Below are 72089 nucleotides of genomic sequence, written 5' to 3' on the forward strand. Positions count from 1 at the left end.
TTGATCCATTTAATTTAAATAATGGAGTCATGCCTGGCAATATGAAAATAACCAAGATAATACCAGATCGCAAAAAAGTAGAAAAGAATGGTGTGTATAATTATAGACCGATATTTTCACTGCCTACTCTGTCTAGAGTTAAGAAAAGGGGACTCTATATGAGATCAAATTCTTAAATGACTTTAATATAGTTTCTGACTTTAAATTCGGATCTCGCGAGAACCACAATACATCTCTCACTGCTTTCTCATTCGTTGAAAAACCAAAGCTTTTTATAACTTTTAACATGACATTTTTTAACTCTGCAAGGTTTTTGACATGAAATATTTTCATACAAACTTAAATTTCATAGAATTCGTTGAAATGCTTTGGAGAGGTTAAGATACAACCTACTTAATCGTAATACTTTCAACAGAATGTTAATTGAAGTACTCCACAAGGCAGCATTTTGGGCCCACTTATATTCACAATACATATTAAACGACATCCAGAACTCATCTAAAATATTATTGTATATACTTTGCAGATAATCAAAATTTACATAATTCTCATCAAAATCCAGATATTTTAATTGATGTATTGAACAATTAAGTGGGTGAGTTGATTCAATAAATGAGAGCTTACAAATTGTCAGTTGTACACAAAACGGAAATGCATGCACGAGTCTCCTTAATTCCCAACGTCTTTGTGTGATAATCTTGTTTATCTAATTTTCGCATGCTGAAATTTCCTATATTTTATTGTTTATATCAAAATGTACAAAACCAAATATTTTGAATAACCGTCGGAAATTAAAATAAGCAAATTGAAACTCCAGAGATCAAAGACCGTTATAAATTAAATCCATCACGCTTCTGTCCCTTTTGTATCATTGTAGTAACATCCAATTCTGAGAATACACATGAAGCTATGCAGATTAGGCTGTGGAAAGAATAAGTTTAAAATGTATTTATTATTTATTCATTAAATTGCTTAAAATCAGTTTTATCTTAACAAAGTTAAGTGATTTGGTAAATACTCACAACTTTCTATACAAGCTGGGATTATAAGATAATTTTCAAACAAACATCGATAATATTGAAAGGCACAAACTGGTTATATAAGACAACATAATGTGTGTGTTTTAACGACTAAACTGATACTCACCGTGTATTTGATTTTAGTGATGTATACCCGATTATGTTTTCCCATACTTCACACATTTGGAAAAAGCAAAGCTAGAATATAAGAAATAAAGAATTTAAGATTAGATGTCATGTTTTGGGCCCCCAAGCGATTATTGCTTCCCCGAAATGAACCTTGTTTATCCAACAATCTCCTTTAGGAGAAAGTTCATCTAGGAGATAAGTTGGTTTTAAATATAGCACGTATGAAAATCCGTCAAAGAGTGACTGAATATTTTTGTGACTTCACAAGAAAAAAGCTCTTCCATTATCACTCTGTCATGTAATATATATTTTTTAAATGCAATTTATTTTTTTATGAAAGATAATTTGTGTATATCATCCGACGCTATATTACGAATCCTATTTTAAGTATTTGCTCATTATATTCTAACAGATTTAAAGCTCCTTAACTTCATCCTTCTTCTCCCTTCCAACAATCACTAATTGAAAAATCAACAAAGAGATATGGCGTCAACCACTCCTCAGGGGCGGTGATAGTCCAGATTGGACCTTGTTGTTTGGGAGTGCCCTTTTCCAAAAGCTAACATAGAGGGCACATGTCTCCCAATCATTAATCAGCGCCAATCCACTCATCTTTCATCCCCAACAAGGAGGAAAGATGAGTGGATTGGCGCTGATTAGACATTGAGAGACATGTGCCCTCTTTGTAAGCTTTGGGAAAAGGGCACTTCCAAACAACAAGGTCCAATCTGGACTAGGGCGGTGATCCCTCTCTTTCCTCTCTCAGTGTGGGAGGAGCAATAATGAAGAAAGAAAAATGACCAACATCCTTTATTAGCATTTTTACTACTTTCCCTGCTATCTTCGCAGAAATTGACAATGTTCTATTCTTGATGGTTTTTCTAGGCCTGGTTTTAACGTTTTATACGAGTAGTTTTTAAGTTGCTTTCTCTGTTATTCCCCCTAGCTGTCGAAATTATCGGAGGAAGGGTGAATCAATATGATCGCCCGAAATATTTTCATGATGACACTTTGATGACCCATGTACAAGTAAAATTATGATTTCGCTTGCTTCCTCGCTAGTTTGCAGAGTTTCAGAAATTTTGTTTCATACGTCACGTTTTTTTTTTTTGGGGGGGGGGGCACATGGGCTCATTGCAGCACTGTTTATGTACATGTACACTGTTAAAAAAACCCTGATCTTACAGAAAAATAAAAGAAGATTTTGCAGAAAGCAATACCAGAATCATTCTTTAAATTCATGAAACAGGAATTTTTCTGCAATTTAACATAACAGGTCTGTTAGAAAAAGGGGAAAAGAGTGTTTTATTTAAGGAAATTTGTAAGATTACACACACCAAATACCAATTTCCTGTAAGATTACGCAATCTGGTAAGATTACAGGTATTCTCGAGACTCTGCTGCAGGAACTTCTTTTAGTTTAAGGATAAATTTTCTAACAGTGTAACAGGTGAAGGTTCTTGTTCCAAAAACATTGTAAAAAATATTTGGTAAAATTTTAACCAGTACGAGGGTAATTATGTGTCCATCCAATTTAAGGCAGTCTTTTACCCAATGCGGGAAGTAAAATTATTTTCCAGTTAGGTTAAAAACTCTACTTTATGGAATAGAAATGTAATTTTCATCACACTGGATATATAAGAAAGTCAAGACAATGCCTGATGTTGGTTGAACACATAACTAACCTCATGGAGCATTTTACCAAACATTTTTAGAGTGAAGTAGGCTATAAAAGCTAAATCCTTTTCAGTATTTCAGCAGTTACTATAAGATTTAATTTTAGATAATTTTGTGATGACCACATCAGTATTTTACTTAGGCAAGATTCAATCTGAGCAATCTCTGTGGCACGATTGGCATTTTGTTGAGAAGAAATATAGTTATGAGTGTCATATATCATTCTGCTAGTACCACATTTCTCTAATCCATCTTCTGATGGTGATATGTACATTGGGAAATAATAATAAACAGTTCTTGTATAATGCATATCACAATTACGAATAATGTCTCTATGCGCTTCCAAAGGACTTGGATATTATTACCCCATCTGTAGCTCGGCAGCCGTAATTACTAAGATAACAGCGCCCACGCATTTCGAGGAATAAATTCCTGCCAGGTACCCATTCATCTCACCTAGGTTGTGTGGATGAATTTCCTGCCGAAGGAAATTACACCATGGCTGGTATTCGAACCCACGACCATAGACGGGGGGGGGACGTGTCCCCCCCCCTAAATTTGCGGTGGGGGACGGTCCCCCCCATAAATTTTTTTTTGATAACCTTTTTGTTTTTGTTTTTGTTTTTTTTTTGCTTGTCAATTTTTTTTCCAACGTCCCCCCCCCAGGGTCACGTGGACCCCCTTGAAACGTGTGTTGTCCCCCCCCCCTAAAATTTAGGTTGATGACCTTTTTTTTCTTTTTTTTTTTTTTTTCTTGTCTAAAATTTTTTGTGGCGCTTGTGCAATTTTTTACCTGTGTCCACCCTAAAATTTCAGGTGGACACCTCCTAGATTTTTTGGCTTCCGCCGCCAATGCCCACGACCCTCTGTTTCAAAGTCCGGAGACTAATCGACTTGGTCACAACGCTCCACAGAAAACACAGTAGCCCCATTACTGAGCCCTGGTGTTCGACTACAAATAAATAAATCGTATTAACCTTTTTTTATTCTTTGGTGGATTTTTCTCAAACCTTCGGCAATGTTCTTTATTACTTTATTTGCTTTTTTTACAATAAACTTTTTGCCAGGGTGAAGTTCCCCTCCAAGTGTCACAGCTGAATACCATAATACGTAATAAAATTGGTAATGCATACCAAGAAAAAAGCAAGGGTCATGTGTTTGACTCATTTTATCATAACCCTTAAACACAATTAAATCCATACTTGAAGCCAAATACATGTAACTGTTGGTGATCTCAAAGTCCAACTTGTTCATGTCCACCAGAGGTTCGATGACATCGGTGATTATGGCACCAGAAATCTTAGTACACCTATCAGCATTCTTTAAGATATCGAGGACACTATTGATGACGGCATTCGTGAACGTTCTCTTAGCATTCCCTCCGTCATCTGAAGAAAAGAGAATTGAGTAGGGGCTAGAAGTAAGATAGGATCGAGAAGTGAGGTAGAAAGTGAAAATAGGCTATACACTGTTGGAAAATTTATCCTTAAAATAAAAGAAGTTCATGCAGCAGAGTCTAGAGAACACCTGTAATCTTTACAGGAAATTGGTATTTGGTGTATGGAATCTTACAAATTTCCTTAAATAAAACTCCCTTTTCCCCTTTTTAAACAGACCAGTTCTGTTAAATTGCAGAAAAATTCCAAAGTGTTTTATGAATTTGCTGCAAAATCTTCGTTCTTCTGTAAAATCAGGGCTTTTTTAACATGGTAGGGCCTATACATGGCCTAGTCAGTGCCATAGGAACATTTTTTTAGTGGGTTACTGATGTAACTTTGAAAACAAAACAACTAGAAAAAGGCATTCCACTACAAAATGAAGATTACTATGGTACAGAGAAATTTAAACAAAAAATGATGAAAACTGATGAATATTTGCATCGAATAAACTGTCTATCATTTTCCTAAAATCGAATGACCAATGTTCAGCAATTCTTTCAAAAGTGTCTACCCACAGACCTCGGGTTTTGATATTGATCAAATAAGAATAAATCGTAGTGTTTAGTGGCCCGTATAAATCATGAACTAACAATGTTCCTACCTTGCACCAACAATACTTGGTCTACATCTTTACAGAGGATGTTCATGCTGTTGTACCCAGCGGCCTGGGACACTAGATGGGCACCGTCTTGGCTGATGTTGTACTGCAGTGATGGACGGTCTACGTCAAATGTTTGAAGAAGAAAGCCATCGAAGTCCTGGCAGATCGGTGCTGTCGCTGCCAAAAAGGCGCTTCCCACGAATCCAGTAATGATGTCCCGTAGAGATGGCCTCAGAAAGTTACTTTTGAAGTCGGCGCAGAAGGTTCTGTTGGTCGATATATCACCGCTAATGTTGATGTCGACTCCGTACAGGTCTCTTGTGATGTTGATCAGGGTTTGTACGATGGAATTGGTGACGGTTCCCTCTTCCATGTCTTCTGACATGGTTGGAGGAAAATTGTGTGTGGTATCTTTAAGCAGATTGACTCCGTCGAGTAAGCTTGCACATAATTTTTCTGGGTCATAGCTTTCCAGATCGCTAAAACCTTTGGTGACTTCGTCACAGATGTTCCCGAAAAGTGAACCTGTCTTTTTGTCCAATTCTTTCGCATATCTAACGTCCGGTAAGACCTTCGAACATGCGTAGGCCAAGGAATCAATCGCCCATGGCTTCTGCCAGATCACTCCACCAGCAGTCCAGGCATACTCCATGGTAAGATCTGATCCATAAATTATTTCTCCCGGGTTTTTGAAGAGCTTCACGTCCAGTAGATTTCCTGGTTTTAGCTGGCAAGACAGTATGACAACCAGTAATGAGGATGTTATGGACAGTTTAGCCACTCTCATATTGGCACAGTGTAAGGTTGACTTGAGCAGTAGGAAGGACAAATGCTCTACGTCCTGGAGCCTGCTTTTGAAATCTGGGGGATAATTGGTAGATTGATTGATTGATTGGTTGGTTGGATGGTTGGTTGGTTGGTTGGTTGGTTGGTTGGTTTTGGGTGATGGATGGGTGGATGGATAAAAGCGAGTAAAAATGCTCCATGAGGGCGTGTCCGACCAACATTGGGCATTTCTTTTTGTGCATTTGTACCAAGTGTGATGAAAATTTTGCCCATTCTAAAGTAATTGTTACCATATATTTTAAATTTACAGGACAATATGCTTCGCGCAATTAATGATTAAAGTACTGCCCCAAAATGTTACCCTCGTGCTGGTTGGTTAAATTTTATCCAATATTTTTTTTTACAGTGTATGGAAAACAAAGGACAAAGTGGGTTTTTTTAAGTTTCAGTAATCAGGATAAAATTTTGATAACAGATAGGGCCAAGTTCCTAAAATATATCCCAGAATTTTTAATTGGAAACCTTATTCAGAGAAATTGAAAGAAAACTTTCGGTTCTTGAAGTGACATGGTGGTCACTTAACTTGAGAATTCCTAATCGCGATTAGTTTCATGCAGTATTTTCTGCACTCGCATAGTTTATAGGGGTTAGGTCCATTTTTAGCCATTCTGAGAAAATACACCTGTATAGTTTCTCAAAACAATATAACGTTACCCCCCCCTCCACATGTAGAACAAATTTGAGGATCTTCTTTATTTATCATTTTTGTTAGGGCCTATATATTTTTTTGGGTGGAAGCTAACCCTATTCATTTTTTGTGGTTGTGAGCGAGGGTGTGGGTGAGTGTGCAACTGTGCAAGTCTGTTTCTTTTTTTGCGTGCGAGGAATGACTTCTGGCATCGAGTTTCGACATATAGCAATGAAAATTATTACAGCACACGTGACACCAACATTACCGTCGGATCTCAATATGTTAGTTTGTAAATGGGATCATAATGTAATTACATTGTAAGACGCTTTAGAACAGAAAGTATTAAGCGCTATAGAAATGTAATTATAATTGATATTACATTCAGTTCATTTTCAAAAGGAGATACTTGTACTTGTTTCATAGAAACATTTCATGGGAAGAGCTGTTAATTTATATCATTATGTGATATCGCATTTTCATGGTATGTATTTTGTTAAGTTTGTTGCATTTAGAAAGTAACACGTCGGTAAAGGCGAATAAAAAAAAAAGAAAAAGAAATCTCAGCAAATGGCTAAAACGGAATCGAACCCTTGTATCTTGGCCACTCATTTTTTTTTTGGGGGGGTAGGGGATATTAAGTTTTTCTTGGTGTTTTCTTCTTGATCTAGTAGCAAATATCAGAAATTTGATGAAAAAGTGTCTTTAGATCTCAGTATACCTTCTTCTTTGGAAGTAAGATGTATTCAGGAAACCTTTTTCAAATAACTTTTACTTTAGATCTTACTATAAAGCTTTAAAGGTATTGTTTAACTTTGTAAGCAGCCGATTTGAAAAATTCTCAAACCAAGTTGAAACATGTGTACAAGTACATGTATTAGAACTAATAAATCCTGAAAACAACTACTATTGAGAATGGAAAGCTAAAACTACAAGGCAAACCCCGATTTTGTAAATAGGCGTCTTATAGACGCCTAAATGGTACACATAAGTGTATGGGATGAAACTAAGATGGTGTTTCCGGTCACTTTATATTTCAAAGTTTGAAGCACTAAATAATTATTTTCGAACGCAACTTTTTCTGGGCTTCATTTTTGTAACATATCACAGACACAGGTGACAAGTGTGACCTTCTAGCTCAGATTTTTTAAAAGTCAAACCAATGTTAACCAATCACTTTAATATAGACCTGAAAATGCGATATTTGGAGCATATACCTTAAGCATAAATGTGAGTGCAAAGCGCGAACTAAAATCATTGATGCAGTAAACTAAAGTGGGATGTACGTGAAACAAGTACACTAAATAAAGTGGGATGTACGTGAAACAAGTACACTAAACTGTTGATTTGAATTAACAAAGAAAATCATCAGAACTTTCAAAATTTCATCAAAATCAGATGTGAAATAAGAAAGTTATGACATTTCAAAATTTCCCTCAGTATTTTTGACATAATCGTTCGACTCAGTGACATGCACATGAGATTCGATTATGTCCCTCACTATTTCTTTTGTTGTTTATAGTTTCAATTATGCGATATTTCAATTTCTACTGACATTATAAGACCAGCTCGACGTACTGTACCATCACATGCGCAGGGAGGAAGAAAAATTTGTTTCACATGGGAAAGAGGAGAAAATTAGGATATTTCATAACATTCTTGGTGATTTTTATTTCTCTTCTTATTAACATCAACTTTTGTTCGAGTGTTTGACAAATTATGTTCAATGTCCACTGTTCTCTACCGTCGAATTCGACAAGAGTAATTGATAACTCTGAATTTGACATATATTTTCAATATTTAGAGCACGCAGAGAATTAAAGAAAGATGAACAAAACATTAAAATACATAAACTTGTCTCAGTCAGATACATCATAGATTGCGCACTTGAATACTATTCACTTTGTTGAAAGCTACAGGAGGGGGGGGGGGTGCTGAGTCGGGGTACATACCCCATCCTCCAGGCTTGTAAGCAGGGCGGAGTTGATGCCTATAACACCCCCCCCCCCCCCCCCTTCTTCCTCCAAATTAACGGTTATAATAGGGAAGAGATGCGAATGAGCAAAAGAAATGCTTACAATCTTATCAATTTTCTTATATTTACTTTGTTTATTCTTATGCGAATACATAGGTAATAAATCACCTCGAACGAAATTAAACATGTAAACAAGAAGTTGTAAATCCACACAATACATATTTAGCCAATTGATGGACATCAAGCAAGTAGAACTTGTAGCTGCAATACCATAGGAAGCGCACAAAATATATGAATGGAACACTGCATTTTTACATTAAATTGAGGGGTGTCTAATGAGACGTTTTCTTTTCTTTTACACGTTTAGTCAGATTAGGTATTGAATGCAAGGTATCAATCTCTTCAGGAGAACTCACTCTTTCTTTTGAGACCAAAATTTGCAACTTTTCGTCATTTGACCCACAGTATATCGCGACTACACTTCTACACTGTCGTTGCTATGGCTGGGCGTCGTCTGCTAGAAATCAGTGGTGGGAATGCTTCAAACAGTTTTATGCAAAGTGATATAGGTTATGTTTAACAACAGTTGATAAGTATATTACTCGGCATTTAGTGCATTTATCGCTTACTATGCTGGAATGACGCTTTCAAATGTATATTCAATGCTTATCATTTATCATGCAGAAATGCGAGTTTCTACTGCCAATAGGAGATCTGGTTGGTTTGAGAGTGTGAAATGAAACAAGTACTAGTAGGAACTTCAAAATGATAAATAACTTCTAATTATCATCAGGATTCCTATTTTCAATATTTAGAGCACGCAGAGAAAGAAAGATGAACAAAACATTAAAATACATAAACTTGTCTCAGTCAGATACATCATAGATTGCGCACTTGAATACTATTCACTTTGTTGAAAGCTACAGGGGGGGGGGGTGCTGAGTCGGGGTACATACCCCCATCCTCCTGGCTTGTAAGCAGGGCGGGGTTGATGCCTATAACACCCCCCCCCCTTCTTCCTCCAAATTAACGGTTATAATAGGGAAGAGAGGCGAATGAGCAAAAGAAATGCTTACAATCTTTGTTTGTTATCAATTTTCTTTTATTTACTTTGTTTATTCTTATGCGAATACATAGGTAATAAATCACCTCGAACGAAATTAAACATGTAAACAAGAAGTTGTAAATCCACACAATACATATTTAGCCAATTGATGGACATCAAGCAAGTAGAACTTGTAGCTGCAATACCATAGGAAGCGCACAAAATATATGAATGGAACACTGCATTTTTACATTAAATTGAGGGGTGTCTAATGAGACGTTTTCTTTTCTTTTACACGTTTAGTCAGATTAGGTATTGAATGCAAGGTATCAATCTCTTCAGGAGAACTCACTCTTTCTTTTGAGACCAAAATTTTCAACTTTTCGTCATTTGACCCACAGTATAGGGCACATGAGCGCGCAAAGCATGCCGGACAGGCGTAAGTAAAGATCACATGACTTTATTGATTAAAATAATTCATTAAAAATAGATCAAATGTTTGTATATCAAAAGAAAAACGATAGACATAATGCTATGTTCATACTCTTTCATAATCAAGGCGTTTGGGAAGGCTAGACTGCATTTTTGTATTTCATTTTAATCATTATTACCCACAATGCAGTTCTGGTTTTTCTGGCGATGAACTGGCCGAAATTATGGTTAGTCTTATTTCAGGCCATTTAACTTTTGATTGAGCTGGTCAAGTACCTGATTAACATATCAAGTCTTAATGTACTGTTAATTGTGACTAATGTCAGTGAATTAAAGCAAAATCTATCGAGGGATTGATTTTTAATGATTTTTTGATGAGCTATGATATAACACGTGAGTGAATGGGGGTCTGTAATACTCATGTGTGCCCTATAACGCCTTGATTGACGCCCTCAACGTTTAATGATCTTATTGAATTGATGAATGATGTATTACGGCACTGCTGCTGCTGTTGAACTCTCATCTCAGGTTTTCTACACTTTTTTTGTTAATTGAGGTCGCTGTCGCAAAGAGGAAGGCTTTTCGCTACATATTTGAATTTCCCATCGGAATAAACATTGCACTTTGCACAATATGGGTGCAAATCAAAGCGAACAGCAAGTGTCAAGGTACTACGATGCCCCGATCGAGGCGACGACTGGTCCAACCCCCGCAGCTGCGGCAGCAGAAGGAGGTAGCATACCGTATACATTCTACTCTGTGGACAGGAACGTTCCAGCTCCTCCGAAAGGTAAACTAACTGTGCTTGGGCAAGGCCCATGCCATGGGATTGGGGTTGGGTTAAAGCCCCGGTGGGGTCACTCAATATGACTTGGGGACCACATGACCGTGGCATTACCAAAATTGCGGGAAAAAGCACTCATTCAATGAACAAGGTTATCTGGTTATATTATAATATAACCTTGTTCTCACTTTATATATCTCCATGAACGTCATATGTGGCAAAATAAGGGTGGCAATGTTTGGCTTATTTTCTCTTTTTCTTTGGGCAAATGCTTGATTTATTTACACTGACAGTTTCCATTACACCTATTATTCATACAACTTGACTCTATTTAAATTTGATTCTTTAAATTATTTTTTTCTTAATTAATTTAAAAATAGAGATCAAAAAAGAAAATTTTCTTGCCATATTTCTTTCCACCAATATAAAAAATATTCCCAAAATTCAAGTTTTTGAGCGCTCTGGTGAATACAAAAATTATTCCCAAGTTACTAATGAAAAATAAATTGCAACTGTATGGAAATTAGTAATTTTGGTCACAAAAGTGATATTTTAATGATTTTTTAAAGTGTGTGCTCTGTACAACATTGGCATACCATAGTCCTACCTGTAGATTCCCCACAGGCAGGGTGGTAGCAGTGAACAAGTGGGAAAAAGGGTCAATTTCACGGAAGGTCCGCGGACAGAACACTCCTCGAAGTAGTGAAAATAGGGGTGCTCACAGTCCTCGATTTAATGGAAAAAAGGGGAGAACGATCACAGGAAGTAAAATCTGTCGCCGAGTCACCAGCCGCAGAGGGCGCATTCATGATACTCTAGAAATATGTGGACAACTCTACTGTTATTTTTTACAAAGAATTCTACTTTTCTTTATTTTTCAAGAAAAATAAAGTTCTTTTGGATTATTGTATCAGTATGACATGGCTCTTGCCTTGGTCATCTTTAAGGACTGAGCACTGTGATGCCTGTGTTGCTATTTCCTCTAATGAGGAAAGGGTAGAAATGCCCTGTCCTTGAAATATGGTAAATAGCGGTAAGTTTGCGAAATGGGCAAAGGTGTCCTTACAATCTTATAATTAGGGGTGTTTCAAGGTACCATTTTACCGCAATTTGTCCTTGTTTTGCATGAAAATAGGGGGTAAATTTCACAAAATGTCCTTGAAATTGACTGCAATAGGGGGTTACTTGCATTTGTGGTAACGGTCATATGCGTCCCCTCTGTGGGTGAGTGACCCCACCGGGGTTAAGGCGCAGAATATGGCGCTAATTTAGGCTTGGATCTAAAAAGTCCTAAGATTTGCTTTGCTTTGCTTGGCCTTGCTTCATCTGTTTCATTTTCATTTTCAAGGAGTTTTTTAAAGTATTTTTTTATATCGTACAAAGTCACAGATGGCTCACGATCATGCAACCGCCATTTTGGCATTAGGTGGTTAACAATGCAAAATCCCTCTGATGCGGCTCACTGATTTTTTGTCTGTACTTCATACAAATATATGACAAGAACTGCACCAAAATATTCTGTTTTGGCCTGAAATGCACCAAAACAGGAAAATATTAACTTAAAAGGACAAAAAAAAAACAGTGACTTATTTCGGCTGTCGCCAAACTCCACTTCCCTGGTTTACCCGAACATAAACATGCATGTATATGTCCGTTGAGTCCCTGTACAGATCGAGTTAGACTTAAAACTTCAGTCTCTCTGTAATTGGTGAGTGGAGCCAACTGAGTTCAGCGGAACAACTAATATAACATTCAAACACACGACGGTCGACCCTCTGATTACAAGTCGATAGTCAGAAGCGCTACACCATGGCACATCCACTAGACTAGTGGCCTAAAATAGGCTTTTAAAACTGCCCTGGGACAGACTGTGATTAGCTGTGTTTAGGAGCCGTGGAAACGTGTCACATTGATAGAACATCTACTTGGCTGCCAGAAAATGTGGAGATACCGCTTAACAAACCACTCAAAATATGCAAGAACACTTGCATTGACTATTTGCTAACGTGCTCACCCAGCAGCACGATCTACCACCCATACGAGTAGCTTGCCTTGCTGTAATTTTCATATGGACTGAATAGCAACCAAAAGCATGTGAACATGCGGCAAACAAATGGGTTAGCTTCCTCAGTCACATCTTTTGGTTGCCAACTTCATTCCATATCATAACGATGGCAAATCCAAGCTCCTTGAAGTGATGTCTGAATGAAAATTCAAGTTAGATCCAATTTAGATCAAGCTGAAATACAGCCGATCACGACATTCGGAAAAGCGGTGGGCTCATTAACGTTGAAACATGATGGAGAGACTTGCTATGACATAATTTGCTTAAAGTCGGCCAGTGCAAAACTGTATTAGCGCCCAGAATACCCCACCACCAACTTGCATGAGTATCATCTCTGCACTGTATTGGACGTTGCTTGTCTGAGGTCTGTGTACCTCAGCCTCATTTGCGTCTTTAGTGCCATGGTGCTGGGGTATTCTTGTTCCGATTGCTAGCTTACTAATAGATGTGTTTTGTATGTATCGCTAGCTGTAATAGTAACCAAAGGTAGATTCAGAAAGTTGTGTACATGATTGCCTAATGCATGAAATCTCGGCACTCAAGCAATTCTAAAAAGTGTAAATGGCCTTGCGTTATCCCAAGCCCTGAATGTGAAATATAAAATGATGTTGAAAAGTAACGAAGTAAGGTTGTTTTTTTTTCAAAATTTAAATGTAGAAATATACCTCTTTCTTGTAAGAGCATTGATGCTGCCTTGCATGGGTCAGAATCGGAAATCAGATCCTTATCAAACATTTTTTAAGGGGGAGGGGTGACATTCATGGACTGTGATCTAATTATTGCTTTTGACGACCAATTTACTATTATAATTGTTTACAGAAACCCATCCTTGATGAATTATTGTTTTGTGGGTGTGGCTGGTCATCTGACACTGACAGCAGACGCACATTCTTAGGTACATCATGATTTTGCTAAATCACTTTGAAACTTTTGTTTTCAGTCTATTTATGACCAGAAAGTTTCTTCTCTTTTGATCTAACTGTAGATACTCGAGTGCAGGCCTTGGCCAAACAGCAGCAAGGGAGGTCGTCACCAACAAAGGGCTCCCCACAAAGAAGCCCAAAGGTCGGGTCAACGGACCACAAGATTGTGACGGTGTCTTCGGGGAATCAAGGAGCGGACCAGTCCTTGTCTTTTGAGATCCAGAAGATGAGAGATATCCCGACGTTCCTACCCATCCTAAAGGGTACTCACAACATTCCGCAGGTTGAGGATCCCCAGCAGATGGAGAAAATGGACCATAGGTGAGGATGTTGGTGGTGAATTGATGATGAGGAATAGGAGGAGGAGGATGGTGATGATGATGTAAACAAGAATGATGAAGATATGACAATCATGATGGTTGGTGATCATGATCGTGTTGATGATGGCAGTAGCTGGTTATTGATGATGATGATGATGGCAGTAGCTGGTTATTGATGATGATGCTGATGATGATGATGAGGATTGTGATGATACTGTTGGTGATGGTGATAGAAGGGAAATGATGGAGAGGAAGATGGTGATGATGGTATTAAAGGTGATGGGGATGCTCTAATGATTCATGATGATATAATGGAGATAGTGATGATGACGAGGATGATGGACAGTTTTCATTGATGATGATGGTAATTGTGATGATAATTTGATGCTAGAGATGAAAATGAGAATGATGTAGATGTCAAGGGTCATGATGATGAAGGTAGAGATGATGGTGATGATAACAATGAAGTTGATGATGATGAAGATGATGATAAAGATGGTGATTGTGATGACGAAGGTGACGGTGACAACTGTGCTCAGATGGAGATCGTAATCATGATGATGATGATGATGACAATAAAAGTAATGGTCTTGATAAAAGTAAATGGTCATGATACTTCATAAATGAGAAACAATTTCACATTGGCTTATAAGTTCTCGGTACTGCAGTGCCGGTAAGTTTGACTTGCAAGTTGTGCAGCACTGATGCAATGGTGCTGGGCCCATATAGGTTTGGCCTGGGCCAGGAGTGCCGGTTGCACTCACTGCCACATCACAGACGGCTGTAACGGGCCCGTGCACAGGTCAACACATCATACAGAGTTTTGTGTGACCGGGTATTGATGGATTGGGAAAATAACTACATCAGGGCAAGGTTCACTTTTTCCCCGCTCTCAGATTTAGTAGTGGGGACCGCAGTATACTTTTAAGATGTGCTGTAGAAGTCCAATAAAGGGATATGATAATTTCTATTATATGATATTGATAATGATGGGAATGATGATGAATACATGGTATAGTAAGTGTAGATGGTTCTGTTGCTGACTATAGTTATTGTCTGTGGCCCTCATGTATTTCTGAGGCTCAAACTCAGGCCCCATTGTTTAACTAGTACACCTTTGATTCTCTGGTAAAAAGGTGTTATTTTTTATGTGAATTCAATTGCTATTATTATATTTCAGGCAACTGCTCTTGTTATGTTTACGCTACCAACATCATCTGAGGCAATGTTCAGAAGCAGTGACCTTTGACCAGAATGCTCTGACAGGGAGAATCAAAGAGGTAAGTTTCTCCCCCCCCTCCCCTTCCTCAATATTAGAGGATGAAATGGGTCAGTGGTAGAGCGTGTGCCTCATGAACGGGGGGGGGGGGGGGGGTCGTGGGTTCGATCCACGGCCGAGTCATACCAAACCAAAGACTTGTAAAAATGGAACCTTCTGCCTTCTTGCTAAGCGCTCAGCATTTAGATTGGAGAAGGGTAATAATAACATTATGTTATGCAGGGCCCACTGGTAGAGCTGATTCCTAACTGAAGTGCCTACCCTGGGTAAATAAAACATTATTATTGTGATGACTATCACAACAATATGAAGGGGAAGTTTACCCTGAAGTTCATTCTAATAACATCTGAAAAATAGAAAAAATAAGTAATAAGTAAAATGTTAAAGGAAAACCAGTCTGAGAATATTAAACAGAGTTAACGTTTTCAGAGGTTTTATTTTGTGATGTCACAGATGAGCAGCTCCTCCCATACACATATGTAGTGTGATATAAATCCCCCAAAATGCGCTGTTCTAAAAAATTTGAAATTGAGTTTGTCTGTGCAGTGGTATAATTGCATCAGAATTATCATTACATACACCCTTTTATGCGAAGATTTGTAAATCATTCTCCTCATTATCTTGAGTCAAATGCGCAAACCACCAGACCACACCAAGTATGAGAATACAACAGTTATAGTTGTTTTCTTTTCTTTTTCTATTTCCAGGTTGATGCCATCATACACAGTATAATGCAGTCGATGGCGGAGCGTCAGAAGCGCTTTGCGAAGCATGCCGAACAGATACAGAAGATCAATGATATGTCAAGTACCTTGAAACGCGTTCAGATGAACGTAGACCAGCTAATCCCCCTCATGGATCGTCTGAACAGTGTCTTGCCGGATACAGAGAGACTAGAGCCTTTTACGATGCGCCCTACAGGGCCAAGGACTTGATCAGCTAATCTCACAAATGGATCGTCTGAACAGTATCTTGCCAGATGCATAGAGATTAAAGCCATTGAAGATGTTACCCACAGGGCCTAGAGCTTGATCAGCTAGCTAATCGTGCTTGTGGATCGTCTGAACACAATCTTGCTAGATGGATCATATTTGGTCAGTTTGATCGAGTCTTGATCGCAATTTTCTCAAATTGGGAGAGATCTGTTATCCCACACCCATTGATGTTAGTTTTGATTTCGAAGAATGGATGAAGCTTTAAATGTGCAATTGTCATATGGTTTTGAATGTACTATAATATGGAGGTATATAATGGAATATTCAGATACCCCCCTTCCCTTGTAGGCCTTCTCTGTGGGTACATGCTTACCCCCAACTTTCTGATCGACTAGAATAGAAATGGCCAAGGACTTGATCAGCTACATGTAATCTCACACATGGATCGTCTGAACAGTATCTTGCCAGATAGAGATTAAAGCACTTGAAGTTCCGACCCACGGGTTGCAACTTTTTCGCTGGGGGCAGCACATGTAAAAGTGAGGTTTGCGGCATTTTGCATTTTGTCAAGTTAAATTGGAGGATTTGGCGTATACGTTAACATTGGTGACTTTTGTGAAAATTTTTAGTAAAAAGTGTAAATTCATAAACATTTCTTGGGGGGACAACTGCCCCCCCTCCGGCTGCGTACGGTCATGGATCATCAGCTACATACCGGTAGCTACATTGTACATGTAGTGTAGGTAATTTTGCTTGTGGATTATCTGAACACTGTCGTGCTAGAAACAGAGCGGCTAAAGCCTTTTACAATGTGCACCACTTTGGGCTTAGGACTTGATAAGTTAATCTTGCTCATGGCACAGTGTCTTGCCAGATACAGAGTGATTAAGAGGCTTTTTCGATTTTACGACTTGATCAGATTTACAGCGCACCCTGTTGGGACTAAGACTTGACTTGATCAACTAATCTTGTTCATGAACTGTTTCTTGCCAAATACAGAGAAATAAAAGGCTTTCATGGTGCATCGTGGGACTTGATCAACTAGTCTCTTTGAGTGGCATGAAAACATCCATGTGCGATACATCATTCCATTCACATAATTAGTAGAAACCTTAAGGGGGTAGTGTGGGGCTGAGTGTCACTTCCATGGAAGAGTGGACAGCTTCCACAAGAATCATGCCGAGTAAAGCACAATAAACTAAAATAACAATTCAAGGTGTCCCAGAGTTGAACACTTTAAACTTAGATTTCATTTATTATTTGTGCGGTCGGCGCAAATTACATACCCTTTTGCATTTTTTTTTAAATTGTGATTTACGAGGCATTTTCTCATTTTCAGTTGTTTTGACACTCTTAAGTTCTGTACCCTACAAGCAACCCCCACCCCCCCCCCTTTCCCGTTTATTTTGTTCTCTCAGAGTCCCAGACGCTGTCCACTCTCCAATGGGCCCCGTCTTACAAAGAGTTATGATTGATCCAATCAGTCGTAACTCTGGAAATCCATTAGTGTCATAATTTTTTACTAGAATTTTGCACAATGCCCTTTGTAAGCAAAGAAAAACACAGTGGATTTTAGAGAAAACAATGAATGCCTAAATATAAATCATAGTTAAAAAATATTTTTAACAGACATGTTTTTTAGATGGTGACGTTGTTGGCTGTCAATTGTTGTGATTGATTGAATCATTCAGAACTCTCTGTAAGACGGGGCCCAGGGCCCTATTTCATAAAAGTTGATGATAGTAACTCTCGCTGGAATGTCAATTACGACAACAGTGAACATACTGCTTTTTGATCGGCTCTTCCAATGAAAGTTGACATTCTAACAAGAGTTGCTATACTAAATAGGTTCATTATTGCGGATTGAAATAATCGCTAGAGGGTATTCATTTGTCTCGCAATCTACTATGGTCAACAAGGAAATTCGTGATCACTCTCGCAAAAAGTGTTCACTGGCTTTCTAGGAAATTCGTGATCACTCTCGCAAAAAGTGTTCACTAGCTTACAAGTTCACGAGCTTTCGAGTGCCGCTGCAACTCTTTATCAAGTGACACGGATTGTCCGATATCGTACTCTATTTATACTAACCTCCAAGACCGTACGCACAAATAGAGTACGATATCGGACAATCCGTGTCACTTGATAAAGAGTTGCAGCGGCACTCGAAAGCTCGTGAACTTGTAAGCTAGTGAACACTTTTTGCGAGAGTGATCACGAATTTCCTAGAAAGCCAGTGAACACTTTTTGCGAGAGTGATCACGAATTTCCTTGTTGACCATAGTAGATTGCGAGACAAATAAGAGATGCTATCATATCAACTTTTTTTATGAAATAGGGCCCAGTGGCCCATCTTACAAAGAATTGAGATTAATCCCAGTTATGGAAGGCCAGCAACATCAGCATCTAAATTACAAGTTTGTTCAAAGTATTTTCTAGAAATGACGTGTATTTATACATTCACTGTTTACTTGAAAACTCAGTATGCTTCTCTTTGTTTTCAAAGGACGTCTTTGAGCAAATTTCCTAAAGAAAAAGTTATGACAGTGATGGATTTTCATGTACTTGAGATTGATCTGATCAATCGTAACTCTTTATGAGACGGGGCCCAAGAGGGCTTTTGTTAAAGTTGTCAGTACTGACTGCATTGCCAGGGCTAACTATTTCAGTAAAATCCTTGGTTTTGATTGGCTGAGAGGCACTGGTCTCTGACTGTTAATATGGTAACTGTTGAAGAAAGACAACTTGTCAATGCTGACAACTTTCATGAAGCGGTCCCAGATTGAGCTCATACCTCTCTAAAATAATCAGTAAAAATGACTAGTTAATAGGGTCAGCAGGGTGCAACTACATGTATTATTCTAGTCATATTTGAATATTTTCTAGTTGTCTTTTACTAGAACAGAGTTATTTCTTTCTAGAATATATGTCAGAAATGTGACTAGCATATCAGTCACACCCAGCTGACTACTTGTCTAGTCAATTTGACTGATTTTTTTTAAGAGTGTACATTTGTATGGGAATAACTTTTCTTTTGAGGAAGAATATTAGAATTTGTAAAACCTTTAGGCATTGCAAATGCCAGCAGATTTATGCAGTACATGTATAAATTAAAAAAAAAGGGTTACAGTAAGAGTATCATAGAATCAATGATATTGTAAAGCCTTGTTTAACCATGAGAATGAGATGAAGTATTGAAAAATATTTGTATATTTGTGTACCAAGATGTATTGTGGTATTAAAAATATATACAAAATGTATTGTAATATAATGTGTAAAATATTAAATGGAGTCAGGTTTTTACTTTGGATTTTGTTTTGTATATTTGAAATTGTTATCAATGCAACAAGGGATATATGCCAAGTGTACATGCTTAAGGGAAAGTCTACCACAGCATCAGCTTTCTTTAACTAAAATTACCCCCCCCCCCCCTCCATAAATCTACTTGAATAGATAAATGAGTAAACGAATGGTAAAGTAAATGATGATGATGATGATGAAGATGATGATGATAATGAAATGAACCTATAATCAATGAAAGAAGGATATTTTTTAAAATCCTTAAAAATATAGATATTTTTTAAAGATTTGGGGGATTATGTGACTTGGGAGCCAGTCTCTATGTCATGTATTATCAATTCCGTAAATGGAAACATTCATCATGATTGTGAATAGCTCAGATCTTTTACTAAAAAAAATAGTGTACATGGATAATGTATAGATCTATTCTACACAGGTTTCCAGATTGGGGGGAGGGGCTGGGCATGCGTCTTCGAAAAGGTTCACGCCAAGAAAAAAAATGTGAACTATGACAACATTTTGTAGATGTTGTGTCAAAATCTTTCACAAAATTAGATTTTCATATTAAAAATATTGTTTCCTCACTTGCTTCACTCCCTAAAAATATTGTTCCATGTAGCATATTATGTCCTCTCAAATTTTCTGACACACAATGCTTCTGCTGCTCTTTGTTTAAAGTTGTGACCACATTCCCAAACTGAATGTTCAAAAGAGATCATTGATTATGGCTATATCAACATTAACTTTTTAATACTCAATTCGTTTGTTCTGGGTTGCTTTTTTTTTTTTTAATACATGTAGTTTTTTAGCCTCCCATGATGTTTATTATTTCCTGCTTTTTTCATAAACACATTCAATCTGAGAATGGATTCTCTCTTTAAATGCATTGTAAAATATTTGACAAGAATTGAGTGGCATACCTAAAGGATTTTCCAAAGGGGCAAATTCGTCCGCCAAAAAATTTGACAAGCCCAAAAAACCAATTTGTATATGATTTCGTACTGACATGCCAAAAAAGAAAGAAAAAGGGGCTCAAGCTCGTCAAGGGGGCAGACTGACCCCCCCCCCCTCCGTAGGTATGCTAGTGCAAGAATTGAAAAAAGAAAGAAGGAAAAGTAGGAGGAAAGATAGTAAACGATGGAGGGGGTCAAGAAAGAGAGAGAGAAAGAAAAAGAAAGAAAGAAAGGAAAGAGAGTGAATGTGAGAGAAAGAAAGAAAGGAAAGAGAGTGAATGTGAGAGGAAGAAAGGAAGGAAAGAAAGGAAAGAAAAAATTAAGAAAGAGGGGGAGAGTGGAGAAACATGGGAGGAGAGGGGTACGAACTGGAAGAGAATGACCGAGGGGAGGGTGGACCCTCAGACTCCTCACGGAACAATGGGCTCGCAGAATGGGCTTCGTTTTAATCGGCCTTCAGTTTAGAAAATGTTATTCACCGGTGTGCATGGGGAGGGCCCGGAAGGGGGTTGTCCAACTCTAACACCAACCATTCATTTTTTTTTGCTCTTTGGCAATTGCCAAATTTCCTGATATTCGTCGGAGCAAGCTTTACTGCTCATATTAATCTGTATTCAATACTTTTGAACATGAATTAAAATAATCATATTAATCTGAATTTAATACTTTTGAACCTGAATTGGAATAGTTTAGCATAAGAAGATTAAACACTGTTATATTCTAATGTTATTTTTTTCAAATTTTTTAGCTAGCCGTTCTATCAGAAATAGGGTCTGTTATTGTAGACCGTTTCAATTGCTGCTGAAACTTTCGACCATCTCTAGCTCTGCACAGTGTATACTTGGGAAAATGTGTTGCTGATGAGCTCGTGGTGGTAATCTTCAGTTTTTCTCATTCTGACTTATTTTGAACCGATCAACACCAAAGAACCAAACAAAGCAAAAAAGGTCGGAAATTCCTCAAAATGGCGAATGGAGAAGGAACAAGTTCTGCTCCAGCGACAAGTGCAGCACCCAGAAGGGGTAATTATGTGCTTATATGTTGAAGTTGAATAAATATAATGATTTTTTAGACATTCTCTTGTCGTCTACGCTCTCGCCCTACATTTGTGACTAACGAGACGGAGCCAGCTTTACCGCCGACATCGCCGGGGCAGTAACTGTCTCCTTCGGGCTCCAGCAGTAGCGTTGGTAGGCAACGCAACGCGGATGCGTACGGCAGAGTAAAGTAATGCCATTTTGGTAGGCAATGGCACTAGATTTGTGCTGTAGGCATGTATATGTCATGTATGTTTAATAGATGAGTTGCCTGCCGGGGGGAGGGGTCTGTCTGTATGTAGGGTGTCTGAAGCCACACTGAAAAGTGTCAGCATAAAACAGGCTGATTTAGGGGAAAATATGGCACATATTTTTCGGGATGTTCAGGCTACTAGAAAAATGTGATCTGAATTGATTATTAACTTGTGTTTGGCATGTATGGAAAGAGAAAATTCAGGGGCTTCTTTTGACAGTAAGGACAAGTTTATATGATCATTCTAAATAAGGATTTAGAGATAAATTGCAAACCCTTATTTTTGTGTGTGTTGAGATTGCCATTTCCCCATGCGTTTTCTATGGGAAAATGAAATTTCTGTTTTGCACAATTTTTTCACTTTGTCGCAATTTTTCATTGTGATCTGGTTTCCAAATCTTTATAAAAATCATACCATCAGAAAGAGCATAAAAAATCCTATTTGACTCTTTATGGACAAGTTTTTGGCATTAATACTCCATTTATAACAGCTCTCGGAAGCTAAAAATTTGGATTTGTGTGTGTCCATTTCTTAACTACACAGTCTATGGCAGAAAAATGCTGAAAATTGACCTAATTTCATTCTTCTTTTTTGCAGCCAATAATTGGATTTTTTTCAAAAATGTTACATTTCTGTAAGTCTGAAGGTCATTTCTCTTCAAATTCACAAAGAAAATGTGATATTTTCTTGAAATAAGAAAAATAATTTTTTTCTCCAGACACCCTACTGTATGGTCATTATCTCAAAAACTAGCCAATAATAAAAATATCCTTTATAGTTTATCCATTCGCCGATCGGAATAGAATTTTGAGATCGCGATACCGGCGAAACCCCGGCTTTGACCTACTTTACATTTTCGTTCATGATTTTATAGATAGCGATCTTGCCGTCAATGTGGTAACTATTTCTTGAATTTGTTTTGTTTAAATTATGAATTATTTGTGGACAAAATTAAGCCTGATGAATATTTTTGAAAAGTGCGCGAAGTTTGGACACCCCATTATACACACGTGGCCAGACAGCTTGTAGCTGTCTGCTTCGAGGAGAACTTTAATTACCGGTACTTTAACATTTTTTTTTCATTTCTCCTGTTACACAGACGGCTTGCTATCGTGCAGCCGCTATAGTATTACGTTAGGGTGTTAAAAATGCAAAATCCCCCCGACGGGGCTCATCGATTTTCGTCTTTAACTCTTAAAAATATATATAAAAAAACGACCGAGATAGAAATTATTATTCTGTTTTTGCATGAAATGCACCAAAACGGGAAAAAATAAACTTAATGAAAATAAAATAAGGAAAAAAAGCAGTGACTTCGGCCGTCAAGCAACTTCACTTCCCTGGTTTATCTGAACTCAATACATAAAAATATGGCCATTGAATCCCTGTATATATCGAGTTAGAACTTCAGTCTCTGTAATTGGTGAGTGGAGCCAATGGAGTTCAGCGGAACACCCAATAAAACAGAGTCCGAAGTTTTGACAAGTTTTTTTTTTCCGTGTGCAAAGAAACCCCCTAAACAAGTTTTTCGAAAGCTTCATTAACACATTTTAGCTCCTAAACAAGTTGTCGCCAGAATATGACCCCTAACAAGTTTTGTCTTCTTACTAAAATTATATTTAATTAAAGATAGATCTAGACTATATTCATGGGTATTGTATACAGTGAATATAGAAGATTGTTCAAGCATACTGTATATTATGTGCTTCTTCTGATATTCAGTAATTAAATTTTTGCAGGTAGATCAAAAAGAAAGAACATTGTACTTTGTATGCATATGTACATGTAAGTTTAATAGGTTTTAGTCATTTCTTCTTTGCTTACTTTGTAGAACTTAATGCGAATGTTATTTTTTTGTATCGTGGACACTGTATATTCACTGATGATGAATAACAAATTATATGTTTTCTTGTTTTCTTTCTTTTCAGGAAAAACAATTGCTGTTGTATCCTTCACAATAATGTTATGTGGGCATTTGTGAATTACGTACAATTCATCATTGATTATATGTTTGATTTATTTTAAACTCTAAGAAGAGAACCATGGTGTAAATCTGTAGAACATGAAGCTACATGTACCCCTCATTAAGTATGAGCTCCTGATTAATTTTCTTTTTCCTTTTTTTTTCAATTGAGTCCATGTCCCCCAAATAATGTTTTCCCACAGATAAAATTTTGACACTGGTTGTAGGGTGTAGCTGACCACCATTTACCGGTAACAAGTGTAAGTTGGGGAGGGGAGGAGCTGTCTTGTGGGCTTCAGATGTCTTTCTAAATCACTCTCTGATCATAATGCTTATTGCTCTCTTTGAGTTTGATCACATGATAATGGTTGTCCCAATGATAATGAAATAGTGGTGAAGATATTGATATCCTTAACTGTATGATATCAGCTTTCTTCTCTTCCATTGCAAATACTCTTCTACCTTAATGGATGGTATTTTGCATTTCTATGGCTGTGTGAAGCATTGATGTACATTTACAAAGGTAAGCTGTCATTTTGACTTTCGTTTTTCTTCCCTCATTTCTTCCTCGTTCTTTTCCTCTTCACTACCTTTTTTCTCGTCTTTTCCTCTTTCTTATTTTCTTCTTCTTTTTTCCTCTTCATCTACTTTTCTTCCTCTTCATGTTCTTCATCTTCTTACTTTTCTTTTCCCCTCATCTTCCTGTCATTCATCTCTCTTTTCCTCCTGTTCTCCCTGTTCTTCCTATTCTTCTTTTTCCTCCTTTTTTCCTCTTCATCTTGTTCTCTGTTTCTTTTCTTCTTCCTCATTTTCCTCTTTTTCCTATTCCTATTCCCATTTTCCTCTTCTACCCCCTGTTGTTCCTTTTCCTCCTCTTTTTCCTGTTCCTCTTCTTCCCCTTCTTCCTCTTCTCATCTTTTTTACTTCCTCTTCTTTACATTCTTCCTCTTCCTCTTCTTCCTCTTCTTCCCCTTCTTCCTCCTCTTCTCATCTTTTTTACTTCCTCTTCTTTACATTCTTCCTCTTCCTCTTCTTCCCCTTCTTCCTCCTCTTCTCATCTTTTTTACTTCCTGTTCTTTACATTCTTCCTCTTCCTTCTTCCCCTTCTTCCTCCTCTTCTCATCTTTTTTACTTCCTCTTCTTTACATTCTTCCTCTTCTTCCTCTTCTTCTTCCTCCTCTTCTCATCTTTTTTACTTCCTGTTCTTTACATTCTTCCTCTTCCTCTTCTTCTTCCCCTTCTTCCTCCTCTTCTCATCTTTTTTACTTCCTCTTCTTTACATTCTTCCTCTTCCTGTTCTTCCTCTCCTTATTCCTCTTTTTCCTATATCTCTTCCTCTACCCTGTGCTTTTTTTTATTCTTCCTTTCCACTCCCTTCTATTTTCTTTTAATATTTTTCTTCATTTTTACCAGTTAACTGTAGATATTAAGCCAAAAAAATGTTTTATTGTACATATGCTTAATATTATATATTTTTACCATATTAATTGCTTTCCTTCTTTAGGTTCGGTGCTGCCATACCCCACGGAAAATCTAGCAGGAGAATGGGTCCTCATCTTCCTTCTAGTTGCCATAGAGTATGTCAGACTGTTCTTAGGTGAGATATTATACCAGTCTATCTACAATTACACAGAAGAAGACTGAAGTTAATTCCTGCTATTCAGTTTAAGGGGAAGTTCGCCTCATCAAAATTGCATTCGGCTAAAACGAGGAAATGAAATGAGCATAATGCTGAAAATGTCATTAAAATTCTTTTTTGCTATTGATGATAATTAACTTAACTTCAAATGTGTAATGAACTTGAAATTCTGTGTCTTGTTTGTTGTGTGACTCCAGCAGATAATATCCCAGACAACCTGCATGCCAATTTTCGGCGCGATCGTGGGGTCGATGGCCGAGATCTCAAGGGGGGCCTAGGAGGCCCCCCCCCCCCACTCCGGCCATATGAACTCCGAAAATACCCCGGCCTAGATAGGGTTAAGTTTTTGCAGACTTGAAAATATGCAGATTCTTTATCAAATCAAAGTTGGTTTAATACCACAATGGCATTTCAAAATGTTCAGGGAGACTATAATAAGAGGAAAATTATTGTATTTCATGTAAGAAAATAAAGTATAAAAGTAACGGTGAATGACATCATCAGCCCCCCCCCCCCCCCATTTGTATATTGATCAGAATGTGCAAAAGTTTTCTTATTCAGCATATAATTTTGATGAATATTTCTTTATTATTTTTTTTGTTGTCTTTTTGTCTCACCTGCGAAGCAAAGTGAGACTATAGGCGCCGCTTTTCCGACGGCGGCGGCGGTGGCGTCAACATCAAATCTTAACCTGAGGTTAAGTTTTTGAAATGACGTCATAACTTAGAAAGTATATGGACCTAGTTAATAAAACTTGGCCATAAGGTTAATCAAGTATTACTGAACATCCTATTAGAGTTTCATGTCACATGACCAAGGTCAAAGGTCATTTAGGGTCAATGAACTTAGACCATGTTGGAGGAATCAACATCGAAATCTTAACCTGAGGTTAAGTTTTTGAAATGTCATCATAACTTAGAAAATATATGGACCTAGTTCATGAAACTTGGACATAAGGTTAATCAAGTATCACTGAACATCCTGCATGAGTTTCACGTCACATGACCAAGGTCAAAGGTCATTTAGGGTCAATGAACTTTGGCCGAATTGGGGATATCTGTTGAATTCCCATCATAACTTTGAAAGTTTATGGATCTGATTCATGAAACTTAGACATAATAGTAATCAAGCATCACTGAAAATTTTGTGCAAGTTTCAGGTCACATGACCAAGGTCAAAGGTCAATGAACTTTGGCCGAATTGGGTGTATCTGTTGAATTACCATCATAACTTTGAAAGTTTATGGATCTGATTCATGAAACTTGTACATAAGAGTAATCAAGTATCACTGAACATCCTGTTCGAGTTTCAGGTCACATGATCAAGGTCAAAGGTCATGTAAGGTCAATGAACTTGACCATGGCCATGTTGGGGTTTTTTGTTGAATAACCATCATATCTCTGTAAGTTTATTGGTCTAGTTCATTAAAAAGGGAAATAAGAGTAACCATGTATCACTGAACATCTTGTGCGAGTTAGAGTAGTATTCAAAGTGAGCACTGCTGCTATATTGAACCGCGTGATGCAGGTGAGACGGCCAGAGGCATTCCACTTTTTATTAAAAGCAAATTATCTTTGGACTTGCCCATTAAGAATAATTTCTGAAAATAAATGACAATTTTGAAGAAAAAAACATGATGATGAGAATCTGTTGCAGACAAATTAAGTTTTGATTTTCTTTTTTTTAAATTCTTTTTCATTTTATAACAAGGGGATTAAACAAAACACCTTAGACCCCAAGCAAGTAAGCAATTTTCTACAAATGTGACAATTCAGCTCTGCAGTGTCCATCATGTTCAAAGCGAGAACAGCAAGCTTAATCCTATTCTATCTCTATCCTACGAAGGAAATTTATCTGTGTCTTCTTTTGTGTGTTTGATTTCATTTTCAAAAGAACCTGAAGGACAAGTCCCCAAAAGGAAAAGGTTGATTTGAATAAAAAGAGAAAAATGCAACAAGCATAACACTGAAGATTTCATCAAAATCGGATGTAAAATAAGAAAGTTACGACATTTATAGTTTTGCTTAATTCCACAAAACAGTTACATGTATATGCCCATCCTGGTGGGTATGCAAACGAGGAGACTGATGACGTCAGCCACTCACTATTTCTTTTGTATTTTATTATATGAAATGGGGAATATTCTATTTTGAATACTATATGATTCGGTCAAGTTGGTCCTTATTGTAAAATCTACAAAAAATGAAATGTTGTATAATTTAAACATTAAACAACAAAAGAAATAGTGAGGGGCATCATCGACTGTCTCATTTGAGTTGTGCATATCACTGTTTTGTGAAAAATAAGCAAAAGTGTCATGACTATTATTTTACATCCGATTTTGATGAAATTTTCAGCATTTTGGTAGTTAAATTTTTCTATATTTATTCAAATCAACATTTCTCTGGGGTGGACTTGACCTTTAAACAGATGCATGTACTGGTATGCTTTGAATATGTTCAACCAATCAGATCCTTCTTTCATTTACTTTCAATCTTCATTCTTTTATAGGAAAGAAGGGAAACCTGACGGAGAAAGTTGTTCATCTTGCCGTATCTTTGGCATTGTCTGTAGCTACCCTGTTTGGCGCCCTCTATCTCATCTTGTGGCAGACATACGTGTTACGAGCAGAGTTAATCCTCAATGCTGTTCTTCTGTGTTTTCTTGGTCTAGAGCTGGTCTTTAGCATCATTGCTGTCATCACATTTGCAAGGTAAGAGAACTCTGTCCCTGTTTACGCCAAACTTCTGTTCAGTTGCTATTTTTTTGTCTCGCCCAACAGAGGTGAAGGCGAGTCTTTAATAGGGATCCAAATGCCTGTCATCCGTCTGCACAAACATTATGACACATAACTCCGCAACCGTAAGTCACTTTTCAACCAAACTCATATGTAGATGCACTTAGGAAACCTGCATGTTATGCTGCAGTTGGAGGTCACATGGTTAGGTCAAAGGTAATTTTCAGGTCAACGTTAAAGTTTACATGCAAGACTCTTTTATGACACACAACTATGCAATCGTAAGTCACTTTTCAGTGAAACTTAGGTGGTAGATGTACTGTGGGGATGTACATGTAATGCTGCAGTTAGAGGTCACATGATAAGGTCAAAGGTCATTTGTAGGTCAACATTAAAGTTTACATGCAAGACTCTTACATGTATGACACATAATTCTGCATCCTTAAGTCAATTTCAAATCAAACTTGGGTTGTAGCTGTATAGGAGACCTGCATTGTGTTCGGAGGTCACATGGTAAGGTCAGAGTCCATTTTGAGGTCAACATTAAAGTTGACATATGCAAGACTCTTAAGACAAATGTTATTCCATCTCAGTTATTTCACAATGAACTTTTGATACAATTCTGTTGTGTGCCCTTGCAAATAGCAATATTTCTGGTCATTTTCCGAGTGGACGAGACACAAAATCGCTTGTGCCTTGATTAGTAATGATTTTGATTGGTTGAAGTTTGTTCAGTCTTTTGAGCAAAATGTCCAAGCAGCAAATGTCTTTATTGGTGGGACTCTAATCTATTATGATAATCAAACATATTGGAAACCAGTGTTTCCAACTGTGTTCAAACATACAGTTGTGAGGTATGCTTGATATATACAATGCTATGACATCGCTTTTGTGCGTGTTAAGATCTTACAATCTTATCCAGAATAGATGCTTTTTCTGAAAGAGCAATATTAATAATATAGGGTATTTATATTGCGCACATATCCACCTTGTTAGGTGCTCAAGGCGCTCCTATATTACCCAGCTAAGCTAGGCGTTCATAGCGCACACAGCTTTTTAAGGAATTACTTCCTACCGGTACCCATTTACCTCACCTGGGTTGAGTGCAGCACATTGTGGATCAGTTTCTTGCTGAAGGAAATTACACCATGGCTGGGATTTGAACCCACGACCCTCTGTTTCAAAGTCCGAAGACTAATCCACTGGGCCACAACGCAACACAATATGTGCACCAACCTCATGAAATTCTTAAAGTGTGTTTTCATATTTTTTAATGCCTCTTTTTTATTTCTTCCTTCCCTTTTTCATGCAGGGCCAATCAAACAGCAAGATGAGTAGTCTACACCGCAGACCCTAGTTATCTCCAGTACTGAAATCACAAACCCGATGAGGACTTCTCTCAACACAGCAAATTGTTTTTCAGAAGCCCCAAAGACTTACATTTTTTTGTTTCTTTTTCTCCATTGGGCTTTGTTTATTGTTGTTGGATTACAGTGCATAGAGAAACTGTTGTATTCATGAAGGGTATTTTTCTGCATTGCCTCAGCAAATACAAAATGTAAATGCGCACCATGTATCATATATACTATGAATGTTGGACTTACTCCGAAAGCCTCGTATGCTGAAAATCATCAACGCAGTTAAGCATACACAGGCATCTTTCACTTGGAAAAGCAAAGGCCTGTGGTCTGACGAATGCCAGGCTTGTTGATTTACTCTTCAAATACTCAGTCTCTCTACCGGGATAATTTTGGTTGGCTCTTGGGGTCACAAGGTCAAAGGTCACATAGGTCATTGCATTATATTCCGTCCATTGCCTCATAGAAGAAGAGCTACAAGTAGTAGGAGGTGGAGAACAAGAAGGAGGAGGAAGAAGGAGATGGAGGAGAAGAGAAAGATGGAGGAAGGTGAGAAGAGGAAGATGAATGTTACGGAAAAAGGACAACGATGAAGATGAACAATACATGTAAGAGTGGGAAATAGGACAAGGAATATGAAAGGAGAATGAAACCATTGGAACAAGATAGTTTGTGTGAAAACATAAAAATCAAAGAAACAGATCCAGGAAAGTTTGAGAAAAATCTGACAAATAATGAGAAAGTTATGAATGAGCATTTGAATATTGCGATCACTAATGTTATGGAGATCCGCACATTGGCAATGCGACAAAGGCGTGTGATGTCACTTGTGAGCAACTCTCTCCATTACTTTAGTATATATTTCAAAACTGCCTCTTTTATCACATCTATCAGTAGATCATGTGTTCTTTCTATAGGAAGGCATGTAATACAGATTTTTAAAGAAAACATCATGGATAAAGAGTTTGTATCACCGTATTAAGCAAAAAGAGACATTTTGGGGGTATTTTATAGTTAATCAAAGGGAAAGTTGCTCACATGTGACATCACACATCCTTGTCGCATTGTCAATGGGAGGATCTCCATAGCATAAGTGATTGCAATATTCAAATGCTCAAAACTTTCTCATTATTTGTCTGACTTTGCTCAAACTTCTATGTTCCTATTCTTTGATTTTTCTGTTTTGACATAAGCCTACTTGATCCAAAGGTTTCATTCCCCTTTAAGGAGGTGGAGGATAAGCAGAAAACAAATCAATCTTCTGTACCCTTTAAATGTTGTTGCTGTTCATATTGCTATGTATTTATAGAAAATTTATAGATTTTGACCGAAAGATGTACATTTTTGTGTATAAAATTATTATATGATAACTGAACGTTAAACTGGTCTTGTTCTTTTCTGTTGTCTACTGCTGGCATAGAGTTTGTGTGCATTCCGTACCCATGGTTGTCTGTTTGCACAGACTCAAATTTGACACTTCAAACCCGATGGGGACTAGACTCGGAAGCCCGATGTGAAGCTGCCAGTCTATGGCGGATCTAGTCTTCTTCAGACTCTGTATTATGCACTGTGAAAACCAGGGTCTGTGCCTGCAGACTATATCCATAGTACAAGTCTGATATTCATGTACTGCTATTGTGTTAGTATTATAGCATGGTGGAAAACATTAATTTTGAATACATTATTTTTGTAATGTGATTTTAAAGGACAGGAGATAATCATAATACATGTATGTTGACTTGGATATCCATTTTCGATGTGAGCTCACCCTTTCCCATTTATTCAAACAACCATGACATTAATGTGTTTTCAAATTTGCTTAACTTTTTTTTAATTTTACTTCGGAATTCCAGGGGCGTGTTTCACAAAGATGACTTAGGAGTCGCACCTAAATGCCTAGTAGCGTTCGCTATAAAAAGGCGTGACGGCATTGGTCAGATCATGATAAGATGAAACACACTACTGCATATTAATAAGCAAAATTGCAAGTTACATATACACATCGACATTTAAGTGAGACTCTAAGTCACACTTAAATCTTTCTGAAACACTCCCCACCCCCCCCCCATGCTACGTCAATGTAAGCATTTTGGAAGTATACAGGGTCCCATTTGGAATGTTAATAACTTTGCCATCCATTGGTTACTTGCATAGAGTCCTTAATTTTGATTTGCTGTTAGAGCTACATGTACGTTATACCATGGTATTTTTAATCAACTGGTAATGTTTTCCATAATATTGATTTTACAATACAGCATCTAGATAGTAAATAATTACGAATAATACTGGGATATTCTCTTTATATTATTTAGGCCCCATATAGAATGGCTTCAAAGTAGCCCAGATTGCTCTTATATGAGAATTGATGTGCGAGAGGTGTTTTTTTTTTGTCTTTTTATTTTATTTTTTGTTGCTTCTAAGGAAGAGCTACTAGAATATTTTTATACGTGTATGCAGAAAGGGGGTTGTTGAGGCACAACTGTCTTCTGCCTTGATAATATTTTACTGCCCCATTTGCGAATTTTAACAAAATTTATAAATTCGGACATTATTTTAGGGTCGATCAGCAAAGAGCAAGCTAGCATTTTTTTTTATGGCATAAAAAGGGAGAGACATATATGTACATGGAAAGTATTGTCACTATTATCACTACCATCATCATCACCACTATCATCCCATCATCATCATCATGGAGAGACAGAGATATACTAGTCTTCTGGGCAAACCCTTCACTCGAAATAAGGGTCTGAATGTGCAGCCTACTCATGCCTTGTGTAGTCTTTAGCCTTGTGTAGCCTTGTGTAGTCTTTGCGTGGAGGCACACTAAGTTCCAATGAGGGTCTGTGCCTGCAGACTAGAGATATACAGGGAAGAGGCAGTGTAAAATATGAGAGAGGGTTCGGGGAGTGGGAAAGGGAAAGGGGCAACAATACACTGAATGAAGAAGAAAGAGGGAGATATGGGCTTAGGAGAAAGTAAAAGGAAACGAAAGGGGGATGGGAAAGAAAGAATGGATCGGCAGAGAAGAGGTCATCGTCATTCGTCAACGAATTGTTAAAGGACAAGTCCACCCCATTGAAAAAGTTGATTAGAAAAAAAGGAGAAAAAATCCTACAAGCAAAACACTGAAAATTTCATCAAAATCGGATGTAAAATAAGAAAGTTATGACATTTTAAAAGTTTCGCTTCATTTCACAAAACAGTTATATGCAGATCCTGGTCAGTATGCAAATTGGCAGGCTGATGACGTCACCCACTCACTATTTATTTTGTATTTCATTATATAAAATATACTAATTTTCTCCTCCTTGTCAAGTGAAACAGGGTTTTATTTCTCCCTGAACATGTGGCATTACCATTTTCTTAATAGTTTATGGTTAAATTAAGTTGGTCAAAGAAATTGTGAGTGATGGACATCATCGACTCCCACATTTGCATATCGCTGAGTTGTGCATTTAACTGTTTTGTGAAAAATAAGCGAAACTTGAAAATGTCATAACTTTCTTATTTTACATCCGACTTCGATGAAATTTGCAGCGTTATGTTTGTTTGATTTTCTCTATCGATTCAAATCAACAATCTTCTGGGGTGGACTTGACCTTTAACTATAAATCGTCGCACGCACCACAAACCGTCCTCTAGGCGCAGATACAGTGCGCTATTGCGCCTCGCGATTTCACCACGACAAGTCCTCTCTAGTTACGATGCCCACTCCCACTGTGGCGTAAATAATTCACTTCAAGAAAATGTAAAGATACGGGATGAAACTTTGGAACCTGAATTATCGAACAAAGACACCGGTAAATAATTTGCTCTCCTTGTAGGTGCACTTATTTATTGCTGGTATTAAAAAAGCTTTTCTTTCAATGCGTTTTCTGCAAAATAAACTTTCGCATCGAAGTGCGCAGAGAGGACGGTTCGTGGTCATAGTGTGAATGATGAATGGTTTAATTCTGTTGCATGATGGCGCTCTTCAATATCAGATGATATCCTCCAGGTATCGGTTTTCCCTGGGGTTGCTGCTATTATTTCTCCTCAGGCAGCACCCCTGGAATTCTGGTAGGTGTTACATAGTGGGAAAATGTAACCAAAATAAAAACAACCTTCATTTTGTAGTGAAAGCTTCTTTTTTTCTCTCTCTCTCTCTTGCTTGTCAAATTTCTCGGGGACAAAATAACCTTCATTTTGTAGTGAATCCCTTTTTTCTGCTTGTCAAATTTACATCAGTACCCCCAGTTAAAAAAATTCCCAGGGCATTGCAAAATAGTGAATGTGACAATAAAACTGCTGCAAAAAATGTATAATAAGGGGATAAGATTTAGAAATAGCTAAATGACGTCACTGGTTTTCCAATTTTATGCACATGATTACTATGTGAAATTATCAATTTCATTACTTTATTTACCGTCTAATTCTGGTGAAATTTGGGGGGTTGTGCTTGTAATGTGCTCTTAGTAAACCCAAAAAAAAAACTCTTTTTTGGTGCAGTGAACTTCCCTCCCCTTGAGAAACACCTAATCACTTAGATTCGTTAACGGGCTCGAGGAGAAGATTTATAGTTTTTGAAATGATAACATAACTTTGAACGTATATGGACCTAGTTCATGAAACTTGACCAAAAAGTTAATCAAGTATTATACATCCTGCCTGAGTTTCAGGTCACATGCTAGGTCAAAGGTAATTTAGGGTTAATGAACTTAGACCATATTATGGGGAATCAACATCAAAATCTGAACCTAAGGTCAAGTTTTTGAAATGTCATCATTTCACATGACCAAAGTCAAAGGTCATTTAGGGTCAATGAACTTTGGCCAAGTTGGGGGTATCTGTTGAATTACCATCATTAACTTTGAAAGTTTATGGATGTGATTCATAAAACTTAGACATAAGAGTAATCTATAGTATCACTGAATATTCTGTGCGAGTTTCAGATCACATGGCTAAGGTCAAAGGTCAATGGACTTTGGCCATGTTGGGGGTATTTGTTGAATAACCATCATAACTCTGAAAGTGTATGGATCTAGTTCATAAAACTTGGACTTAAGAGTAATCATGTATCACTGAACATCTTATGCGAGTTTCAGGTCACATGACCAAAGTCAAAGGTCAGTTAAGGTCAATGAACTTTGGCCATTGTGGAGGTAATTTAAGATTGCTGTCATTACTTTCAAATATTATAGATATAGTTTATAAAATGTGGATATAGGGGTAATCAAGTATCACTGACCAGTCATAGGTCGCATGATCAAGGTCAGATGTCATTCATTGTTAATATACGTAGTATTGTATCATTACATGAATGGTGTTTTTTGTGAATAATTATGTCATCACTGCTGCTATATTGAATCGCGTGATGCAGGTGAGACTGCCAAAGGTGCTCCACTTATCATTATTATATTATATATATTTTTTTCTTTTGGGGTGAGAGTTAATTGGCAAGCAACTTCACTGATATGGTTGAAAAAAAAACATACGTACAAGGTAACATAGAAATCGGTCACACTGAACGACACAATTTAAAACGTTATGACAAAAGAGAATTGTGACATAATTCTTCTTCCAATGAAATATTTTATTATCGACATTTTTGGTAGTCATGTCACAATTAGAAGGCAATCAGAAGCAAACAGAATTATGCATCCTTGATATAAAACAATAAAATCACAGAATTTCTTCAAAATATATATTTTCATTTCGCTTAATGGCTCCATAATATTGATATAGACTGAAGCATAAAGATAACCTACAGTAAATTCCAAACATGAAATGAAATATCTGACTATGGAATTTTTAATACACTAAATGTGGTGAAATGTGTTCGAGGAAACATCTCCCACTCATACACACAGAAAGAATGTTTTAATCATGTTTCTTTGGCTATATGGCCCTCTACCATCAGGTTTGCATAAAGTATAGCCTTCTGAACCACAAAATAGGATAGTTATAGACAGAAGGGATATTTCTTAGCACTTTGATAAGCTGCGTCTTGATATTATATTTAATATTTTTCATAATGCTATAATAATGGCGAACAGCGTTTTCACTTGACTGTACCAAAATTGTTTTCATTTGTAAGTGGACAGTATTGGGGGAATCTTTCTAGGGGCACCGTGCATATGGGAGGGGCGACTATCCCTTCCCCTTCAAATGCATAGTGCAATCAAACAATAATTGTATGCCTTTTCAGCCCGTCACTCTAACATCGACTCGTTTAAACTTTAAAATAATTGTGTTTTCTTAATGTTTGAGTTTTTTCTTAAACAACCATCTTATAAATTTTAACCTAAGCTGTTAAGAGTGGCGGGCTTAACGAGTATGAAGGGGAGGGGGGGGGGGTCTAAACGAGAAGTATTGGTCAAAAATGACGTAACCTTTAGGCCGTTTGCCACCCCCCGTAATTAATAATAATATAATACGATATTTATATTGCGCACATATCCACCTTGTTAGGTGCTAAAGGCGCTCCTATATTACCCGGCTAAGCTAGGCGTTCAGAGCGCACACAGCTTCTTAAGGAATTACTTCCTACCGGTACCCATTTACCTCACCTGGGTCGAGTGCAGCACAATGTGGATGAATTTCTTGCCGAAGGAAACTACGCCATGGCTTGGATTCGAACCCACGAGCCTCTGTTTCAAAGTCCGAAGACTAATCCACTGGGCCACAACGCTCCCCGATATTTAACCTAAGCTGTTAGAGTGACGGGCTTAACAAGTATAAAATGGGGGAGGAGAAGAAATAAGAGTCTAAAAGAGAAGTATTGGTCATGTGCCTCTGTAATACCATTAAAATGACGTAACATTGAGGCCGTTTTGCCGCCCCCCCCCCCCCCCTCCGTAAATACATATTCTTGTGTCGCCCATGATTCTTGCTCATGGAGTCTATAGAAACAACAATGATATGGTTAACAGTGGTTACTAACTACGACTCGTTTTAATGAGCCAAAAAGGCATATAAGAACAATAAAAAATATTCAACATTAAACAAGATCAAACTAAATTGCGAGAAGAAAAAATAAATCCTTCGAAGTATGCTTGAAAATGGTGCCGTCAAAAGCATCTAGTAAATCTTGCGTGCAAAATCCAGTTTTGCAAGAGCCAGGCTTCACGTTACTACATTCTACAACATTGTTATAAATATATCATCACACAGATATATAGTCTTTCTGTATCACATTATAAAACTGACAATACTCAGACAGTGCACTGTAGTCGTCCTTTACGCTTTACAATGCTATTCCTAAGAACTAATTAATTTACATAGTCTGTGGCTTCGTGCAGATTAAAAGATAAGTATCGACGTTTCCAAGATGCTGCAGGCCCGGATATGGGGCCCCTGTTCATATAACTTGTTATAATAACAAATTAGCAATAAAAGTTTTAAGCTACTGAAATCAATCAATTTGACTGGCTGATAGTGACTTTGTAATAGAAATTGTGCATTGTTATTTTCAAAAGAGGGGTCTTCATGACATGGGACTCGGGAGGAGGTGCCTTATTTATTTCATTTATTTCTTTTGTGAATACGTATTGGGCTCATATTCTGGTGGAAAGCGTATTTTCATGAATACAAAAATAGAGTATATTTTCAAAAGGGGAAGCTAGTCTACATTGCATTGTCTTCGTTAAGCATAAACTTTTGAAAATGTGTCGAAATTTCCCACACGGAATCATATTTTATCAAGCACTCCGGTGACTTAAAAAAATGCTTTGACATATTCTACAATTAGTTTCTTTTTGGATAAAATACCCGACACTTTCACGACAGCAGTTAAACTGATCATCCAATTATAATAAATCCAGATATAGGGAATTAATTTATATACACCAAATATACATTCACTGAAGGGCAATTCCATAAAATATGTACATACGACCCCCTATGTGTGGCACCTTCATGAAATTTTCTGTCTCTGATTTTCTTTTCTTTTGACAGTTTGTAATGTTCTCATATAGGACCATGACTTGGTCAGTTTGTATAGTGAAATATATAAGACTTGAGAAAAATGGGAGCCACGGACGAATAAAAAGTTTGATCATTTCATGAAATTGCCCATATAGAAAATAAAATTAAACTTGTGCTTTAGTATGGCGAGACAGTGAATACGAAAGCTACCCAATGCACAATTCAACTATTTTTATCACCCACTTTCATAGATAAATGTCATTTTGCCGAAGTTAGGCCAGACAGGGCCGCAAAATCTTCTATCACCTTTTTATTAAACACTGTAAACTGTATCGACCTATTAAAAATAAAGATGTTTTAATCAAAAAGATGAATACGGGAGGCAATGATAATTGAGTTACTCTTCGGATTACGCTAAAATCGATTGAAAGTTTAACATCAATCTAATTTCAGTCACTTTTCAATAATTATGTTGACGATCCTTTGTCGTGTTCTAATCAAAACTACCACGTAAATGGGACCATGCATGTGCATAGTAGGGATTTGTCGAACCGCAACGTGGAACGGATTCAAGAACGCACCAAATGTTTAGAAATTGCAAGTCAAATGACAATGTGCAGCTAGGAGTTTATTGTCGAAAATTGATGGACCATGCAGAGCAACAGCTTCGTCCTATAAGTTTCGGAGCTGACGAGAAATTGCAAATACGTTACGTCGTTTGTCTAGAGTCCAGGACGAAACTGCTGTATTCAGGGTATTAGTTCACCATTTTGAACAAGGATTTCTTGGTTGCTTTTTATCATGAAGGGTATTCGACAATACATTTTGCATGCCCTTGAAACCGTTCTGAACCCCTATTGACTCCTAACAAAAAGTTCGATTTAACCCGACGTGCATATTCACCACAGAGTGGAGCATTTCTTCAGCATTCTCATCAATGCTGTGCAGGGGGCCGGTTCATAAAGCTGTTCGTAAGTTAAGAGCGACTTTAAGAACGGCTGGTGAACCTTTCTTACGCGGTAAACCATCGCCCAAGGAATATACCATTTACCAAAAGAAACTATCACCAGTCGTTCTTAAAGTCGCTCTTAACTTACAAACAGCTTTATGAAACACCCACCAGATCTGACAACTTCACTTGGTTTTTGCTTGATGGAAAAGCACGACTGACTATTACTTTGAACTGTTGGAGGAAAAACAGTGTTCATGAAACGGTCCCCACAGTACTTCTCGCATTTCTTCAACATAATTGCCGTCTTAAAGATTGTCAGATATGACCACATTCTTTTTCTACTGATTGACTGAAAAGCACAGGTGTGTGCATGACTGTTACAAAGGTGTCGGATCAAAATATTTTATGAGACGATCCCGTCGTTACTCATGGGGAGTGCCTGATCAGTACTTGTCGTCTCCACATTCTTCGAATCGGACAACTTTCCTGGGCGCTGTTGATTGGCTGAAAAGCACAGGTGTCTGGCTGCTACTATGGTGACCTGTCGGAAAAGCCGACTTCATGAAACGATCCCGTCGTTACTTCTGAAGCAGCTACATATGCACCATCCTACACTATAACGTGTTTGTCCTTGATCGATAAAGATGTCTATCGGTAAAATTCTTGATGGTTTGTCGTAACTGCAACCGGGACGTGATCTTGCGCACCTTCGCTCTCTTCTCCGCCCGGTAGAACTCCCGGTATAGATCATGGAATGCGTCGACAACGGGAACGTATCCCTCGCTCGCGCTCATCTCGCAGTACGTGCATCCGTAATCCTTCGCCAGTTGGGCGCCCTCTTGCTTCGTGATCTTGCGAAGGTGGCAAAGGTCGGCCTTGTTTCCAAGAATCATTGTGGGGACTTTGTCAAGGTCACGTCTGGATTTGAATATAAATCGTTTGATTTTATGAAGAAAGATGAAGCTGGATCTGTCTGTGACCGAGAAAACCAACACGAAGGCATCTGAATTCCGTATCTGCTCAACCCTTGTCTGACTCTCGAAATCCTGGAAATTGTTTTAGGAGGGTAATAAATGGAAATGGGGAGGGGGGAGAGAAAATTAGCAATAAAGTTGATAATTGGGTAATTCCCCCACACTGTTAAAAAAACTGATTTTACAGAGAAAAAAAGTTGCAGAAAGCAGTAACAGAATCATTCTGTAAATTCATAAAACATGATTTTTTCTGCAATTTAACAGAAGAGGTCTGTTTAAAAGGGGGAAATGGGGCTTTCTTTAAGGAATTTGTAGGGTTTTATACACCAAGTACCAATTTCCTGCAAGATTACGCAATCTCGTAAGATTATAGGTGTTCTCGATACTCTGCCGCAGGAACTTCTTTCATTTTAAGGATAAATTTTCTAACAGTGCACATTATTACATTTCGGGGGAAAGGCGTGTAGATTATACTCATCCGTCATGTAATTGTCATATGCCGCAGAAATTACACATAAACTTAATGATTATCATTATTATACTATAAATACAATTGGGCGTACACATCATGAAGGCCTACACCGAACATTAGAGCACATCTCACAAATATAAGAGATATATTATAAATTTTCATTCTATTGGATGAGTATGGCTTGCAACTGTCGCAACTATTCGTAAAACGGGGCCCATACCTTATCCTGTTTGACATATATTTGGAATTCGGAGATAGATAATGTAAAGCTTTAAAACAAGGTATCACTGATATAACCTACTATTTAAAGGACAAATCCACCCAAACAAAAAGTTTATTTGAATAAAAGAGAAAAATCCAACAAACTTAACACTGAAAATTTCATCGAAATCGGATGTAAAATTAAAAGGTTATGACATTTTAAATTTTCGCTTAATTTTACAAAACAGTATTATGCACATCCTGGTCGGTATGCAAATATAAGGACACTGATGACATCATCCACTCACTATATCTTTTGTATTTCATTAATATGCATATTCTAATTTTCTCCTCATTGTCAAGTGAAACAACAATAACTCCTTCCCGAACATATGGAATTAGCATTGTTTAATACTGTATGGTTCAGTCAAGTTGGTCCATATTGTCAAATTTGTAAAATAATTATATAATGTATAATTCAAACAGTAAAAAACAATAGTGAGTGACTGACATCGTCGACTCTCTCATTTGCATGTTACTGAGTTGTGCAGATCACTGTTTTTTTGTAAAAAAAAAAGAGTAAGCGAAACTTTAAAATGTCATAACTTTCTTATTTTACATCCGACTTTGATGAAATATGGTAGTTTGATTTTTCTCTGTATAATTTTCAATTCAACATTTTCCTGTGGTAGACTTGACCTTTAATGATTAAACAGCATTGTCATCCACTATCTGTGTGGCCAAGTAAATTTGCATGAAGTTCGTAGATACAGATCCAAGGCACAAGACATAATAATCGCATAGTACTCTCCCTCAGAGGATATCATATAGGAATAGATTTACTCGTAAACGGAGCTGTCTAAGATGGCGGTGCTATGACGTCATTGAAAAGGGTCTATTCATTATATTTGCGGACGCATTGGCCCGTATTCCGAACTAACCTCCGCAAAAAAAGTTTGTAAATCTGACTTTGACCGATAATTCCTCCTCGGTTTTAGTAAATATCACTTAGTAAATAATATCAATGAATAGATCATTCAATTTTCTTTAAAATCATACCCTGCATGATGTGAGTATCGTTCACATGGAGGTGTAGTGCCTTGAAATGTGGCGGCAAGGTCAAAATTAAAAAAAAAAGTTGCAAAATTACAAAGTACAAAGTATTGAAAGTCACTGTTCTTTTTTTTCAGTGCTGATGAGTTAATTTCTCATCGATTTCATGAAATCATTTTCATGCACCTTTAACGTAAACATTAACATGGAATCAAACACACCTCTGTATTTCAATCCACAACTCAAACCATGTAACCTCACAGTCACGGAACCATCACTCCAGAAGCAGGGGTTTGATTTTAATGGATTTTAATCTCTATAAACACAGCCAAAAGAATCATGTTCTGTATTGACCCTTCGTGACTATTTCTGCTCGTTTTGCAGCTTTTCAATTCAGACCTCATCCAACACTTTTGAATCATGCACTTTTCGTGATGGCATGATCATAACAAGCATGGTATCATTTTTAAGAAAATTAAATGATCTTTTGAATGATGTAAATATGAATTGTGTAAAATTGGGAAATAAGAGAAATTAATGGCCAAACACAGATCTCATATTATGGTGTAACTAAGTAGAACCAATTAACTGGGGCACCAATCCCTTATAGTATATACACATCTAATTTATTAACTCATTTGACACTCAAATTGTACATAATCATCTGGGAATGCTAACTGAAGTTTTTTCTTTGACAGCAACAGAAAACAAAATACTAAAGATAAGAGATATACAATATAAATAGAAGAATATGCTTCCCTAATTTTAGCACAGAGTTAAACTGTGATCTAACACTAATTAAAACTGACTTCAGAATACGGGCCACCAATTTTAATAATCACCCTCGATTACTCGCCAAATTCTTCAATGAAATCTCTTTTACGAAGTAGTTGAGAATTTTTGACCCCTTTTGTCATTCCGGCTGCCCGAAAAGCTCTTTGAATGTACTTACAAAGTCCCCAGCCGTGTCCAGCACGTGTAATGTTATACACTGGTCATCTATTCTCGTGGGCTGAGAGTATACTGATTCTGTCAAGATAAAATAAGAAAAGAAGAAAATTGAATCTTAATTTTACAAGACAGTTATGAATATCACCAGAAATCTCAATTGTACAGGTAAGACCGACCCATGGTTTCGGTTGCTGGTATTTATAGTAAACTCGAAAAAACCCTTAAATCATTGGTTATTATTGATTTGACTTTAAAGAAAAATCTGAGCTGCGAGGTCTAATTTTGTCTGCTTTATCTGTAATAATACATTGACAATAATAAGCCCTGAAAAAAATATACCAGATAATCATGGGTTGGCAAAATGGAAAATTGTAGTGGCCGATAACACGATCCCACTTGTTTTTCAAACATACTGCGTGCTACAATTTAGAATCCTCAGAAGATGAATTAAAATCATGCTTTTTCTGTCACAGATATTTTGAAATTATCATTGTTTCCCTGTATTTTTTTCTTTATCATTATGAGCAATATAAAATACAACAAACTTCAAAGTTCGTGATATAAAAATATGATTTTTTGCAATGTGAGCCTAAGTGATTGAAAACATGCACAGTACTCCAGAAAATCGGAGATTGATTGGTCAAGGCGACGAAAAATAACTTTATCTCCTTCTTCCCTTCATTATTCTTTATCATAATTATGTATGTGTGTGTTGATCATAAGTATCGATGATAAGGTTATATTTTACGTCATTTGTTGTATATGTATTCATTTAGTCGCGTTTTCTCTAAAAGACAGGGTTTTTTCGTTCAAACCAATTGGCCTGCTTTACAAAGGAAGCTCTGTCAATACATACATAATACATTAAGAATAAGAACAGTGATGAAAATAGATAATGCCAATGGTTTTCATAGCAAAAAAGTCGTGTAAAACGTAGAAAACGATCATATAAATATAAAAACAAAGTGTAATGTACAAAAATGAATACAAGTAGCGAAAAAAATTGAACATGATAAGATAGTGGTCATTTTGGATGGTTAGAGAGCCTACATTTGTTCAACATGTTCAATGGGCCTGGTATTGTCTTATGCGTCATTTGAATATTTGGATAGAAGGGAATGTTTGAATATGAAGGTGGTAGGGGGCTAAAAGGTTTGGTTGCAATATAAGAGAAAGAACTTTTTTTAAGGTTTGTTTATTTGTTTTCAGTTTTGGGTTTAAGTAGGTATTATGGTTGATTGGTAACAACATGCCGAGTAAGGTCAATGGTATGACGGTGATACAATGTAAAAAAGAAGTGCTAATTTAGCACTTAAAGTGCTTGTATAGTGACTGCACTTCTAGTGCTGATTTTCTAGTTTCAAATTTGAACTAGAAAATCGGCACTGGTAGTACAGTCACTATACAAGCACTGGAAGTGCTAAATCAGCACTTCATTTTTTACAGTGTAATTAGTCTTCTGAGATACGGATGGGATATTCAACCCCTTTATTCCCTCTCTTATTCTTTGTCATAATGTATATGTATGTTGATGACTAATTATGTTAGTATTATTATTGTACATTCTTTTATTGCAGAAATAAAGGAGACAAAGTCTTAAAGAAGCATTGATAAACATTACTTTGACTAAAGTAACCCCCCCAAAAAAAAAAATAAATAAATAAGCGCTTAGAGTTTTCATTCGTCACCTGTGTCTGTAATATTATGTTGTAGAAATGAAGCCATGAAAAATTATACCTGAAAGTCATTATGAAAGTGAAAAGTTAGAAATAAAGTGACCGGATACACCATTCAATATAAAAAAAATCAAACGGTTTCATGAAGTTGTGACAATTTTTTTACACATATCTTTAAATATTTTCGCACCTTGGATATATATATATATATATATATTATATTTTTCTTTCTGGGATATCCATATAAATAATATATTATCAAATACAACACACAACGAAGTTAAGGATGTTTTGTCTTAAATAAGAATTTAAAATGTCAGCCAATGTTTTCAAGTTTCTGAACTTCGCGGGGTGTTGAAGTATCCTTGATAAAAAGCGATTCCTAGTAGAGTATAACCACCGCTCGTCTCTACGCATAAGGTACTTCATCTGGTGCCACCAATGTCAATAAATTACAAATTCATTCAAGAGGGTTTTGGCCACGTGTTAGATTCAGGATCGATAGCCGCCACTTTCATCCTCATCAGGTTGTAATCGATAATCTGAACATGTAGACTGCTTTAACGATAAGTCTCTGAACTTGAAAGGGGTGGTTAGAATGAATATTCCTAAAGTGACAAAAAGAAAGTAGGTAACACGAGTTGTAGTTTCCATAAAAAGAACGCATGTGTATGCATTAAGTCAATGCAATACGACACGAGGAGGGGCTATTATATATTCTAAGAGGGGAGGGGAGGGTGTGCACGAGACAACCTTACAGTCAAATGGTTATTTTTTGTGTTTTTTATAACATGTTTTTATCGTCTTCTCTCAAACCAAGTTTACAATATACACCTGTATAGAAACGATATAAGACTTATAAAGCAAATTCTCAAATCAAATATACAATGATAATGTAAGTTTCATCATAAAGCGAATCCTAGAATAATTTGAGACAAGTATTATCACAGTCATACAACTTTACAGCGACCATTGAGAATGGAATATATAACATGATAATGAAGAAAATGCAACATCCCCCGTACCCGTCCCTATACATGTATACTGGAAGAACATCATTAAATTATGAAAACATGCATGGATCTGGAAGGAAAGAAAGAAAAAAAGAAAGAAAGAAAGAAGGAAGGAAGGAAGACAAAAAGAAAGAGAGAAAGAAAGAAAGGAAGAAAGAAAGAAAAAAAAATTGGTTAGCAGGAAGGAAGGAAAGAAAGAAAGGAAGGAAGGAAGGAAGGAAGAAAGAAAGAAAGAAAGAAAATAAATAAAGAAAGGAAGGAAGGAAGAAAGAAAGAAAAAAAAAAATTGGTTAGTAAGAAAATGAAAATGAGTTAAATACACTCGACTTGTCACTCGCTTGGATGGCACTGTAATGAGATAAATGCGATCTCGAGTAGATACGGACATACTATCCCTTATACGATATATCGCAATGCGATTTCAGATGTAACGATATACGTTTCCCGATAAATCAGTTGACTGGCATTATACCAAAGCCTGGATGCTGAAGTGGTTTAAATTTTCCAGTGTGTCGGCAGTGAGTGCAAACCAGATAGCTTGAATGTTATTTGCGATGTATCGATATACATTTTCCCGAGAAATCAGTGAGCTGATGTTAACCAAAATACATGCAATTACGCCCAATTGTACAAGTAGGTTTACGATGCATTTAAAGGCTGTCCTAGATATTATATCATTTTATTTTCGAGATATGTTACTTTGCTTGAAATGTTTTTGAAAACAACTAACTAAAAATACAGCGAAAGAAAGAATTGTATTAACTTTTATCTGAAAGAGATAAAATTTTGGAGATCAATGCAACTTCCCAATTCGTAGGGGGAAAAACTTCCCTTATAAATGTTACTTGCATGGACAGTCAGATGAAATTAGCCCAAAGAGATTTCGTTACAGTCAATTTATTTAGAATACGCGGTATATTTCTCACAGATATAAATTCTGTTTTAATTCTCCCTCTACTGATCTGTTAAGATATTCTTGTCGTTTGTGCCGTCAGTAGTCAACATTATTTCTATTAAGAATATCTCCATGCCCATTAGCAAACTGCCCACTCCAACATGCACGTGTCATGAGCGCTAATTAGCTTCGAAACAGACAGACGACCCTTACACATTATGAAATTTCTGACGAAGAATATAACCTTCTTAAATGAAGTAATTAGATGGAAATAGACATCAACTTTATCAAGGCTCTTTAACGCGTAAAGGAGGCACCAGAAGTGACGTATTATTCTATTCACACGGGTGGGGGGGGGGGGATTTGGGTGCCAATGAGGCGGGTATAAGAATGAAGGTTAAAGGTCGTCACCATAGAAGTGGTTGCCATAATGATAATACCCCCCCCCCCCCTTATAAAAGAAAAAAAATCACGCAGTGAGCAACGAACCAAGGTAACACTATTTCTCAAGAAGTAAATGCTGAGAAATAAAAAAGGGGAAAAATCGACAAAAAAAATAGATCAACAACTGAATCATTTAGAGTGCACCTTCTATCTCTTTTACTATTCAGGAGAGTGCATTCCACAAAGTAGGAGCAAATGCAAAAACTTTTTCACCAACGAGCATTTGACTCTTTTTGCTGCCATCACCCCGATTTAAATACTGAGGATCTTCCATATCCATTTATGCTCTATATTATACTGTGTTTTTTTTTACGAAGTAAGAATGCCCTTCTGTAAAATTGTATTTGATTTATATTGTTTTATATTACTTTGTATTATGTTTTGAATGGAAATGAAATAAAAGAATTGAATTATAAAGGCTTCATAATAAGGAGCCAAATCTTGTAGGATTTTTTTTCAGATTAGGCCTACTTGGATTCGGCAAAATTTAATTGGTTTATAAAGGCGTCTATTGACACATACAAATGCATGTACTTGTACATTTGAACTGTTTGTGTAAGCCTCGTGTAATTTCAGCTAAATCTAACCTACTTGAATTCTCCGAAGTTATCATGTCAGTAAAATTGAATATTTGCTTAACTCGAACGGCTTGTTTGTGGGCTTTCATCAAATTTCCGACCAGCACGGGATATAATTTACAATAACTCAAAGAATTTCCATAAATCAACTTGCTTCGCAACGTAACTATTCGTTTGTTTGCCTTTCTCATTTAACAGACGTTGTAGTTTATATGCATGCTGACAATTATGTAAATCAGCATCATTGTCAGTGACTGTGGCGGCAAAAATATCAGGGTAGGCGTGAGAAGATATAGACCTAGCTGAGAAAAAAAATCGCTTTGTAGATGTATTTTAATACTAAGTATATTGTGGGAATGATCGAAACAATGGACCCCATTCCAAAGACAGTTAAAATGCGATCTTAAAAGATTGTTTGAAAAAGCCAATGTGTTGAAGAATACGTAACTGTAATAATAATGAAAAAAATAGTAATGATGATGATGATAATAATGATCATTATCATTATTATTGTTATCATCATGTTGTGTTGTTGTTATTGTAATTATCTTAACATTAAATAACGCGAAATGTCCGATGCGCTTTTTTTGTTTTGAATAATATTTCATTTTCTTCCTCTTTCAAATCAATAAGTTTACAATCACAATTCATATACATGTAAATAAAGATTCTTTGCATGTATACAGTCAATAAACAATCAAACAAATAAATATATCAATATCAATGAGATTACAAATATTTTTTAAAAGATTACGCATGAAAAGCGCTTTAGTTCTGCTTTAGTTGCACGAGCGCCCTCCAGCTATTTCCACCCGCACCAGAAAAATGTGTGTGCGTACGTGAAAAAGAACGTTTACAAGCGCGGGTGAGAGTGTGCGGTGGGTTCGACGTGCGTTACGTGTATGGGTGCGTGTAAGCTTGTGTATGCATTACCAATTAAGAGTCATCACATAGACTCAGTAAATCAATTCTGGGTAAACAGGAGCTGACAGGCGTGGAGTAGCGGAGCTAGGTTGATGGTAAACAAGTCTGTATGATCGAGGACATGGCACTTGTTCTAAGTAAACCGTCTTGACAATTATGGGTAAAACGATTTGTGACAATCCCGGGGAATGATATTCCGACGATGTATTTTTGTTAAGATGATACGATTAAAGAGGCTCGTAGAGGCAGTCGTGTGTAATGTTTTGTTTGATTATATTACAGATGAGGCGTAAGCGTCTTTACTCCAACCATAGAATACTGTGTTTTAATATTTTGTCAGGCTCTTTTTAGTTTATTGTATCATCATTATCGTCATCACAATTTTCAGCAGACGGTTGCGCTCGATGGGGAAAATCTTAAAGCCCCCTCCCCCTTCTCACTCTATATCCGTGTCCAAGCTCTCCATTAAAGACAGGGCGGCTCGTAGATAAAAACAGAGTGGTTATTCTTTGAATGAAATTGCAGCTGTCATTTGAAACTACAATCAATTGTACTAATACAAATCTTACTTCCGCGTTCCAAGATAAATTGCAGAGTCGCGTCATTATAATTGTACATGTATAAGATATCATATCCTAACTTGTATGAATTATGCTTCCTGGAAGCCGTGATTATGTCAGCCAATTTTGTTCTATTGAGTTCCTAACTAGACTTCAGAACAATACACTTTCCCTTGTGAACACTCAAAAACAAATTGAAATGTGACAGAGACAATCAATTCCAATGTGATGTGATTTTTTTGTGGGAGGGGGGCGTTAATGTTCTTATTTGGTTGAAGACCCTTTGTTGCTCTGCCAATATGATTTTCATTCTATCCTATTCAATGTATTTTGATATATCTAATGCACTTTCGCTTTATTTTGCTTTATTTTATTCACAAGTGTAAACGGTTGAGGGGATATTTTCAATATTTGTTTCAATTCACACAGTACTGGGATGTTCGTCAACGGCATTATGAGAGGGTATTTCGTGCCAGTATTTTGAAAGATAACATGTTAAAAATCTTTGTCAATGCTATTTTCCCCTCGAAATTATATCAACTTGGAACCTGAGGGCCATCCACTTCGCAAATCATCATTGTATTTTCTTTTCCTCTAGACCTGGCAACAGCATGCTTTTAAGATACCATCAATTACCGCCTTGCCCTTTCCATTTAGTCTGTAATTTCATGTTTGCAAAGAAAGATGGAAAATACGCATTGAAAAAGCGAGGAAGGAAGGAGGACCCTTCAAGTTCTTAACATCTCCAACGAGCTTGGACATTGAGCGATGCGATACAAGTCGGAAACGATCGTTTCACGTTTCAAATGAGAAATGGGATGGCTTTGGTAAAGTGGTTGCCGCGAGCTCTCCGTCCAAAGCAGACAGGAGAGCGGGACCTAGATCAAATAACATAGATTTCATGACAAATCGATCAATGTTATCTTGCGTAGATGTTAAAATAGAAGGAGGTGGATGAAAACGTAGAAAAAACAAACAAAGGAGCAAATACTGGGGCAAGTGAAGGCCATGGATCTTACTTTCTTGATGTTTTTTTGTTACAACTCTAAAGAAACTCTTTTGACCTGAATTAATAGCATCTTTTTTAGAGAAATAAGGATACAAGTCATTAAAATATTTATTTTGACGAATCAAGAGGATTTCAGAATGGGGGTAATAAAGGATTAAACTGGCAGAAGGGCAATCAAGAAAATAACAAAATGGCCTTTAGTAGTTTGTCTACTATTAAAAGTATAAATCACTGATTCAGTTAGTAAATTAAGTATTGTAGATTTAGTTCTTGGGGGTCAGACAAGCTTGGCAAGGGCCTTTCTACTGGTTAGTTATGCATGATATATCTACTTTTTGCGATAGGGTATGATAGGGTCAGTGTGTGTGAGGTTGGAGGCCTGGTATGATCCAAGCCCTAAACTCAATCAACATATGACAAGAGTTCAATGGCAGAGGTATATTTATCCAGACTAGCTCCCGGAGAGTCCACCTTGCACGACCCCGTAAAAGATGGCAAGTTTCAAGTTTCAAAATTTAAAAGTTTATTGATTGGTATCCACTATAGGCTTGCTGAATCGTTATCCTTTTCACGTAGTCAGATTTCCTGTAACATGTTGCAAGAAATATGGAATCAAGGAGGCGAAGGGGGAGGGATGGGGGATGGCTGTGACCTACTCTGTTAAAAAAAGACCCTGATTTTACAGGGGAAAAAAGAAGATTTTGCAGAAAGCAATAACAAAATCATTCTGTAAATTCATAAAACAGGAACTTTTCTGCAATTCAACAGAACAGGTCTGTTTTAAAAGGGGGAAAAGGTGTTTTATTCAAGGAGATTTCGAAGGTTCCATACACCAAATACCAATTTCCCGTAATTTTACATGATATAATGTACGATTACGCAATCTGGTAAGATTACGGGTGTTCTCAAGACTCTGCTGCAGGAACTTCTTTTGTTTTAAGGATAAATTTTCCAACAGTGTAGACTCATTTCAAGTTTTGCTTTTAATTCTAAACCGCAGATTATTCGGATAAATCCAGTCTCTTATATTGCAATTTTCAGGTAATATGTCATTCATTCTTCTTTTTTCTTTTACAGACTTAGGAGCATTGGCAACTTGCAACAAAAATAAAGAAAAAAGACATAGATCTGCCCATCTGACTTGTTTGGAAATTTCAACCTCTCCCCGGCCCTGGTTGAGATATACAATCTACTCGCTTATGCTTCGTCAGCGAGGACAAACTAATCCAATGTGTCACATTTTTGTAATTGGGCGTCTGAAGAGAAACTCATTTTCCTTGCGACGTGCGATGTTGAGCACATGCGACGGGTGTAGTTTTTAAGCCAATGGTCATGGCGGCGACATAAACCGAAGCATGGAGGTCTCCTAAGACGGTGAAAGGCCAGACAGCAAACGCAAGGGGGTAAGGGGTATAGGGTGGTTCAAAAAAGGGGACAAGGAGTAAACAAAAGGAGTAAAGAGTAAATCTCTTCAAAATGAACGAATCCTTGTTCCTTTTTTCTTCAAATGTTCATCATATTCATTCCACAATATTTATTTCACATTTTTGCACTTAACAAACACTTCATGACTTGTTCTTTCTTCTACACATTCTCTCTAATCCTTTATTTAATGACTATTGGCAATTCAATGTATGTTTGCAAGTCTCTAACAATGAAAGAAACAAATGGGAATAGCAATTGAATTAATACAACCATTTAAAAGGGGTAGCAGATGAAATACATATATCATACAAATCTATTTCTACTGTAGTGGGTCGTTTTAGAAAAAAAACCTATTATAATTCATTGTCCCTTCTATCGTTGGTGTTTAGCCTTACAAACCAAGCACAGTCTCTCTTATATTCATTTGAGCAATACTATGGACGAATGACTATTGCGCCTTACGATATTCTTGGCAGCCAGTGATATTTCAGCGTAATAATGCAACAAAATCATTGTTCATTTACAATTTATTTTGGAATCTAGAAGTTGCTGTCCATAGCTGCAACAAGCGAATTTTTTGTTCAGTCTTGCATAATAGGTGTGGGTCCTTGGTGGTCAAGTCGTGATTTCTATTGTTGAGAATGACCAGAGGAGGGAAAGTATATCAAAGTATAACTATCGGCATGTAAGTACAGCCTATACAAATGGAATATTTCGCTACTCCCGTATGATTGCTTTGAGAATGATCAGTGTTAAAAAGGAGAGAGATTCCAGAAAATCAGCACTCCGAGATGCAGTCAAGTACAAGTTCCTTAAGCATTAAACTAACACTTCATTTTTAGAGTGTAGATGAGAATAGTAGGATCATTCACAACATTTTTTTTAGACTTATAGGGTCAAACGCAGCCATAGTTGAAACCAATGCGATCAATCACAACACCTTGTCAGACAGGGAGCGGGACTGCAACTCCTCAAGTTTTTAACCGATACCATCAGGAATGGCAGCGTGGGCCGAGAGTCGAACTCTCTAATAGGACTTGACAAGTTTCTCTTGGAAGAACCATGTACGTTATACTGTTACCAAGCACTGCTGCTGCCCCGGGGCCATGATATTTCAACATAACAAGATTTGACACCGGTCCGGGATATATTTCAAGCTTTTATAAGCAACATATCTTTCTTACCTGCGGGAAGAAAATCTACACCAGAAAAATAACAGTGAAAATGAGTAGGGAAGTAAAAAATAGGCAAACTGGACAACTATACGAACATCATTGATGCATAATACCTTTCTTTTAAAAGGAAACCAGTGGTTCAAAAAAGATTCTGTGTCTAAATCTCATCAAAATACTGTTTTGAAAAATATTAAACACGTTAGAACTGTTCACGCTTCGATACAGCCAAAGGCAAACTGCGGGTAAGCGATAGCACGATAATATCGATTACGGGTAGGAGAAAATAAAACATGTTGTTTTCCTTAAGAGAATACTTGGGAATGCTTGAGAATAACAACGTTGGGCAAATTAAGATGGGACGAGAAAAAAATAAAAACAAAAATATGTACGAAAGCAAACAACACCATACAAAACAACATGGGAATTAAACAAAAATTCTTCGTAATGTCTAATAGGCCTATATCTTGTTTGTTGTTTGGCGTCGCTATTGTTCGTGAACAATGCAATATTTGCATACCATGAAGTTATATTATTTATTTTTGTAGTGTCACGACTGATTTTTTTTTCAATTATAGGCAACAGTGTTTACAGGAATTATTAGTACATTAAAAACACTAGAACATGAATGGATGAACTATGCTGGGAGTCAAAAAGTCATAGCCTTGTTTTCATAAATTCTAATTAATTATATATCATTAAAAAATTGTGAAAGAGAAAAGAAAGCCTTTACTTTCCATCTTGTTGCCAATTTTGATCAGCCTTCCATAAATGATTTTAATTCACTAAGTGTGATAATGCATATTTGCATACTGATCAATGAAGCGTACCCCGCAATGCTTCGGTGATCATGACTTACAGTTCCGTTTTCTGAGAGTGGACATAATACTGAATGCATAACTGATCACTATTTGGAACAACGTGGATTTGCAGAACAAAGGCCATGCATAATTTCATTTTCATTTTTATATTGATTTTGACAAAAAATGAAATATATATAAAAATGTGGATTGATTATCGAATTTGTTGTTTGGATATTTTTAGGGGCAGCGCTATACAAGGGCAAGGGCGATCTCACTGTGCTGATCGTTTTAATAATAATAATAATATAGGATATTTATATTGCGCACATTTCCACCTTGTTAGGTGCTCAAGGCGCTCCTATATTACCCTGCTAAGCTAGGCGTTCATAGCGCACACAGCTTCTTAAGGAATTACTTCCTGCCGGTACCCATTTACCTCACCTGGGTCGAGTGCAGCACATCGTGGATCAGTTTCTTGCTGAAGGAAATTACGCCATGGCTGGGATTCGAACCCACGACCCTCTGTTTCAAAGTCCGAAGACTAATCCACTGGGCCACAACACTCCACAAGTAATGAAAATAATTAAGAAAAAAGTGGACGAAAATGCAAGGAAGAAGAACGGTGTCCTAATTGATCTTGGCCGTGTAATTACAATCCCTTGTAAGAAGATTTGAGAAAAGAAAATTACGTCAGGTTTATGTCGCCTCCTCCCCCCCCCCTATTAGACAAACGGTTCTGTGGAGGAGAAATGTAAAGAAAGAATAAAAATTATACAACAAATGTTGTTGTTTTTTGTAATGTTAAATTATCTCGATAGACATTGGTTAACATGAATAATCTGTGGATCCACGTAAATATTTCACAATCTCCAAGAAGTAGACTCATACGAGAATGAAACAGAATCGTGGTTTGCATAGGAAATTATTGAACTGTTTCCAATTATAATGTATATATATTTCTTATTTACGTTAGTTCCATGGGAAGATTTGTTTTATCCATGCCTGCAGCTATGAATATCAGGTGGCAGCTCAGTGGCCCTAAACGAATATTAGATAATTCAGTAAAGCTGGACTTGCACAAACAAAATTTTTATCTAACAAAGACAAAAATATGTATGGCGAGTGTTTTTTGTGTGTGGTATTTTAAAATTCTTGTTTGAGGTTGACCCTCAAAATCTACTATTTTTCTTGGACAATATGGGGAGCTGAAGAAGACTGATCTACAAATTGTTTTATTTCGACCGTTACGTGCTCATCATCATCGAAACCGTTAACATACCGCAAAATCGATTTTTATTTCCCCTGTGATCATGTTTTAATAGGGGATTGCATATTAACACTCGCAGCATCTTAAGAATGGGAGAACATTCCCTCTGATCAAATTCCACAAATCAATAAGTATTTTGCAAACTTCTGTCTTTTTCAATTCGTTATTTTCTTTCATGTCTTTTGTATAATTATGTGTGTGTATTGTAATTATAAAGTATGTTGATGTTTATGTTTGTAGACGCTGCGATATAGTTTTTCATCGAGAGCAAGGTAAATACTGGTTTATTATTTTCATTATTTTGTTATTATTACTTTCCATAACTTCGCGTTTCGCATTCTTCGAAGAAAATGTAACCCGATCGGAACAAAGAAGTTTATATTAAACATATTCTGGGTCAATGCTTGTACATTTATAAAATCTCACTTTTTATTTGCCCATGTGAGTGATGGAACCTCACAATATTTTCTACTCAGTTCCTTGTGATGAAAAAGGGAAAAGTACTTGGCATTACTGATATAGATTAAAGGAATTTTAAATGATATCATGGCTAGACAGACATGTTGTTTGGAACTTTTATGGGAAAATCATGCAATTTGACCGATTGTGATGAAGCCAATGCAGGGTTTATATTCCAGAAACCTAATGCGTTAAATGAAGAAAAAGTTTTTTTTTCTTCAAAGTCTCCAATTCCCTAACTCGACTCTGTGAATCACTGCGATTTGTATCGTGAAAAACGAAAATGATATTTTTTTTCTTATCCTGATTAATCCTTATAAATAGCTCACGTTGCATAGTCTGCAGGCACAGAACCTGACTGAAACTTTGATCACCAAGTGTGTCTCCACGCAAAGACTAGCACATACAAAACTTGCTGTTTCAATTCAGGCCTTCAGTACACAAGGCATGAGTAGGCTGCACATTCAGACCCTTATCTTGAGTAAAGGGTTTGCACAGCAGACTTCACGTTGCATGCGGGGGCAAATAGGAACAAACAACAGCAATTACAATTTCAGGTTAATACGGCAATAAGTGGTAGGTGTATGTATTAGTCTCTAAGTCCAAGGCGCCTTTACTAACAAACAAGTCTTCAGGTTTCATTTCCCCGCCGTGTCTTCCGTCTTGTCTACCGTGTAATCAACCCCTGCACCGGGGGCGACCACGGCGGGCGAGTGGTGTGGCGTTCCCACTTGAATGTATTGAATTACCCGAATGTTCGTACACATTCAAGTTCAAGTTTGAGCCTCGGACATTAATTCGCGAATTTAACGACTTAGTGGCTCTCAGCCATTGCCACAGAGTACTACTTTAGATTGAATCAAAGTTATGATGCATGATGCCTCAAAGACACTTTTAACCTTTCATTTTTGCAACCTTCCAATGCAACATTCAAAGCTCCTTTTCGGGTGCAACTCTGCACCCTGAGAAGCATTTTGCTACAGTTATTAATTCAAAAAGTCATTAAAAACTCATCTCTTTCATACTTTGTAATTTTTTATATATTACATCTTATCAATTCATTGTGAGCGCTTTGGGCCTAATGGGAAAAGCGCAGTACAAATAATAAGTAATAATAATAATAATAATTATTATTATTATGCATCCTAAACGGTGCAGAGTTCTTCCCCTTTAAATGGGGAAGGTACAACTTCGCACCCTGACAATTTTGTTTTACATTTCTAAGTGTGCAGTTATCTGCGTATTATGCACCCTAAATTATGCACTTATCTCCTCTGCAATGGGTAATGTACAACTTTGCACCTTGATATTTTTCTGAACTTTTTTCCACTTCTAAACATGGTGCAGTGTACTGGCTTACAGATGGGGGACTTGGTGCCATGGAAGCCCCCAAATTCCCGACCAAGAAAAAAAAAGTGAGAAAAAAAACGAACGGAAATGGGGTGAACTATGATCTCATTTTCGGATTAATGTGCCAAATCTAGTACCAAAATAGATTATTACATTAAAAAGATATTGTTCTTTGTTCTCTCTCTCTCGCACCGGTATACAATCTTGCCCAACATACTTTATCTGGTCCCCTCAATATCCTGGCTCGTTAGTTAGCTGCATTATCCCTTAAGTACGTTAACAACAGACCCAAAAACTGTTTATTACATTTGTTTCTTCAATTAAGTAAGTGTACTTGTAACTTTAGAATTTGAATTAGCGAGATCCAACTTAGTATGTGTCAACATTGACTTCATTCATCATCTTAAATTGTATATTTAGACCAATAATCTGCATTCGAATTGCTTTACAAAAACATGTCCATTATTAAGTTCTCAATGCTGCACTACTGAACCTGCTATGTAATCATGGCTTGTAGTCTAATTTGCACGATCAAAATATTCGTAATCAGAAGGACATCCCGCGCAGATTCATCATATTTCATGATTGCTTGAAGAGGTGGACCTCAAATAGCATTCGTCTTTTTTTTTTAATTCATACATCAATAAAAAAAACTACAAAGAAATGTCAAGAAATAGGAGCATTCTTATTTTTCATACTCAGAGGGTACAGAGGGTCTCAGAAAAAAAATGGAAACAGGAATTCAGTATTATTGTATGCCATATTTTTTTATGGGACGCACTGTAGAAAAAAAAATTAAAAGGGAGCGCAGGGATAAAATGGCAATCTTTCTTCGTTTCCCAAATAGGAATAACACGATAGATAGGAATACTGTGTTTACCGATCCCTATTCTATGTCGGCCTTTGAAAAGTGGCCAAACCTGGCTGCCTTTCTGAGCAGGAGCACGCACCGGTGGCGGTGGGATTGATACATGGGGGAGTCGCTTCCTTCTCCTTCCCCTCCCTCGAGAAATGCGGCAGCTTTGAACTTTCTTCAAATTTACAGAGAGAAAGGGAGAGAGAGAATGTATTCATCACTTTAATCATGTTAATTCGAGGTCCTTCCCCTAAGTGTTGCTCTACTCTACTCCTCCACTCATATCATAGATTCTCTACTTTAGTTTACATTTTTTTATATGTTTTTACAACTTGTATAAATAAAGTTTAAATATTATTATCCAATAAAATGTTCACCTCAAACCAAACCGATGCTGTTTAAAACTAACTGATGTTGTGGTGTTAGACCAAAACGAAACTGGTGTTGTTTAACACTTCTCTGGTGTGCGCATAATATAGATTCCGGGCTGGTGTTAAATCAATACCAGAGTTTTTGCAGTGTATCCAGCATATGATTTCACCAGAGTTGGGCTTATGCTTGTCAAAAAACCTAGATCTAGAAGTAAGATGATAATCTTTATATTATGAAGAGTTTCTCATAAAATAATTGCGTGTTGCAACTGCATCTCTGGTGTATCATCCTATTGAAATTAGAAAGTAGGTCTTAATGGACCTATAGGAAGAACAGAGCTATGTATCAAGGGCTCTGAATAGAGTGATCCATCCGATTGGTAAAGGCCCTATCTCACCAACGGAGACGTCGCCGCGACAGTCTCCAACTTATCAGTCGCTGCAGTCGCGGAGACGTCTCGGAGACAAAAATGGCTTGCGCTCTCACCAAGGAGACGTCTCGATGGAACGTTTGAAAGATCATACACCTGACTTGGAGCAGGAGGAGGGATATCAGCACGCGTTCAGTCATGTGGTTTCTGAAGTGGGTCAAACAGTGTGAAGAAGTGCCGCGGAGACGTCTCCGCAATGTATTATAATTTTTTTTGGTCTCCAACAGGTCTTCGCGATGTCTCTGAGACGTCTCTGAGACATCGCGGATATATCGCGGCGACGTCTCAGCAGTCGCGGATATCAATAGTCTCCGAGACGTCGCGGAGACTAGAAACAGTCTCCAAAAATATTAAACATGTTTAATCTTCTTGCGACTCCTCGGAGACTCTGTAATTTTCATGAGACGTCTCAGAGATGTCGCGGAGACGTCTCTGCAACTAGCAAAATTTGTAGTCGCGAACTAGTCGCGAACTAGTTTCAAGCCCAGTGAGATACCCCCCTTAAGTGCTTATGTATTTATATTCAATCCTATATTTTGTGCAATGTATGTTGTTGTGATTCATTCTAAATAAAACCAAACTAAACCAAACTACTAGAATTCTCTTGAGAATACAGGGTCCGTCAGTGTCTAGTTCTGGGAATAGGCAGATACATTTTTTACAAACTATATGCTAAGATCTTTGCAATTATTCTTCCTCTGCTTTTTTCCAACTTTGATGATATCTTCCTAACCCCTCGGTGGCATAATCAAGACGGCGCCAAATTACGCAGAGCAAATTTATGTTTCAGGCAGAGACCGTCCGCCATCTTAGGTACTGTTTTCGAGGTTATATACCCAACCTGGTTCTAAAAACACAAAAATGTCATCCAAGGGAATGCCTACCGTCCACTGCAGTACTTACGGCAGCTTCCTAATGTTTTGTTTGCAAGTCACTGTCGAGTATTTTGAGAAATCTGGCCCATTTACACATTACTTAATCGACTAAAACAACTACGAATCGATTCGATGAAAGGGAAATTGGCCTTAAGCTTTGAATACGGTCTTCTAACCAAGGATAGAACTACATGGGGGGAGGGGAGAGGGTCCCATGTAATTTACCAGTATTTAAAAAAGGGAAAGGGGAGAAAAGTGAGAAATGAGGATTGTTTAGAAGTCTCGTCTGTATGAATTTATAACACTCTTATAAATAAGATGTCAATTGAGAAAGTATGACGTCATATTAAGGTCACCCCCCCCCCCCCCCCCCTCCTCTCTCTCTCTCTATTGAAATGTCCTGACTCTGCTCCTGGTGCCACGGAAGAGCAAGAAACTTCAAACGAATCCCGTCACCCATCCTCTTAAGATGCACTACACTTTCGGAAAACGCACACTTAAGCACGCACATTTTGTCCCTCTACGCTGTCACACGTAAGTAGATTAACACATTAGTGTAGGTCCTACCGAACAATTCTCGCAAGGGGACGTACCCCCCCCCCCTTCCCTCCCTCTCCCCTCGTTTCTCAATCTGAGGTGCGCTATGGTTGGATTAAAATTTAAATCATAGACAACAAATGTGTCTTTTCGTTGATGGAATGCCTTAGAGGGTCCCCCTCCCATTCATAAACTTCCCATATCTTGTGATGTATGTTTTCAAAGTATAGATATATTTGTGTATAAAGACATAATTGTAATATCAATTGATAACTGTACTGATTGAGTTCTTGGATATTGATAAACTAGTCAAACTATGATTGCTTGTTAAAAGTTTTGAGGTTTGTAACATAACAGGCTATAATAAGTGAATACTTAAAACAAATAACTTAAAGGGGTATTGACCTGTGTGTGGTCTCTCATTGGCTGTGTATAATAAATACGTCTTAAAACATACGTTTTCAGATATCTACTAATACTACAGAGAATAAACTGACCTATAATTGTATTTGGAAAGAGAAACTAAAATGTTTTGAGATGAAAATTAATTGTCTTGCTACTTGGTCATATTGGTAGCATAATTATTGCGGTATAAATGTATAGAGTAGATAATTAGCATGTTAGCATTAAAGTGGGACTATACTACTAGACTACACTAGCATTATGGGTCAGGAAACTGGCCAAGTATGAGTAGTTGAGAACTCGAGATGGCGCTCTTGGTTCGTATCTGCATTAAATGCGGCCATCTGTTAGATTGCAGTCATGTATAATTCAAGTTTTATAAAAAATGTCTAGGGTGGTGATAGTTGAGAAATACGTTTGGATTTCCCATTTGCGTATGAACTGCGTACAGGCTATAATCAATATCAGCCAGATTTCTATGCCTTCACTGTAAAAACTGTGGTGTTAAAACTGACACCAATCGATGTTAATAGAGGACCACACCCTGAGGTGTTAAAATTACACCCTAAGGATTGAACATAACACCAAAGAGCGTAAATGTAAGAACCATAGGTGTAAAATTACACCACCAATTTAACACCGGTGTAAAATAACTGGTGTTGTCCTCTATGTACACCGGTTAGCACCACAGTTTTTGCTGTGTTCTGTTTCGTATTATTTGATCATAATTGATGTCAATGTAAAATGAAATATGCAGCGGATATATAAAAGCAGCTGAGATTTAAATGCCATTGAAAAAGAAGAATCAACAAGACACATTTTCTGGTACTTGACGCACGCCGTGACCCTCCTATCTGTACGTAAAATAATCATTGAATTCAATTTAATTCATTGATTTGACATTAATTTAAAAAACATACAAACATGTATACAAGTATAATACAACAACAAAGGGATAAAAAAGTTCTTGTTTTCTAGCAGAGCTCATTTATTCCATGTAATACTGCTTTGTTCTGATTCATTATGATTATGTTATTGTTTTGTTTTGTTTTGTTATTGTTTTTTATTTCGATTATATTTTGATATTTTTGTAATCATTTTATCGATCAATAAAAACTTAATAAAAAAACAAAGGAGTAAAATAATTTAAATCACAGTATAAGCAATAACAAAAAGTAAAAATATATATATAAAGAAATGAAAAGAAAATGTAGCGGATGTAGGAAGTCAGAAAGGCCATATATCGTATAGTGAAAAACAATGTCCAGATTGAACGAGGTTGGATCACACATGTGTTGATAACAATTTCATTAGTGCCACAGTCAGGGGCCACAGAAGGCGAACATGTAAACAACCGTTAATGATAGATGAAGAACCCATGTATATTATGATAATAGGCTCATTATGTTAATATTTCCAGTGCTGTGCTAATTACGAGATTGTTTGTGTACGGAGAAATCGCGTAATAATTTATGCGTGTTGTTCGCAGACCGTCTGAAAACTGTGTCCATATCGCAGTACGCTACCGGCTATCCTTAATGATTTTCGACACTCTCAAAAACGTTTAAAAACATTGCTATTTTCAAGTTTGGTTTATTTGAATTTGACTCAACGTATGAAATTTTTCACACAGATGTAAAATGAAGAACATGCAAATCAATACTAAAAATATACAATGTAAGCAATATGACCATACACAAGAAATCAGTAGATCTTATTGGTTAGCAATTCGCAATATGATAATCATATCACAATATGATAATCATATTATATAGATCTAAACGCATAACTTTCTCGATGTGATATTGCAAGGTTATTTTAATTTTTTTTAATAAAAGTTGGCAAAATGGAGGGATCATCAAAAAAGCAGAGCTTGTTGAATGTGGATCCCTCAAAAAATAAAATACAAGGAGCAGAAGAAAAAAAAATAATCCCTGATGGACCAGTAAAATCATGTTTTGCAAGCGGTTACTAGGGCATTTCGGTTAGCTCGGCGGTGGCAAAATAGATTTTTCATGGAGCAGGGTCAAAAAGGAACTCAAACTTCAAAGGCGTTTTTCTCTTGATTTTTATTTTCAAGAGGCCAATTCTTCTTGCATTTTAAGGCTAATATCTCCACTAATATTTACTCTTGAGGGTCGAGTGATATATCAAATTAAAGGTAAAGAAATGGGAAATAATAATCACTAAAAAATCAGATTTGAAAAATTCCGACTTGTCTCTCATTTCGGTGTGACGAGTCACATATATCAATATCGTGGTCACGGGGTAATATTCATCGGTATTATTTAGCATCTTCAGGGTAACGAATGTGAAAAAGAGCCCATCCATACCTTCTTTCCTTTTCATTATGGGCGTATATTTTTTAAAGGTTTCTCATTTTCTTGGATTTTATTTCTGAACAGTCTCTACCAAAAATAAACACGTCTGTTCCATTATCAACTCTTCAGAATTAAATTCAAATAATATATATTAGATTACAAAAAAAACCTTGACGATACATAACCTTTTTTGCTCCAGCGTTGTTTATATTTCTTTTCCTGTGCATGGGACACAGACATTCATAACGTGAATGGGATGTGCAATGTTATTAATCAATTCAGTGTCCCCGAAGAATATTGATTTTCTGTCCGAAACGTTCAAGCATTATAGTAAGTTTCGTTGATTAAAAATAGAAATCAAACAACGTGGAAAGATGACATCCTCGCAGAACGGGGCAGGGGGCCAAACCAACGCTCGCTATTTGTTAATAAAAAAGTATATTTAATGCAAATTGACATGAACGTTTGGTATGCGCTTAGTTGACTGTGAGAGAATTTGGCTAATTACCAAGATAGTTAAGCCATTTATGTGATTAGCACAAATCTCATCGCGTGGCTAGTAATTTATTTTTTACTAACAGAAATAATTTGCTCAGTGATTGTTGCTTGTGATTGGTTCTGTTTTGATCAGTCATTATCGTCAGAGTTTCGAAATGAGGATGGTTTATCGAATTAACAAGGCTTCATTTTACTATCTAGAACTGTTCCTGTGGTTCGCATTAATTATGTCCTAAGAAAGACAATCAAAACTTTCATGAAGAAAAGATATGTATATATTGAATGACACTGGAAATTGAGAAAAATAAAACGGGAACTCTTGCGATGTCCTATGAAAAAGCCAGTCTTTTCAGGGTAGTTTACACCTATTTTTGATTTTTACGAAGCTTACTAGATGATATTGTCTCTTAATTGTATCTAAATTGGTAATCACTATTGCACTTAGACATAAACATGTCAAACAAAAACAAATTTCTTGATTCGAAGGTTTTTTTAATGACGGCTTATCTGTACTTCTCTTATTGAAACCTTAACCGACTGTTCAAGGTTTTACTGGTTCTGACATACAATCAGGTTAACTTTAAACCAATTCTCTATTGATCGCTCCTTGCATTGCCCATGGGTAGGAAGCAGTAGATTTGTAGTCGGATCTGGGCCTGTCTTACAAAGAGTTGTGATTGATCCAATCAACCGCAACTATGGAAAGCCAGCAACATCAGCATCTATTCTGCATGCTTGTTCAAAATATATTCTAAACTGCAAAAACTCAGGCGTTGATTTAACACCAGCCCGGAATCTACATATGTCCACAGCAGAGAAGTATTGAAACAACACCAGTTTGGAATCTAACCAATGTTGTTTTGATACTAATTGGTGTGTTTCACACATCTCTGGTGTGGACATGATAGATTGCAGGCTAGTGTTAAATCAACACCTGAGTTTTTACAGTGTAACTATGTGTATGCATACATCCATTGTTTTCTTACAAATGCAGTGTGCATCTCTTCGTTTACAAAGGAAATAAGATGTAAGGTAGACAAAAATATGACATAGACGGATTTCCATATAGTTAGGTTGATTGGATCAATCGTAACTCTTTGTAGGACGGAATCCTGTGCCCCGTAATATAAGAGCTAAGTGATTGATTATGAGGCGGTTTTTTACAATCAATCATACACGATAATCAATGCAATCAAGCGCAGAGATCAACGGTTTTCCACAACCAATCTCCGAGCGTCGTGTTATCGGTCCCTGATGTACATGAAAGTTGCTCCATTAAGACAGGGTTTCCGCATCTTCTAGCCGTGGCGAATGCTTCAGCCACACTAAAGAAACCGACTCCAATCCGATCGATGGTTTGTCATTGAACCTAACGTAATTGATTCGGTCCGTCAAGGTCCCTTTGCAGACGAGTTGAAATCAAACACCATTCTCAATATCACACGGAATTTGACTTTCAACCAATCAAAAGCGAGCATTCCGGACCTGCGCTTGATTTTATTACGTTACTTGTTTTTACTTGCGTTTAAACGCAACTCTTTCTCCAAAGTGGCCCTAGAATCGGTTTCATAGGTTTGAATTATGCCATAAAGAATATCTAGAGGCCTGTCACAACTCGGTCAGATGTAATACTGTATATTATTAAATGGCATTGCTACTCCAAGATCGCAATGGATATGATTTTGCATTTGGAAAAGAAAGGCAACCCAATGCCCTCGAGGAGAATCTATGAACGACTGTCTCCTGCAGGGCGCCAGAAAAGAAGATGATCTTGCAACGGTGGATGAAATCAACGAATTTCGGGCTTATTTTTGGCAAAAAAAAGACAAATCGGTTGGAGGCAAAATTCACATCGTTTGCACACTGGCAACTTACCGTAGCGATAAATGTCACAAATTACTCCAAGGGCTACACACTCATGCTCCTATAATTTCATATGCTATTTTTCAAATGGTATTATTTAAGATGGGACGTGTTACAAATATTATGGAATATGCTATTGACATATCAAACTATGATATGAATAATATAATGATAATATAGGTTATTTATATTAGGTGCTCAAGGCGCTCCTATATTACCCGGATAAGCTAGGGCATAGCGCACACAGCTTTTTAAGGAATTACTTCCTACCGGTACACATTTACCTCACCTGGGTTGAGTGCAGCACATTGTGGATCAGTTTCTTGCTGAAGGAAATTACGCCATGGCTGGGATTCGAACCCACGACCCTCTCAACGCTCCACTGTGGGTGTCGGGGCGGTCATTCTGCAACTGTAGTTTCTCAAAAATAGCCCAATTTGCTAAATTGCTTTTAGAGCGTCTTTGTGTTATAAGTCATGTTTCTCTAGATCCAACTGCCAATTCCTAGTAGAGTCATGCTAGATGCATCATTATGTCGTGTACGTAGTAAATATAGCTACCATGGTTGTACAGTCGTTCGCTTTCAAAATAGAGACATATGAACACGCTTATTACGCCCTGCGAGACCCAACTTACGCCGGCCAGACTTCGAGAAGTACAATTCAACGTTAGCATGGTTAGCATGGTTAGATATATTATGATGGATGTGTTCTTAAAAGAGAGATAAGATAAGAGTGGATCGTTTTAAGAGAAGAAACCCAGACGTATTCATATCTCATCCAAGATATTAGAGGGTTGTCTGTCTCGTGAAGTACGTGAATGAAAAGACCTTACTGCAGCACTCAAATATACGGCAGCTGAGGACAACCTTAAAGGAAGCAATGAGACAGACAAACAAATGAAGTCGGAACTTACTAAGGCCTTGCACAATGACGTCACTTGTGGTAAATGATTTAATTCAAACTTTTGACCATATAGCTTACCGCTCTATTGATTATCATCATCTGAAATTATTCAGATTCGAGATGATCGGTATCTCACTTAATACTATATTTTTTTCCTTTCTTTTTTTCTATCTCTCTCTCCCTCTCTCTCTCTCTTTATAATTCACGGATTCATTTTTTAATTAGTCAGCCCAACTGTTCGCTTTAAAACACCCGTATAAAGCGCCAAAAATGTTTATATTTTCATTGTTATAATGCGTATTTAAAACATTAACACCATGAATACAAGACAAAATCATGAACATAATGTTTACCATTGCATAACTGACAACGGATAAACAAACTCCAAAACTATAATATTATATATACACATGTATATATTGATATGTGTAGATAAATACAGTGGTACTAAAATTTTAGTGAACCCCACCACAAAATGCACTCCTTCATGCCGAGTGTTGAATGAAGACAACAACACTACAAAGTTCAGCGAGCCCAGAAAAACAACATTATTGACTATGATATTTTATCACCTGACTTCAAAATTGAACATCTAAAACATGGCAGAATTTGAAAAATTTGAAAATAATTATGTTCATTTTCGGGTGGAGTTTACTTAACTCTTTAGCAATATATATATATATATACATATATACATACATAAATATAGGTATTTATATATGTGTGTGTGTGTGTAATAAATTCCTGACGAAGATGTAGGACGTCGAGATTTTGAAATCAATAAATGCTTTATGGACAGAACGCGTTAATCGTCACCACTATTTGGCCTATATTTTATAGGATTGCACATACGTTTACCATATTACTACGAGCATGTAGTTGATACATGCAAGACATGTGATGACGAAAAACGAGTATGTAGCTTACAACGAATTTGAACTCGGAATGTCGCTCCCAGAAATATCAATCAATTCAAATGTATACAACAAATGCTGGCTTTATGAAACACGCGTTCGGCTCATTTGATGGACTTCTAAGAATGGCTATGTTCTAAAAATAACGTGGAACATGCTTATGCAGTTTGTGGAAGATCTTGCCTCGAAATAAGGTAATTTATCAATGTCATGCGTAGGCTTACGACAGTTTAAAGACCCTTACTGCCTAACCCTGGTCGAGAAAGAAATGATACATCATGGGATCCTACGGTATAGGCTAACACTCTAAAAACACTTTACCAAATATTGGGGGAAATGGGAACATGTATGCTTGCATGGTAAAATAATACCAAAATACTTTGCAAATTGTACGCAATGTTGCGTTGAAGTTTACCCTTTAAACTTGCATTTTGCCCCATATGAGGGGAAAATTACGCAGAAAACATACTTGTTCTCTTTCTACCCAATATTGGTTAATTATTAGTCAATATTTTTTTCCTTTGGTGTATGCCAATTGAAAATATGTTCATATACCAAATCTATATATGGCTATGCCAATATATATATATGGCTATGAACAATCAAACGTAATGTTCATTTTCTTGTGACATTAGTAATGAAAATACTATAGCGAGGAATAATTATGATTCTGATAAGGATAAAATATGATTTTGATATTGTAACTATAACGAAAACAAATTAAAAGGCAAACAAAATTAATAATACTAAAAGATAACGGCAACATTAGTAGATTGATGATAACAATTATAAAAATGGAATTGATGACAGGAATGACAATATTATTAATAACAATAATGATTATTATATTTCGGGAATGAAACCCAAGTGAACCCTCACATCTTGCTCCAAAGAACCGAAGAAAAATTACTTACGATGCCAATACTAATTTTACGTTAAGCAGAGAGGGTGATTGTGATCATTTCCACAATTGGTAGCTGTTTATTTTACAGCATTGATCGCCAACTCTCTAGAGCGGAACAGAGTGAAATCTTCAGTCTGCAGGCAATGAGAAAACCATTACAAGTACGACCGTGATACTAATTACCAGCAACTCAATTTGCCCAAACATTATTTTACTTCTGTCAGGGGTCCGTAAGTGAAGCGGCGATGTCGCCGTGTTATTCTTGTGTAACTGGCTTCTTTTTTGTCAGACTGATGCCCCGATTATGATTGTGATAAGTGGAGGTCACGCTAGCTTAGGTTAATTGGAGAAACGTGGATCATTCTCGGGTTGACATACATGAGAAAAATATGATGCTCAATTTATTTGGCAACGTTTTGTTTCATTGTTTTGAAGAGTTGAAAAATCGAAGTTTGCCACGGCGGTCGGTTAAAGGCCATACACTTAAAAGTGGAAAGAAAGTGGGCTATATACTACGGGCAAAAGAAAATTAATAAAAATGTATATTTTTTACTAAGTCAAATGCTTACGAGGGGCCTCTGAAGATTGACTATCTGTCAATCGTAGCTTCGTAAACTCTGGCGGGGAAAAAAATCTCTATATAGATTTAGCTATCATCATTCATAAGCCAAATCCCCAATCTCCAGAACGCATCAAATCTCCCTCAAACTTTGCCAAAAGAGCTGCGGGTCATGCGATCGTACTTCGCCCACTGGGCATCCCTTCTGGGGCACCGACCAGACATCGAGACACCGTTACGATGCAGCGCATCAATGGGTTCCCATAGGCCAATATCATTGTCACACCGATAAACCCGATTCCTAATCGATCAAAGCTATGACACTCTTTCGAATGGCAGACGCCTCCGTCAACGGTCGGCGATTTGGTTGGTGGGATTTGGGCATATCTCAAGTCATCTACTATGCATGCGTTGCGTCGAAAGGGACAAAATATGAATCATCCAAAGTGGTTTGTAGTCGATGCTGTCACAAAATGCCGCCCTTTCATAACCGGCATGAAATCAATGCAATGGATCCAAACATTTGCCAGTAACTTTGAAACCGTGAACGAAAGTTTAGATATTCGAGGCCTACGAAAATGTTAAAGATTATGAAGATGAAATGAAATATGAAATTAAAACAATTAAACTATTGCTTTTCATAACATAGAGGATGTACATCATCATTTGATCACACCCGATGTGTTCGTGACCGAGCCTGAGAAAAAAAATGTCAAATTGTCCCTCAAACTTTTATCGAAAGATTTAAGGAATGTAGACGCGTTTTCTTTATGCTAGTGGGCTTAATTAAAGATAAATTCCAGTTTTGGTAACGATCTCAAAATGACTTTTTACAGAATCTAATATAATGACCACCCAAGTGTCTGTTTGTATGAATAAAAAATATGTGCCAAAGGATTCTGGGAGAAATTGTGTAATTGCTGAGAAATAAGCAAAATAAGCGCGGATTCGGTCACTTCCGTCGGGTCTTTATTTCAGCAATAATAATACACTGTCCCGCGTGTGCCTATCTGTGTTGGTGATCTTCAGTGTGAACGTTTTTCAGCGTAGATTTCAAGATTTCACAAAGTTCAGTTGATGTAACTGTACCAGATCAAGATCCTCGATGATATTCTGACAATTAAGCCTGGTTTTACAGACTTTCTCATGAAATCAGCGTTTACTGCAACTACTGGATTTCTCTTTAAGCTTTTATAGCAAAATACACGTGGATTTTCAACGGCTTACTTTATGAAAAGAAAGACAATCTTGATTATTACATCTAACCAACTTGAAAAAAAATAGGCTACTTTGTTCTTGAGGGGCAAGTTAATATTCCCTTAAAGGTGACATGGCAACATACATCGGTGTACTTAGTGGGACTAAACAGGATGAAGACGTAAATACTTATAACAGGATTTTACTAATGGACCTAACACCTCTCTTCTACCATGCCTACGCCGACACTTTCCGGGGGATTCAATTAATGATTTATTTTTCAAGAAAGAAAAGAAAGAGCAAACATTCTAGTGACGGTAAAATATCAATTTGCCAAAAGAAGAGAGAAACAATTAATTTATCATGCATGTCATGCGTGCAGCTATAAGCAGAAAGAAAGAAAGAAATGTGCTACTGATAAAGCAATGTTCAAATCAATGTTTTGTAAGTGTCCCAAGTCCGATGAAATATGGCATTTTGAATTCTGGCGTGTTCCTTCGCGCACATATTCTAATCTATATTACCTGAAACATATTGGTTTTCGGGTATTTCGATGTAAGCTCGATTTCCTCTCTCGTGTGCCTGGGAGTTGGCCTATGAGGTGAGGGCAGTCATTATTGTGGAATCTTGACACCCATTTTGACTATTTATTCACGCCTATTCGATGAAGCCAGTCTCCGAGGGTAATAAATTGATTGTTGTTTGACAAGTATCTGGGCAATCCAACACTCTGAGGGTTGATGGGTGTACTGCAAATAAATCCGTTATTGTTTTTGCTTGATCACACCACCGCGTGTAATGACCCCTATTTTTCACGTCGATCCCAATAACATGCACACACACACACACACACCCACCACACCGCACGTAATAGAAAACACTCTTTGAAAGTTTGAGTAAAGGGGTTGTTAGAGAGTTTTATGATTGTCCCCTGTCTGGAACAATGAAAGATTCCCTAAAAGGTTTTAAATTCCATTAAACATCCACTTTGTAATCTGTTAATGTTCTTTATCTAAAATAAAAAAAATAAAGAAAGAAAAAATAAAGAAAAAACATTTCAGGTTCTTGAGCACGTAAAGAGCCTTTAGGGAACACCTTTTCTGCAGGTTTTCGAGGGTTTCACAAGGGTCTCTATTCGCGCCTTTTCTTTTCTAAAAGTGAATTACGCACCCCATCCCTTTGAATGAATGGTGACAGAGAATGCACAAGAGAGACGAAAGTTGGGTTGGGTCACACAAGCAACCTGGGGAGCATTTCATGAAAGGACTTGTCAGACCTTTTATCCGACAAGTCCCATTTTATCCGACAGTTGCCATAGTAACAGTGCTTCTTAGCCAATGAATATCAAGAAAATTTGTGAGATCTGACAACATGCAGACAAAAATGTTGATGAAATACTCCCCTGTTATTGTTTTTTTAGCAGGATTGTGGGTCTTACCATGCAATCGAGGTCCATAATTATGGTTGCGGATGTCAATCATCGACTTGAAAGATAGTGAGACGTAGAAAGGGGTGGAGTGTGTGTGTGTGAGAGAGGTTGTGAAGTGGGTGAGAGAGTGTGCGTGTGTGTGTGGGTGTGTTTAAGAGAGGGAGGGGAGATGAGAGGTGGAAACAGAAGCAAAATTGTTTCACAAGAACAGAGGGGTGACGGGGAAGGAGGGCTTACCTTCTCATCCGAGCTATCATGGACAATGGAAAGGAAAATCATTATGGATCATGGATCACATTCATTGACTGGAGAGCAAAGGAATCTTTTTGCAGAATACCGTGAGTGGGAGAGAGCAAATGCGTTCATTTCAGATTGTTTACGGAGAATTCGGTTGTTGTATTTTATAATAAAAAAACGTTATCCTCTTTTCTTTTGAAGAACGCAATATAAGAATGAAATAACTTTCCTTTTCAGATTATAATAATACTACTAATACTAATAATGATAATAATACTAAAAATAATATGTCCATTTATAAAGCGCTGTTACTATGTGCATAATACTCAACTGTGCTTTGATACGTGGTATCATATAATTACCTCGAACGTATAGCAAAGCCACCATATCGGCGCTAAAGCGTCAAGGAATAAATCATACCGGGTACCCATTCACCTAACCTGGGTCGAATGCAGCACAATGTGGATATATCTCTTGCTGAAGAAAAACACGCCAGGCCATGGCTAGGATTCGAACCCACTACCCTCTCTTTGAAAGGCGAGAGTCAGAACCACAAGACCACGACGCGCCCATTATGTAGCATGTACACTGTGGTTGATTGGTTTCTGTTGTAAATAATATAAATTATTTTGCTCTTATTTAAGTTCTGAGAGTGAAATAGCCTCGATTGGCTTCTTTTAAAAATACATTAATTATCTTGTTCTCATGAAAAGCAATTTATTTGAGGACTGAGTGTGAAATAGCCTTCATACTTCAAAACATGGTTTTTTGGTTGTTATTGTAAAAGAATAATAATTCTATTCCTTTGGAATACAGTATTTGGGAGTGAGAGTGAAATAGGCTTAAGCATGTATTTTCATTAACTTAATGAGGTGAAGAAACCTTCAAGTTTTTATGATTGAATAGTTTTTTTTACCGCGTGGATTTCAAAACAATTTTTTTTAAAGATGACATTGACGTTTTTATCTTTGTAAGGAATCTCATGAACATCTGCATCGTGTTTTTTTTAATCTTCTTTTCAACATGCTTACTAACAGCATTGCATTTCGAGGTAAAAAAAAAAAGGCAATCACATCTCAAGGAAATATCTTCGCTTATCAAGTATTTTTTGGTTTAAAAGAACAAAGAAAAACAAAGCTAGGTTATATTTTAATCAGCCTTTCATCTAAAAAAAATAAAACATGTTTCTTGCAAGATGCTGTGTGGCATCCAAGGCCTGGCAGTGGTTTATGAAAAACAAAACTAATGACTAAGGCTTTGTGATTAACAACCCTTGATACGACTCGAGCATGCTTCAAAAACATGTTTACAGAAATAGGTTTTCCTTTGCCTCAAAGTGTATTTTTCTTGAGGTGGAGCGGTCTGCTACTAGGAACGGGAACAGAGCCCTGGGAAAGGTTTTTGTTTTTAGGCTGATGTTAATTCGAAAAGCAAAAGCAAAAAAAAAATCAATACTAAATACAAGTCATTCTTATTACATTCTTTCAATTTCTACAAAACTTCTAGAATACCTGGGGGGTGTTTCACAAAGATTTAAGTATGACTTAGGTCGCACTTAAATGTCGACGCGTACATGATATGCAACGCGCAATCTTATTGATCAATACGCAGTAGTGCGCTTCCTCTTGGCATGATCTGACCAATGCTGTCATGCCTTTTATACTGCGCGCAACTAGACATTTAAGTGCGACTCTAAGTCATACTTAAATCTTTGTGAAACACCCCCTGGTGTGTTGCCTATGGATAATAGTACACGCAGCACCCCCAAGGAAACTTTGGATGGTAGGCCTACCCAGTGGCGGACCGTGATCTGGAAGAGACAAAGCATTGGAGGGTCACATCATTGTTCACAAGCAATACAGTGCCCCTCCAATGCTTTGTCTCCTTCGGGTCACGGTCCGCCACTGATGGTACCCAGCGGTACCCAGCACCCATGGCCAAGGACGGGACAGAGTCACACCGACGACTTAAGTGCAAAAAAGTGCATAGGCCATATCATGTTAACCTAGGGGAAAATATGATCATTACGTTTTGATAAATACCATCTTTATGATTTTCAAACTTGTATCCCTAAAAGGCAATGTACGCCATTGGGATTCATCATTACGTAATACTAAAACTCGGTGATTCTGAAAGCTGCAAAGAAAGCCAAAAGGCACGAATGTTTTTACGCCACTGGCCATAAACGGTAAAAATGGATGAGAGGCGATGACAGTATAGGGAAAGGGGAATTGATGATAGAACATAATTATTGCAGTGTAATTATAAGACAATGATAACAATGCTTTTATATCGGCGTTTAGCGCTTATAGTATATCGGAACGTCGTATCCAAGCGCTTCTAAGATATAACCTCATCGCCCATGTCATCGG

General features: G+C 37.1%; 3 protein-coding genes across 3 annotated transcripts; 2 read left to right on the top strand and 1 right to left on the bottom strand.

The window, feature by feature from the left end:
• The first annotated feature begins 10269 nt into the window (after positions 1-10269).
• On the top strand, positions 10270-17930 carry LOC121405993 (BLOC-1-related complex subunit 5-like). The gene is made up of 4 exons (XM_041596987.1): positions 10270-10581; positions 13626-13884; positions 15064-15163; positions 15870-17930. Exons 1-4 carry the CDS (start codon positions 10425-10427, stop codon positions 16095-16097), a joined length of 744 nt encoding a protein of 247 aa, XP_041452921.1. The 5' UTR covers positions 10270-10424; the 3' UTR covers positions 16098-17930.
• Positions 17931-21201: 3271 nt separating this feature from the next.
• LOC121406184 (transmembrane protein 216-like) lies at positions 21202-29827 on the top strand. Its single transcript, XM_041597206.1, has 6 exons — positions 21202-21369; positions 23567-23583; positions 24031-24124; positions 25106-25198; positions 27752-27953; positions 29290-29827. Exons 1-6 carry the CDS (start codon positions 21312-21314, stop codon positions 29309-29311), a joined length of 486 nt encoding a protein of 161 aa, XP_041453140.1. The 5' UTR covers positions 21202-21311; the 3' UTR covers positions 29312-29827.
• An 8483-nt stretch (positions 29828-38310) lies between these two features.
• LOC121405762 (GTP-binding protein Rit1-like) lies at positions 38311-46484 on the bottom strand. Its single transcript, XM_041596715.1, has 3 exons — positions 46463-46484; positions 41845-41921; positions 38311-39238 (listed from the first exon to the last, which is right to left on the bottom strand). The coding sequence occupies exons 1-3, from the start codon at positions 46482-46484 to the stop codon at positions 38807-38809; spliced, it is 531 nt and encodes a 176-aa protein (XP_041452649.1). The 3' UTR covers positions 38311-38806.
• Positions 46485-72089: the final 25605 nt, after the last annotated feature.

This window comes from Lytechinus variegatus, chromosome 19 (assembly GCF_018143015.1).
Source record: "Lytechinus variegatus isolate NC3 chromosome 19, Lvar_3.0, whole genome shotgun sequence".
NCBI lineage: Eukaryota > Metazoa > Echinodermata > Echinoidea > Temnopleuroida > Toxopneustidae > Lytechinus > Lytechinus variegatus.

Coding starts and splice junctions, on each gene's coding strand:
- LOC121405993 (XM_041596987.1), top strand. CDS start 10,425: ATGGGTGCAAATCAAAGCGAACAGCAAGTGTCAAGGTACTACGATGCC. Junction 10,582..13,625: donor CGTTCCAGCTCCTCCGAAAG/GTAAACTAACTG, acceptor ATCTAACTGTAG/ATACTCGAGTGCAGGCCTTG. Junction 13,885..15,063: donor ATGGAGAAAATGGACCATAG/GTGAGGATGTTG, acceptor ATTATATTTCAG/GCAACTGCTCTTGTTATGTT.
- LOC121406184 (XM_041597206.1), top strand. CDS start 21,312: ATGGCGAATGGAGAAGGAACAAGTTCTGCTCCAGCGACAAGTGCAGCA. Junction 24,125..25,105: donor ATTGATGTACATTTACAAAG/GTAAGCTGTCAT, acceptor TTCCTTCTTTAG/GTTCGGTGCTGCCATACCCC. Junction 27,954..29,289: donor GCTGTCATCACATTTGCAAG/GTAAGAGAACTC, acceptor TTTTTCATGCAG/GGCCAATCAAACAGCAAGAT.
- LOC121405762 (XM_041596715.1), bottom strand. CDS start 46,484: ATGATAACTTCGGAGAATTCAA. Junction 41,922..46,462: donor GATAACTTCGGAGAATTCAA/GTAGGTTAGATT, acceptor TTATCTTGACAG/AATCAGTATACTCTCAGCCC. Junction 39,239..41,844: donor TGGACACGGCTGGGGACTTT/GTAAGTACATTC, acceptor AACAATTTCCAG/GATTTCGAGAGTCAGACAAG.